Source organism: Vigna unguiculata, chromosome 2 (assembly GCF_037176805.1).
Source record: "Vigna unguiculata cultivar grain cowpea cultivar isolate G323 ecotype 2 chromosome 2, ASM3717680v1, whole genome shotgun sequence".
NCBI lineage: Eukaryota > Viridiplantae > Streptophyta > Magnoliopsida > Fabales > Fabaceae > Vigna > Vigna unguiculata.
This window is the reverse complement of record NC_140793.1, coordinates 8,412,254-8,484,342: the sequence shown is the minus strand read 5'-3', so window position 1 is coordinate 8,484,342 and position 72,089 is coordinate 8,412,254. Positions and strand designations below refer to the sequence as shown.

The 72,089-nt window shown below is 35.6% G+C and overlaps 5 protein-coding genes across 7 annotated transcripts in view; all 5 read left to right on the top strand.

Moving 5' to 3' along the window:
- LOC114168515 (putative clathrin assembly protein At2g01600) overlaps positions 1-8,711 on the top strand; it is a 14,084-nt gene extending 5,373 nt beyond the window's left edge. The window contains exons 5-15 of one of the 2 annotated variants that reach the window (XM_028053368.2): positions 3,298-3,425; positions 4,920-5,012; positions 5,146-5,196; positions 5,842-5,907; positions 5,993-6,058; positions 6,133-6,213; positions 6,300-6,380; positions 6,850-7,005; positions 7,079-7,160; positions 7,262-7,365; positions 8,235-8,711. In XM_028053368.2, coding sequence (XP_027909169.1) covers positions 3,298-3,425; positions 4,920-5,012; positions 5,146-5,196; positions 5,842-5,907; positions 5,993-6,058; positions 6,133-6,213; positions 6,300-6,380; positions 6,850-7,005; positions 7,079-7,160; positions 7,262-7,365; positions 8,235-8,561 — 1,235 coding nt within the window. In that variant the 3' untranslated portion in view covers positions 8,562-8,711. The remainder of the gene's footprint in view (positions 1-3,297; positions 3,426-4,919; positions 5,013-5,145; positions 5,197-5,841; positions 5,908-5,992; positions 6,059-6,132; positions 6,214-6,299; positions 6,381-6,849; positions 7,006-7,078; positions 7,161-7,261; positions 7,366-8,234) is intronic. The other variant, XM_028053376.2, reaches the window with a different exon arrangement.
- A 6,302-nt stretch (positions 8,712-15,013) lies between these two features.
- Positions 15,014-18,916, top strand: LOC114174678 (myosin-binding protein 2-like). 2 transcript variants are annotated; one of them, XM_028059506.2, is made up of 4 exons: positions 15,014-16,495; positions 16,574-16,720; positions 16,980-18,207; positions 18,296-18,916. In XM_028059506.2, exons 1-3 carry the CDS (start codon positions 15,181-15,183, stop codon positions 18,185-18,187), a joined length of 2,670 nt encoding a protein of 889 aa, XP_027915307.1. In that variant the 5' UTR covers positions 15,014-15,180; the 3' UTR covers positions 18,188-18,207; positions 18,296-18,916. The 2 variants fall into 2 exon arrangements, with proteins under 2 accessions (XP_027915307.1, XP_027915306.1); XM_028059505.2 differs by having other exon boundaries at positions 16,980-18,916.
- Positions 18,917-25,085: 6,169 nt separating this feature from the next.
- On the top strand, positions 25,086-34,082 carry LOC146888300 (uncharacterized). Its single transcript, XM_085670041.1, has 5 exons — positions 25,086-25,626; positions 26,004-26,414; positions 32,059-32,159; positions 33,368-33,424; positions 33,783-34,082. Exons 1-5 carry the CDS (start codon positions 25,086-25,088, stop codon positions 34,080-34,082), a joined length of 1,410 nt encoding a protein of 469 aa, XP_085526167.1.
- Positions 34,083-34,109: 27 nt separating this feature from the next.
- Positions 34,110-34,691, top strand: LOC114174423 (uncharacterized). The gene has a single exon (XM_028059265.1). The coding sequence runs from the start codon at positions 34,110-34,112 to the stop codon at positions 34,689-34,691; it is 582 nt and encodes a 193-aa protein (XP_027915066.1).
- Positions 34,692-35,033: 342 nt separating this feature from the next.
- On the top strand, positions 35,034-35,465 carry LOC114174421 (uncharacterized). Its single transcript, XM_028059264.2, has one exon. It carries the CDS (start codon positions 35,034-35,036, stop codon positions 35,463-35,465), a length of 432 nt encoding a protein of 143 aa, XP_027915065.1.
- The last annotated feature ends 36,624 nt before the right edge of the window (positions 35,466-72,089 follow it).

Genomic DNA, 72,089 nt, shown 5'->3' with positions numbered 1-72,089 from the left:
GAAGATTGGGAGTAAAAAGCAAAGGAATCAGTTGGGGGTACGGGAGAATGACCAAACATGTGAGGAACTAAGAGGCGAAGTAATTGTTCACTAACAGTGTCATAAGATGGAACAACCGTGCCAGATAAGATTTAATTGCGGACAAAATCAAACTTAGTAGGAAGTCCAGCAAGTGCAAGAACCATAAAAAACTTGCCACATTTTTCAGCGTGTTTGACTGCATCATTAGTGAAAGGCATGAGCGACTCAAAATCAGCAATTAAGTGATCGAGCTTACCAAGATATGTCTGTATATCATTATTTTCCAGCTTCACAATTATAAGGTTGGAGACAACGTTGTAAAGGCGATGAACATCATGGAGTATACTCTCTTGGCTTTGTTCCAAACATCATAACAGGTAATAAAAGCGTGGTATTGAGGCTGCAATTTGACATCAATAGAGAACCAAAGAATGCTACACAAGGAGGCATCAATTTGTATCCATTGGGCTTGATCATTACTTGGAGTTTAATCCTAACTCAATCCCACAAAACTGGCTTGTAAGGTGAGGTTTGCACCTCACTTATATATTATGAAATTGTCTTATCTCTGGTCGATGTGTGACTTCCAACACACCCCATCAAGCTGAGGTATATTCATCTCATGCGTGGGACTAGAAATTGAGTGGTCCGTTAGCAGCTTGATAGCGGGTGGAACAGAATGTCCAAGAAAGTTCGTTAGGATAGGCTCTAACTTGGCTCTGATACCATATAGAATTGTATATGTTCTGAATGTATTGTGTGTCTAATGCAGACCACACAATATGTATTTATACTATTGAATAGAATCAATTACAATAAAGGCTCATAATAATATAGAATCAATCACCCTAATTTACGAGATTATGTAACGGTTGATTTCTTAGAAATCTGTAAGTGCTGATTATATTCTAACATGAATAATAACCTTAGGCGACTACATGGTACCGTTGCCTTTCTAACCATGTGGTGTTGAGGAGTTCTATCCTTTTCTTTTTTCTTTTCCTGGAGTTATAGGGGGGTTTAGTTAAGGGAGGAAAAGATAGAACAAAGAATTTAAAGAGTATGATATTGTGTATATTATATTGAGGTGATAAAAAAATACAAGAGACTAATTCTTAGTTATGTAAAACTCAGAATGTGTATGCAAAACTGTGTTTCTTCAGGAGAATGCTCTTATGCAGTTTAATACAAGCTACATGTTTCCTGTAAGTTAGCAAAAATTCGAGACATATATCAATCTTAAGTAAATAGAAAATAACAGATTGAAAAAGTTACAAATATACAACTGAAAAGACGTTGCTGCTTTAAATGTCCAGCAGCTACGCTATGAACTTTCTGGTTTTAAATCACCAGTAAACTGCCAGTTAATGCATGGAATCTGCCATAGTTGTCGGGAAACACTAGTAAGCACTAGAACTTATTCAAGAAGCAGAATTTCAGATCTTCAAACAGAGAAGTCGGGAAAATAAATTTGAGGTAGTATGAGCCATAGTTGTCATGAGTTAGCACTGGAATGATTGTTGAGAGAAATTACCGATAGTGTAATCCATAGCAAAGGAGGCACCACCAGAAGATTGTTAGTACGAGGTGAAATCACCACTAGTATAGTTCGTTTGTGGGAAAAGTATGGCATGGTAAAGACCTTTCACTGTACCCATCCTCAATGCTATGTTAGTTTTGTAAGAGAACAAGATAATAATCAGGACCAATTATCAAGTAGAGGTAATTGCCCCGAAGAATGTGAGGAAATGGGAAATCATACCAAATCCGCAGAAAAAGGAGAATCCGTCAGATATGATCACCAGCCCATGAGCCAAGCAGCCACGGGAGTGAACAGGGAGAGGGGGACTGAATTTGACTAGAGAGTGAATGAATGACTAGGGAAGACAATTGGAGTGAAGTGGTCAGAAAAGGGGGAAACACATTCCCATGTGCCACAACAAGGATGTACAAACCCGAAACAGCAACTGCAAAAGGAGAGATGGTGGTGGATAAAGAAGTCCAATTGGACAGGGTGAGATCAGATCAGAACTGAGACCGGTAACAGTCGAAAGATTAATGGATGCAATCTTATACACGGCTGAAAGGAGATGTGCGGGTGTTGGCTTAGGATCTTCAGATTGTACGTGTAAGCCTGTGTGAAACTTCTGATAGTGAAAGCAAGCTGCTGCTGATAGATATGAAAGGACAGACAAGATGATGTCGGACTTAGAAGAAAATATAGGGTTTGAGCAGCTGGAATTTGTCCTCATTTAACAGGGAAGCAGAAGATAGTTGCTACAAAGTGAAGTTCGGTGAAATAGAGTAAACCATAGAGAACTGGGTAGTTGAATAGTAGCAGGACAGATTGCAAAAAATGGAACCTCTCTAATACCTGTTCAAAATACAGGGTTTAGTCAGGGAAGGTGGGAAAGAGAGAAAAAAAAAAGACGTTGGATACTATGATCCTGTGTTATATTTACATTAGTACTAGACTTATAGTCCTAATTAACTAGAATAAAGAACCAAGCGAAGAAATATAGTGAAACATGAAACCACTATTTAGAGATCATATGAGATACTCTAGGTAATTTTGGAACTATAAACATATTGTGTGATATTTTCTGGCAATTTGTTGGTGGGTAATGTGTAAATGCCGTAGTGAGCGCTCTTTGAAACTTAAGATCTCTCCTGACTTTGGTTAGTCTCCAGGACGATCCAACTAGCCTAAACTACTTTGTATAAACAGAAAGTTATATTTTAACAGGTGGGCTTATCCGGTGCACTGTTTACAGTTCAAGCCCAAATGGCTCTTAGGTAGCAGGGTGCTTGAGTTGCACAATACAGTTCAAGCTTTTGGGAACTTTGGTCATTTACTTCAAGTTCCTTTACTTCAAGTTCCTTACTGTTGTCGTAAGAAATTTCTAATTGTAAGCTAGATTTGATGACCTAATTAGAAAACTTTTAAACGTTGAGGATCCAGTAAATTTATAATTGGTTCCTTTTGTTTCACGAAATTTTAAATGGTTTCTTGGATTCAGCATACCCTTAACAGTTCTTTAGCAGAACTACAGAACAAAAGGGATCCAATCCAACTAGAACTTTTGAAATTTACAGACCCAATTAACAACTTACAAATTATAAATACCTTATTGGAAATCCCTAAATATTGCAGGGACCTATAGATCAGTTAATCCTTTTTAACTACGGTTGAAGCTTTAACAAATTATCTTAGATTTATGTTTTTGTTTCAATAACTTAGTTGCGTAATTTGACTGAGATGTCATTTGCTTGCAGCTTGGGATTGTTCTGCCTGGGTTCGTACTTATGCATTATACTTGGAAGAAAGACTTGAATGTTTCTCGATTCTGAAGTATGATATTGAAGCTGAGCGTCTACCTAAGCCTGTTGCTGGTCAAGACAAGGTAATTTTCGCTCTCTCGGATAAAATAAGAGATTTATTGCAATTAAGTGAGTTGCAAGGTAATTTTATTAAATTGTGATTATATTTTTGTGATATCTAATCCAATAAAGTAAAAAGCATCATCTATATGACAGTTTTTGCCTGGAAAAATAAATACAAAATCTAACTACCTCCTTTAAATGTGCAAGTGTATATCTTTTATATTTCATTGCTTGTTCTTTAGATTCTCAGACTTGCATGACTGTTTTAAATATACTCAGAAGTTTGTTATGTTAGTGTATGTTGTTGCTTGCTTGCTGGCCAGACTTACACACATACGTACATATACATATATATATACATATATATATATATATATATACATATATATATATATATATACATATATATATATATATATATATATATATATACGTGCCAATAGTTATTTAACAAGCTTGTAGAAACACTAGCTCTAGTGTAACTATTTGTCTACATTTATATCGTATTTTATGTTGTTGAGTTAAAATTTAATTGTTATGATTTTTATTATTTTACATTTTAACGTGTATGTTAATAGTATATTTTTTAATACATATTTATTTGTGTAATTTATTTATTTTTATGTGGTTTTTGTTTAAATTGAGATATTTTTTAAGAGATTTAGAATTAAGATCGAAGAGGTTTGAAGCTATCAAAATCAATTTTGGTGGTAATTTGGAACCGAGGATGAGAAAAAAAAAAGGAATAAAGTGGTGCCACGTAAATTAAGGAATAAAGTGGTGCCACGTAAATTAAAGGGTATATGGAAAAGTAAAATATGTACATAACGAAAGACAAATCTCCTTATATTGTTATAGATAAATTCCAGCCAAGTTATTTAGCATTTTAGTTTATGGAATTCTTATTTACCATGAGACACGGCCAACCTGCTGGATATGATCGTAATTTATTTTATACTTACTATCTTCTGCGCACCAACACTTAATTTGATCATGGCCCTCTATATTTGACAAATCAACTAGTTGTATTGTATATATCATGTTCCTTTTGAGTTTGTTTCAATTATTGTTACATGAATAATTCGTACTGTGTCTTTTTGCAAGTGATGCAGGACAAGTAAAGCCTGAACAATACACGAATGGAAGTAGATAGAAAATAGCAAATGATGTTTCTGCCTTTATCCTGTTCCCCTGATTTAGTGAATGGTTTTAGGGAAAGGAGGCTACCTATTAAAATAAGAAAAAACCTATTAAGATAGAATGGAAAAGTGAGGATTGAAAGTAAGAGACTAGGACAGGGATAGGGAACACAAAGGACAGAAGAGACAGAATCATAGTATTAATCAATGAGAAAATATGAAAAATTCATAGTAACGCCTTGTCTATATCCAGGGGGGCCTACTAACCTTGTGGTGGTCAAAATTCAATTTGAAGTAGTTTTCATAATTTCTGAAATGTGTGCTTTCATTTTTGTGAACTATTTTTGTGAAGTTTTCTTGCCATGCTCCAAGCAGGGGTATAGCAGGACAAGGGATTTGAATAGTGAGGAGCTATTGGAGCAATTGCCTGCTTTGCAGCAGCTTCTCTATTGCCTTGTTGGTTGCCGTGTAATATTCTGAACCATGTGGAGATTCATTGTCCTTTTTCTATATTCAGTCCCTCTCTTTCTTCCAAAATTGTTCTATCGGTATTGTATTCATTTTTAAATAATGGCCAACCAATTGTGCTGCGACTTTTCAGCCAGAAGGAGCAGCTGCTAGGAGCTATGTGATACAATATGCCCTGGCCCTGGTATGTATTGTGTCAACATATTCATTTAGAACTTTCAAATTGACTAGAAATAAATTAGTTTTTTTTTTCTAAGAACAATTTTCTAGGTGTGACATTTATAATATATTTCTATCAGTACTCTTATATAGCCATAGCTTGGGGGGAATTATGATATATTATTTTGCAGTTGTTGACTAATGCATAATTTGATTGATCACTTGATCTTAGAAGTTGTGGAACACTTTTCTTTGGTTTTTGTTTATGTGGATGACAACAATGGAAAACTAATTTGTTGGGCTATGAAATTCAAGAATTAACTGGGAAAACAGACACATGTCTAAACTATTTACTGCTTCCTTGAAAAATGGTGGTACTGGTAAAATCCTTCTCCATTTTGGGTCCCTGGTAATGTGAACTGATTTCAATAATCTTCATCTAATACATCCTTTCAGGAAAGGGACAACTGTTATAGTGACAATTTGCTTGCAATGATGGCTCATTTGTAGTTGTAGATTCTTAATTTCACTGATCACACTTGTGTTTATATCTTTCATTTGAAACATTTGTTAGGTTATATTGAAGTTAAATACTTTTAAAGATTCATTTATTAGATGGCTTTGGAATCGGTTAGTTTTGCTATTGATGTGCTTCTTATGATCATTTTAGGTTCTAAAAGAGAGCTTTAAAATTTACTGTGCTATTAATGACGGCATTATCAATCTTGTTGATAAGGTAAACCGACGTACATTAACCTACGCTATACATTAAGTAAAATCTGTACAATGCTGGTAATTGATAATTTTTTATTTCCTTGTAGTTTTTTGAGATGCCAAGGCATGAAGCTACCAAAGCCTTTGATGTCTATAAACGTGCTGGACAGCAGGTTATTTGTATGCCACTCTGCTTTTGTAATATATTTTTCCACGATTCTTGTATTGAGATGCCTGCTCATTACAGGCAGAAAGTCTCTCTGATTTCTATGAAATTTGCAAAAGATTGGAAATTGCTAGGAATTTTCAGTTTCCTGTTTTAAGAGAGGTATATGTCTGTTATTGTACCAATTTAGTGTAACAAGTTCTCGTTCTTTTTAAGTTTTCTCACTGCTTACATTTTTATGTTTTCAGCCTCCGGTATCATTTCTTGTTACCATGGAAGACTACATAAAGGATGCACCTCGACTGGTTGCAGTTTCAAGTGAGCCATTAGTAAGTACATAATTCATTGTTTATAAAGGAGTAATTCTCAGGGTTTCTGATAGGAAAGGGAAAAAGGAGGGGGATCTTGAAAGTATACTATAGGAAGAAAAATAAAAATAGAAACAGTTAACTGGTTAACAGTTAGTTGTTATCTGAAATGAGATGAGGACTTTTTGTAGAAGTCTATATATTGTCATGTATAGGAGAGGAGAGGGGGGGAATGGGAATTTTGTAGATTGAGCTTTAGCTCTTTGTGAAGGGAAACACTTGAGGAGAGAGTGCTCTCCTATTTTGTGTTCTTTTCAGTCTATTCAACAGAAAATATTACTCTCCTTTCTCGGTTCAATTCTGGGTTCCTAACACTTTCTTTATCATTGGCATTTTTTATTAATAGATTCCAGACATCAATGCATTATTTTCCGTAAGATTGAACTTTTGGATTAGGTTCTAGGTCACTAATACTGTTCTTTATCAACAGTTACTGACTTACAGACCAGATGATGTTCCCACAATAGAATACGATAAATTATCTCAAGAACAGGAGCCCTCAGTGCCTGTTGATGATGTTGTCTCAAATTCTGAGCTTGCTCCTCCTCCAGCGTCCCACAACTATTTTGAAACTGGAGACTTGCTGGTAAACTTTAACGGAAGGTTCAGTTATTTCAGATTATGTTTTTCTTCAACTTCATTCTTTATCGTGGTTGCAGGGGTTGAATGACAGTACATCTGAAGCATCCTTGATGGAAGAAAGAAAAGTTCATGCCCTAGCCATAGTTCCTACCGAAATTGGTGAGGTTTTGTTTATCAGCTTTCAAAATTCTACAATTTAGTGAGGTTTGGTAGATAATATGTACGACTGTTTTGTGCATACATATGAATTACCGCTTTAGATTCACAAGCTGATCCGGCCAGAGATTTTGATCCAACCGGATGGGAGCTTGCTCTGGTTACCCCTCCAAATACAACTATTTCTTCAGTCAACGAGACACAATTGGTAGGTCGTCGTTCTTACCTTTTTAGTGTGTTTATTTCCCCTTAAATTTTACTAGCTTCCTAGGCTTTTTCTTTTCTTCAAATTATTCTCACAAATAATCAGATACTAAACATGGGCGTATAATTTATTGATACCATTCACTAAATTCAGTTAGATGTTGGATTTTGAACTGGATCTGTTTTAGACCACAAGCAGGAGGTTTGGTATAATTAAAAATTACTTCGTATTCTATTATTGACTTGCAAGATTAATGCATCATATGGTTTTTAAACTACTATTTTAATTTTTGAATTTTATAGAGTTAAATATTAAAATAAAATTAAAAAAACCAAGCATTCGTCATGATTGATCAACTTATGGTGTTTCATGATTCAGCAGTTTGGATCATTGGATAACACGTTCAGGAAACTATTATTTGGAGTCAAATGTGATGTATTGCGGAAGTATAGTGTATGTCTGCTGCTTGCTTACCTTTGTGATATATAGGATTTGTAGTACTGTTTCAGAAGACATAAATATAAATTACTCGTAAGAGGAGTATGTTTTACATAATTCTAGGCATCAAGCTTGTTTATGTCTGCTCTTGATCTTTTATTGCATGACATCATTTTTATCATGTTACACATGGTTTTCTCTTTTCTTAAGGTCGCCCATTCTGTGTACTACTCAATGTCACATTGATTAGTTTGTTTAGTGATTTGCAGGCGATTCCTCTTTTTCACCAGATTAGTATTTCTGATTTGTGCAACTTCTTTTTATGATTCTTAAGCAAAATCAAGAGTTAATTGTTTGGTTATTCACATGCTAGATCGTTAATAAAAATTATTAGCAGCTGTATTTATCAGTTTTTTCTTTTCACTGATTATCAGGCTGGTAGGTTGAATTCTCTCACCCTCAACAGTTCATATGATCAAGGAGCATATATATATCCACAACAACCTGTTTTTGGAGTGCCAGCTCCTAATCCATTTGAAGTTCAAGATCCTTTTGTTTTGTCAACTAGCATCCCTATTGCAACAATTTCTCAACAGCATGTAAATCCTTTCGGTCATTACCAACCATATCACCCTCACCAGCAGCATATGCTGATGAGCTCAGCAAATCCTTTCGAGGATGCAGGATATGGGGCATTTCCTTTGCATCCTGTTTCTCACGCTCATAGTAACAATCCATTTGGAAGCACTGGCATGATATAGGAGCACATTATTTCAGAGATTCAATGTTAGATAGATATGGTTTGTAGGATGAAATGTTTAAAGATAATATGGTCATAATGTCAATCATCTTATAATAAGACAACGGTGGGATTTTATTTTTCTCTGGTTAAATCTCCATTCAAATTCCTACATGCATACGTTTTCAATGTTCACATACATATCTTGAATAGAGATTGTATACATAATGTGCCTTGTTCCATCTCGACGGTTGACACATGATTTTTGAGTAGTATTAGGAAATTGAGGAGGAACAGCTTGGGGTTGTGATCGTTCTGCAGCAAAAATACCACTGATGTACAATGAAAGTGGCAATATAGGTAGCACTTCTATTAAACCTCAAGTATCTGCAAGATGAAATCCAAACTTGGAACAAGTTTCGGCAAAGAAAGGAAATAAAATTCCACACCCTCTTCTAATCTAGACACTACCTAATATATCATTCATTTTTCTTTCCCTGCCTTCAACTTCCACGTTTTTCTTTTTCACGCGGAACCGTTCACATTGCATACACCCTTACTTCAATATTTTCTTCCAACAACCCTTCTTTAAAAAAAGCTGATTGCTACCCTGGTCTCGTTGGTGTTTTGTTAGTTCTTGATTTGGACGTAGAATTTGGCAAAAAGTATTGTTGGAAGTTAATGTAGAAATTAAAGTTAGGTAGCTTTTATTGGTATGCATTTTTCTTTTTGTAAAAGGAATCGAGCAACATTGGAAGTTACATTGGTTTCGGATTTATTTTCTAAGTGTGCAATATGAAACTCTTAGATTGAATAATCTAAAATAATAATTATTTATTCAGTGTACTTTAATATTGTATAATCTAAAAGGACAATTGTTGCGTTTTATACTATTTGTAATTATGAATTCTGGATTATACAGAGTGAAAAGAGTACCCCGTTGTGGAACACATTAATAAAATAAAACCATAATTGGCATTATTTCAAAATTTAATCTATTAATGTGAACATAAATTACAAATAAGGCTATCTGTAAGACCACTTTTCTGGTCTCATTAAAGGATAGGGCCTTAACTTTTGGGCCTAAGGGCTAGCCCATAGGGTACCAAAAACCCCTAAACCAGCCTTATTCCTTTCATTCTCTTCAGAAAAACAGCAATCTTACTCTCTCTTCTCCCTCCAACAGAGCTCTGTTAGGGTTTGGCTCTCATTCTTCGTTTGAGCTAGGAGAACCCCATTTTTTTACATGTAAGTCAATCCCCAACTAATACTTCCTTTTTTTAGCTCTGTTGTTGCAGTTCCAACTAGAGCTCTTTTAGTAATCTCGTTTTCTGTTCTAGTGTCAGTATTCCAGCTTGCAAATCATTTCTTGGATCTGTAGTAATCCTCTAATGTGTGCTTGTACCTTCCGCTAGCATTCGTTCAGGTAAGGGAAGCTAGAACCTTCTTGATTGGTGCGATGGTTGTTATCTTGCTTGTGTTTCGTGATTTTTGAGCTTATATGTTGCTATGAATGTATGGTATGGTTGGCATTATTGTTTGGATGTGAAAATATGGCTGTTGCAGGATGAATAGTGGCGAGACCCGACACTCTCGCCTAGGTGACCCAGCCTCGCCCAGGTGACCCAGCCTCGCCCAGGCAACCCAGCCTCGCCCAGGCGAGACTTGCAGAAACATACCCAAACTCGCGCTCGAGCTCTCGCGTAGGCGGAGAGTTTTCGTTTGAGCGAGACACCATCTCACTCAGACGAGAGAGGCTTGCCTAAGTGAGGACGCGTGGGGGCTTGAGGTATGTGCTACATGTGTAGCTCAGGCGAGGAGGCTCTTTTTGGGCGAGGGGTATCCTCGCTCAAGCGAGTAGCGGCTCGCTTAAGCGAGAATCCGCGAGTCTTGCAGGGTTCCCTGATGATAGTCTCGCCTAAGCGAGACCCTGTGGCTTGGCCAAGACTGGCACGAGACTTCACTATAGAACTGTTCCTTTCATGTTTGTTTGGCTTAGTATGCTTTACCTTGAGTTTAAGGTAAGGATTGCATCCTAACACTCTAAGGAGTCAGTTAGTCTCACTTAGAGCGGACTGACTCATGTGGTAAGAGTAGCAGGAGGCCTGAAATTCATTAAGGGCTAACCTTGTGTGTGAGGGAATTGATTTATTGCAACACTTGTAACACTTGTAACACAGCTCGGGAGTGAGTAGCTAGAGGGTGAGCAGAGGTATCCATCACAAGTGCGAGCATCCACTAAATCTGACCAGATTATATGTATCCGGATGAGTCGAGTCTAGTTTTAGTGTATTGATTGGGAGGTCATAACGTGCTTGGATGATGTATGTATATTGGACTGTGAAAGTGTATCTGAATGCATGATAAAATCTTTTTGGCTCTAGCTTACCCTTGGCTTGTTTGATTGCTTTGTATGTTGATTTTCTACTTTTGCGATGATCATCAATTTATTGATGGGAGCAGATGTGAGAGGTACTCGAGGTCGACAAGGAAGAAATGAGAGATGATCTGCTGCATAGTCTATCTGGGCTTGATTTCACGTTTTATTTTGGGTTTTTTCTTTAGGGCTATGGCCCATGTACTTGTCGGTCCTTTTAAATTCCCATATGATTCTATCAACTTTATATCTTGATTCTTTTTGGCATTGTGGTGTGCCTGGTTATCGTAAGGAGTGGTGTTTAAACTCCAGGACTGCGCTTCTTATTATCCTGTGTAACGCTTCCTTTACTTATGACTATAAATTAAATGGGGTGTTACACTATCTATAAATTTGTATTAATCCATTAAAACTTATATTTCCTATATCTAAAACTCATAACAATAGGAATTCTAACAATACTCTAATAGACAATGATACAAATTTGTAACACATTACCACGATCTTAGAGTTTTTATTATACATACTGTCTTATAGATGGCAAAACATGTTAGTCAACTTACTTTTATCCGGTTTGTAATATTGTCATAAAAAATGGGGTGAAGTGAGGTTATCTATTACTCTAAAACATGTTGAAAATCTTGACCCGCCAAAGGACAGAGAGAAAGGTTGACCCATAAAAAAAGAGCTTATTTAAAATTGTATTGGGACTAAAAGGTCATAGCTCAAATTAACACCTATCCTCTGGTTGTATATTTGTCTAATGCAAAAGCTGAATACATGACAACTACTTAAGCACGCTATTTGGGTTTAAAGGTTAACGGAGTAACTCAAGCACAAACATAAAAGGTTTGTTGTGTATTGTGACGATCTTGTTGACAGATTTTAATAAAAATTTTTGAAAGTATCAAAATAATATATTCAAAATTTATATATTAAATTATCGTCACTAATATAACAAAAGTATATATAATTTAGTATTGATATCTCCTTGTATGTTTCTCTTTAAAAAATGATAATTTTAAAATTGTATTTGATATGAAACTCATTTTAAATAAGTTTTCTAATTTTATATCTTCTACTCATTGAATTTTTCCATATTTGAGAACATTTTCCATAAATAAGTTTCAAAGGATTAATATGAAACTGACTACCTATGATTCTTTCATTCGTAAGAAAGGTTCTCTAATTCAACAATTAGATCTTTATTATCATGTTTTCATTCTTGAAAATACGTGAAGAAGTAAATTTGTATTATTTTCATCTTCACTTACAGATATTTTTTCTTTTATCACTCTAAAATAAATGAACAAATATATTATTTTATTCTTCATCAATGTACCTATTTAAAAGAAAAAATAAGATTACAAAAAAATTTATAAAAATCTAATCGAAAATTGAGAAACGTAATTACTAAAATCATGTTTAAAAAATAGATATAAAAAAACCTATAATACATAATTTTTCCTTCTATGTACATAAAAAAAACTCATGAGATAAAAAAAATACTAAAAATCAAACTAATATTTCACTATCAAAATACAAGAGAGAGTTACCTTTTTATCAATAAAAATGAAAGAGAATTGATACAAATGAGAGCAGAGAAGATGAATTAGTGTTTAACTTTCTATTTTATTTTTTCAAAAACAAGAATTTATGCAAGAGTAGAAGATGAATACAATAAACAATAAGAGAGAAGAAAAAAAAATCTAAATAAATTTTATTTTTCTCTATTATATTTAAGTTTATATTTTATTATTTATTAATATTAAATACTATATTTTATAAAAAAATAAAAATCTATCTAAAAAATTTATTTAAAAAATTAACATATATTTAAAAAAAATTAAAAATTTTTGGGGGCTATACCCCTACAACGCTATGAAGATCCCCTCTGGGTCTCGTGTCTCGCACATGGCAAGAAATCCTCTCTTTTATTGTAGAACAAGACACATAGGTATACGATACTACTTTTTATGTTTTAATTAAATTATTTAGCTATTAATATTTTTTTGGTATAATTAGTCGTATAGCACCCAGTTTAGGGTTAGAATGTCAAATAGGTATCCGATTTTAAAAGAGTGTCAATTGCATCCCAACTTTTGAAAAAGTGCTTTAATTAGGTCCCTTTCAGACAGAGTTGACTAACGCCGTTAGTCAACGTGCCACGTGTCAGTCTGTGTTTTTTTTTTTTTTTAAAAATTTTAATTTTTTTAAATTTTTAAATTTTTTAAATTTTTTTTTAAAATGCCACGTGTCAAGTCCTTATGTGTGACACGTGACATTGTCAGTGCCGCCACGTGACATTGTCAGTGTCACGTGTCAGTATCACTATCAGATGTCATTGTGTTGATCTCGATTTAGTCTCCATATATGTTTTTTTGTTTCAATTTAATACCTAAGTATGTGTATTGAGTCAATTTTGTCCCAAATTTTTTTAATAATTAAAATCTATTTTTTTATAAAATTAAAAGTAATTAAGTATAAAAGTTTAAGAAAAATTAAGTAATTGATATTTATATTAAAATTTAGTGGTAAAAGTCATTTTATTAAGTCATTTTTAATAATAAAAAAAATTAGTATAACATTCAAACTAATAGAAATTTTGGTTTAAAATTAGTAAGAGACAACATTGTTCTATTTAAAAAAAAAATTAACAAAACATGAGTACTTAATAAAAAAGTAATTAATAAACTAATATGTTAAAAAGTCATTTTTAATAAAAAATATTAGTATAACATTTATATAAATAATAAATTTGGTCTGAAATTGAGAGGAACAATATAAATATTAGTACTTAATTTTGTAAAAATATTTATACTTAATTATTTTTAATCTTATAAAAAATGGATTACAAAAATGTTTTAATTATTAAAAAAAATTGGGATAAAATTGAATCAGATACACATACTTAGGTACTAAATTGAAACAAAAAGACATATATGAGAACTAAATCGAAATCAACACAATGACATCTGATAATAACACTGACATGTGGCATTGCAATGCCACGTGACACTGACAATGCCACGTGTCACACACAAGGATTTGACACGTGACATTTTTATTTTTATTTTTCAAAAAATTTTAAAAAAAATTTTAAAAAATTTTAAAAAAAATCAAAAACTCACAGACTACTGACACGTGTCACGTTGGCTAACGGCGTTAGTCAACTCTGTCTGAAAGGAACCTAATTGAAGGACTTTTTTAAAAGTTGGGATGCAATTGACATTTTTTTAGACGGGGTACCTATACGACTAATTATACCTAATATTTTAATTAAATTATTTTATCAATAGGTAATTTATTGATTGTTTTAAATCTTCAAAAAGGAAGAAATATATTTCAAAGTGGATAAATTATTTTATCTTTATATTTTACTGTTACACATTATTTCAAAACTTAGATAAAATTATTTTGCTATTAATATTTTAGTTAAATTATTTTATATAACATATAGTAGGTCGATTAATCAAAGATCCATAGTGCCAATACCCCTTTATATAGCGTCTCAATTATAAAGACTTAACATATATTCGAATAAAAAAAAGTTTCTCATAAACCACACAATATTATTTGTACATATAACAGATGTTTTGTACCTTCTACAAGCTGCAAATTATTTATATATCCAGATTTTGAGTTAATAGCAACATTCCATCAAAATGAGAAGAATAATTAAATTAAGGGTGTGATAATTTTAAAATTAAATAAAGTTTATTTTTAATAAAATAAATTTATTAAAGTAGGTATTTATATTGATCTTACATTAAAATATATATTTTCCGAATGAGAAATTAATTTTATTTTTATGTTAAATAAACATTAAATACGATGTGATAATATATATATATATATATATATATATATATATATATATATATATATATATATATATATATATATATATATATATATATATAAATCAAAACTCAAAACAAATAAAATTATTATGAGTCCGAATAAGATAAGATACAATGATCTCATATAACCAAACTTCTAAAAAAAGATTTAAAAAAATTGAAAACTCGTACTCATTTACTTCCTCACTCTAAATAAAATCATTATTACTCTCTACTTATTCTCTCGGACATTATACAACACCCACAATTCAATTTTGTCATCTAGTCTTAAAATTCTCTTTCTTGCATAGCATTTTTTTTCTCTCTCTCTAAAATCATCTCCCTGTCTGTTGTAGGTTACAAATTGATAATTTTTTTTCTTCTGAGGAAAATTTTTCTTTGTACATATCTAGAAGATTTACATGGCTACCAACAAGTTTGCAACCATGTTGCATAGAAATACCAACAAAATCACAGTGGTTCTTGTCTATGCCATCCTTGAATGGATTCTGATCATCCTCCTTCTTCTAAATTCCCTCTTTTCTTATCTGATAATGAAGTTTGTGGATTACTTTGGTCTCAAAAGGCCCTGCATATGGTGTTCAAGGATTGATCACATCATAGAGCCTGAAAATAACAAGTGTTCTTGCAGGGATCTCGTGTGTGAAGCTCATGCTATTGAGATTTCCAAACTGGGTTTCTGCTTGAACCACAGAAAACTTGCTGAATCAGAAAGTATGTGTGAGAATTGCTCATCTTCGTGTCGCCCAGAGTTTGTGAACTTGTCCCAGAGTTTTGGCCACTTTCCATGGATGCAGCAAAAGGGTATGGTTCATGGTTCTGATGATAATAACAAGGTACTTGACAATGGGATGGAGCCTTTGAGGTGTTCTTGTTGTGGTGACAACTTTGTTAGCAAGTTTTACCTGTTCAGAGATAAGCCTTCTTCGAGGGTTTTCGATTGTACCCAGAAAGAGAATTTGATTAGTGAAAGTGAGGTTGAGACAGAGGTTGATGAGGGCCATCATAACTCAGATTATGGCAGAGATGATTTTGTGGCGCTTCATCCTCCTGAAGAGGCACAGAACACTGTAGAGAAAAGGGGAAGCGACATTGTTTTTTATGTTGCGGAGTGCTCAGGTAGAGGAGGAAAGGAGGAAGATGATGTGAGTATTTGTTTTGTGCGGCATGGTGACAAAGAAATTGTGTATGGTGAAAACTTCAACCTGGGTTTAGACACAGAGAAAGGGAAAGAAGAACCAATTGGAGAGGAAACTTTGAATGTCCAACCCTGTGAGGAGACCAGTCATCAACTTTCTTGCTCTAATGAGATCACCGAACTGGTTCCACCCAAACATTTGGAATTTTTCATTCATGGTGATGATTGCCTTTTGATTCCTGTTGAATATGGTAGTTCCTTTGCCACAGAAAGGCAAAATCAACTTAGATATAAGGTGGGGGATGACGGGCTTGGTGGAGATGAAGATGTTATTTTGGATTTTGATTTAAATTCTAGTGCAGAATCTGAACCTGTTATTGAGAATTGGCACACTCCATTGCATACTGTGCCAGTGTCTCCAGGTAAGAGATTAGAATCAATAGTAGATGAAGAAAATTTGGAGCAAAACTGTCAAGTGGTGAAGTTAGCTCCAATAACTGAAGACTCAAGAGTGAATGGTTATGTTGATGCAAACATGAAAGGAAGAGATGAGGAATTATGTTCAGTTGTACCACAAGGTTTCAACCTCTAGTCTTAGTTTTGTTCTGTTTTCTTGGTTGAGCTTAAAATGTTCTAATACTTTTCTGTTCTTTCAGTGTCTGAAGATGCAACACAAATGCGTGATGATGAATTAAGAGAAGAAGTCTCAACTCAAAATCAAGACTTTATTCTGAAATCCAATGAAGAAGTGCAAGAAATCTCATCTTGTAACACAACTACTTTTACTGTCCATGATGATGGTGGTAAGTATTGTCAGCTTTTCTTCGTTCTTCCACAAGTCCATAACAAACAATTGTGACATCTATAAGCTCTACCCGTTTCCTTCACTTTTATTTTAAAATAGATAATGAGGTTTTCTCAAGAGTAATAAAGAATTTGCAGAATTTAAAACAATGTCACTTGTTATGATTATGCCAACTGTACATAACCATTTGCATCATCTTTAGAGCCTAATGAGATGAAAGAAGAAACAGTTCCTGATACACCCACTTCTGTCTGCAGAGAATCTACATCAGCCACACAAGATGCTACTACTTCTTGGAAGAAAAGAATCGGAAACAGAAGAATCATTGGAAGTAAGTGCTATATGTGATACAGAATATGGTGAGTTGACAATTGAGAAGTTGAAATCAGCACTGAAAGCTGAAAGGAAGGCCTTAAATAGTCTATATGATGAATTAGAAGAAGAGAGGAGTGCATCTGCAATTGCGGCAAATCAAACAATGGCAATGATAAATAGGCTTCAGGAAGAGAAAGCAGCAATGCGGATGGAAGCTTTGCAGTATGAGAGGATGATGGAAGAACGATCTGAGTATGACCAGGAAGCTTTGCAGCTTTTGAATGAACTTCTGATAAAGAGGGAGAAAGAAAAACTTGAGCTAGAAAATGAGCTTGAAATATATCGAAAAAAGGTTTATGAATATGAGTTTAGAGAAACTATGATAATACCAAGAAGAGAAAGTAACATAAGAAGCAGAACTTCTCCTTCTTGTAGCAATGCTAGATATAGTGATGAACATGAACTACCTATTGATAAGAGTCGATACACAAGCCAAGAAAATGGTATTTATAGCCATCAAGAAGAGTTCAGAAGCCAGAACACTTCCGAAGATGATGTTATATATTTGGAGGAATCATTGGAAAACTTGGAGGAAGAGAGGTTATTGATTCTCGAACACCTGAAGATGCTGCAAGAAAAGCTTGTTATCTTGAATTGTGAAGAAGAGTATTTTGATGGTATTAAATCAGTAGAACATCTTTGTGAAGAGAATGCAAATGAATACCAAGACAATAATGGTTACATAGGTCAGATAAATGGATTAGCAAATGGTAAGCACCGTGATGGAATGCAAACAATGTGTACAAAAGGCGAGAGGGTTCTCCCAGTCTATGATGAAACAGACACAGAAGCAGAAAACGGGGTCATGAGCAATGGTTTAGATTTTACTTCCTTGCAAAATAGTTCAGATGAAAAGGTCCAATTAGAGAAGAAAACTTTCAAAGTAGAAGTGAAGGTGGATCATGTTCATGAGAGACTCCAAGCTCTGGAGGCAGATAAAGCATTTTTAAAGCACTGTATCATATCCTTGAGGAAAGGGGATAAGGGTTTAGATCTTATCCAAGAAATTTTGCAGCATCTTCGTGATCTTAGGAATGTGGAACTCAGAATCAAGAACATTAGAGACACTGCTGTGCAAGAACTCAATTAGTTATTCCAAACAGATAATTGGTGAGACATACATTAGAATATAATAGATTTCTATGGTTTATCGTCTAAGAGAGCATTTACTGATGTATTGAGGCCTTGCTAATTGTAGCTATCACATCTATGCTATGTTGGAAATGATGTAGAAACTGGAAATCAAGCATGCATACACATACACAACTTTTGTCCCTACATAGATATGGACAATAGATACAATGCATCACATCAACTTAACCTAATAATTGAAAGCTACTTGATGGAAAGAGAAGAATCATGGTATGGCCAAGTTGACACAATGGTCATGGACAAAACTAACTTTTGTGGACAATATCCATCATTACCTTATGGAAAAAAGGTTGATGATATGCATAATTATTGTTTCTATAGCAAGGTGAAACCACCCTGGCACTTGTATTTTATGAGTAAAGGCCAGGCTAGCAATGCAGGAGAAATCCAACTAAGATTCTGGGGCAGTCTCCAAGATGATGTTCATTAGACAGACAGAATGAGGGCCACTTTTTGTCAGTTTTTTTAACCTTTTTTGGGGAGAGAGAAGAGAATAAAGAGGTATCCTCTTCCTTTTCTCTTTATCATCTTTTTGCATTATTCATCTGAGAGCTTTGTTTGTTTCTAAGCGGGAAAGAGTGAGTCATCACTTCACTCAACTTCTGTATAGTAAAGAAAATATATAATGTGTTCATTTGTAATCATATAAAAAGTTAGTGTTTGTCTATATTGCTTGGAAATACTTTAGCTTTTGTTACTTGTATAGCCTTTTCTTGGTGAAAGTGTTACTTGTGTAGCTTGTGGTAGAGATGAGTGTTAAAGATCTCGTCTATTGACTAAAATGAACAAAAGTTCAAGAAATTTTTTCCTTACAGAATTATTTTATTCGGCAAATCTTGACAATAATTTTGTGAGTCAAAATAATATACTTAAAACTAAGTGTAATTTTAATGTCTAATTTACATGAAAAGTTAGTAGGGTTCATTCTCCTCTAGTTGTAAGGTAATGTGAATAAATGATATAAAACAACTGCATTCTTCTTATTCACCAACCATGTTGATCCCTAACTTTGCTCTTAGAAACTACCCAGGTTGTGTTCCTTATAAGCTCTGCCACTGTTTGTAGGGTTAAATTAACTCAAGTTTAGTATAATATTAGATTACTGTGCTTATCTTATCAGCTTTATACAATCATTATATGGATCTATTACAATAACTTAACAAGTGTTCAAAATCAATACAAGAGAAAGATAATAAAGAGAAATACTATTTCTTCAATTATTGTTTATTTTCATACCGATTGTATTTGATTATGATTGCTCAATTTTTTACTCCTTGATTAATATATTTTTCTGGTACTTGATTTTATTTTTCTTATGAAAGTAAGTGCCTCTTAAATTTTTAATAGTTTTGACAGGTCTGAACATGCGATCGCATAATGACTTGTAAGTAATTAAGCATGATGAGTTCATAATTAAGATATCATAGCTTGAGGGTCAAACTTCTAGCATAGCTCAAAAGCATATGTTTTCTTTTCAATATGGATGGCCATACTCTCCTGCATAATTTCCTTCATACTATTTATGTCAGATTTAATGTTACTATTTATTATAGCATTCTTTTGGAGATATTTTGCATGCCATGTTTCAGAAAGGTTGATTTTGAGAAAATATTGATTTTTTGTAAACAATTTATTATGTTAAGAACAAAGTTATTTTTTTTCTAAAAGTAAACTAATCCAAACACTACTTTATTCATCCTATTTTTTAATATACAAATAATACCCATTGGTTCAAGATTTACTGATGATAACGCTGGTTAACAGGTCTTATTTTTTACTAGTTTTGTTGATTCGTTTTACATTGGTCTGTTGGGATAAGCAAAATTTATAAAAATTTATATATAAATGTTGTAATAATAATTTTGTTTTAATATTTTACATTGTTATAACACTGTTAGTTTACCATTGACAATAAACTAAGTAAATATAATATTAACATCTATATATCAAATAAATATGTAAAAGTTGAATATTTAATAAACAAGGAAACATAAAAAAAAAAAAATTTGTTTAAGTTACCGAAAAAGTGTAGCAATTAACCAATATCAAATGCATTTAAGAGAACTAAGCATGAGGTGAATGTATAACAAAATATATGAAAAGAGAGTTTTATATGACTTTAGAAATTAAAATATAATGAATTTTTTGTTGAGTTATGTAAGTTAATCTACCCCACCTCATCATTGGGTCGCACAGAATACATGCTAAGCAAAATGAACCTAAGTGAATCAACAAGTTTAAATAAACAACCCGTCCTATACATTTTTTGACAGACTAATAGGCCAACCTGTGTTACCAACTTTGCATCACCCTTCCTAGTAAAATTTTCCCTTTGCTGTACCCAATTTTCCAGTGAATCTTTGTGCCTACCTCCCCTTATTTCCATAAAACTAAGATGAGAATTTCTTCCTGCACCCCATGTTTTCTTACTACACCCTTATAATCAAGGTAAAAAGTCAAAGTTTCCCTTCTCTTTCCCTACAACACCTCCATACTTTTCTCCACCTCCACCTCATCTCCTTCTTCCACCTCCACCTCCACGTTATCTTCTTCTTCCACCTCCAACTCCACCCATCTTTTCCCACCTCCATCTCAATCTTCACCTCCACTCCATCATCTTATTCCATCTCCACCCCATCTTCTCTAGGGATGGTTATGGATTGAATTTTTAATGATCAAATCCACATCTATTTTATATCCAAATAATTGGATCAAATTTTCGATCCAAATCCATTTTTTTCGGTGAAACTAGTTTGAATTTTTTTTTTAAATCTAGATTCAAATATTTGGATCAAGATTTAAATCCAATCCAAATATTTGGATCAAATTCAAAATCCATAATCCATATTTTATAAAAGAAATTTAAATTGAATTTTCTAAAACTTGATTCCACAGGGCCAAAAACCACACAAAATCCATGTGGGTCAAGGCCTGTCCATGGGCTTTCTTCTTAAACATGAATATATATATATATATATATATATATATATATATATATATATGTATGTATGTATGTATATGTATAAAATTAAACATTTTATAAGACCTAAGAAATTTAAATAATTAAATAAATAATTATTGAATAAATGCGGGTAGTAGAAGCCTTTATGGCATATAATGTTAATTGTTGCGTGGAAAAGTACTAGCTCAAGTGGTTGAGAGGACTTGGTCAAGTCCTATGTATGCCAATTGTATGATATTTTATTTTGTGCATTGTTTTAATGTTATGCTTGGATGTGAGTAGTGATAATGTAAATTATCATGAAACAAGAATTGGTTGAATTGGTTGTGGGTTCAAACCTTGCCAAGAGCGAAATTAACTTCTTTACTTTTGCCAAAAATTTCTTTTGGTATGAAGGTGAAAGGGTAAATAAACCCTAACTGTAAGGAGGGCAGCCTAGTGGACTGAAAAGGCAGCCACTAATGGTCTTTGAATGACCATTAACACCAAAACATTAAGCCATTAAGTATAATTTTAATTATTTTCGTTTTGGGGTAATGAATGGTGATTAAGAGAATAGAAAATTAGGAGAGAAGGGAGAGTTGAGGGGGATTGGTACTGCATTTTCGTTTGGACAGTAAGCAGAGGTTTTCCAGAGGTTTAGAGCCATTGTTGGTGTGAAAGAAAAAGGCTAAGAGGGTTTTGGGTTCAAGGACACACACCAAACTCGAATTTTAGCAAAGGAATCCAAGTAAGGGGAATTATTTCGTGTTTTATGTTATGTGTATGATTAAGAGTCCGCTCTCATGATTTTATACTTGCGTACCATGAAATTCCATTCTCTATGTGATGTGAATAAGAGGGTTGTTATTTTGATGATGTTTGAACAATCTCTTATGTGTTTGTATGAATATGATGAGGGTTTTGTACTATATGGTTGTTTGTGGTTCAATCTCAAGTTTTGGTGGTCCAATTGGGTTTAAAACATGTCCAATTGTTCGTATGTTCCGTGCTCACACTTGAGAGATGTTGCGTGCGGGGAGGTACGTAGTTGGTGGATCACGTGTGTTGGACTACGAGCGAGCAGGTCCGTAGAGCAGGACTACGAACGAGGAGGTTCGTAGAGCAGGACTATGAGCGGGGAGGTTCGTAGAGGCCGGACCACGAGCGGGCAGGCTCGTGCGAGCATCATAAATCCTGAGTCTAGGGCTAACTATATGTGTGTTGTGAAGGTTGAAAAGTCTTGGGGATTAAGGTCTTAGCCAAGAACTAACTAGAATCAAACAATTAGGTGTATTATTAATTTTATTAACTTGTTTTGTTAATTATTTATGAGCTCACCCTTTCTGTTTGTGTTTGGCGATGATCGTGTGATTCGTTACACGAGAGTAGATGATGCTACACGTGATGCTGTTGATGCCTAGAGACGGAGAGAGGACTAGCTTGGGGGCTCTTGAGATATGGATATTTATGATGTTATTTCATTATGTTGGATTTTAAAAACTTGTAATGAGATTATTATTTACTTATGTTTAAATTATGGCACGTTGAAAAATAATTTGAATTTTCCCGTGTTTGGAAATAATAAAATTATGTCGATTGATTTTCTATATTTTATTTATTTATTTTAATTAAGTAATTTTCAGTATGGATGTTACATTTGGTATCAGAGCAAAATTTTTTAAGATTTTTGGAAACTATGGGGAGTGAGCTGATGGTGTTTCCTCTATGAAACTATTGTGTGTTATTGATTGTTAATAATTGCTTGTTTTCTGATATAATTAGAGTTATTTAATGTGAACAGCTGAATTATGTGGCGTGCGTAGGCGATGGCTAATAGGAGACACCGGAATAACGCTGGGGCTGATGAGATTGCGAATGCAATCCATAGGATGATGGACGTGATGCAGCCTGTTGCAGCGCAGTTGAGGGTTATGATTCCACCTGTCAAACCAGTGACGATGGAGGATTTCATGTGTCATAAGCCGGCGAAATTCATTGGCAAAGCCACCCCAGATGAGGCAGACGCATGGCTGCAGGAGTGTGAAAAGATTTTCAGGGTGATAAAGTGCATAGAGGCGCAAAAACTCACCTTTGCCACCTTTTTGTTGGTGACTGATGCAGAGTATTGGTGGATAGGGATGCAACAACAGATGAAGACCCACGAGGAGGAGGTGAATTGGGTCAACTTCAGAAAAAGGTTCCTAGAAAAGTACTTTCCCGACAACGCTAAACATGTGCATGAAGTTGAGTTCCTCACTCTGCAACAAGAGAACTTGTTAGTACAGGCTTATGTGGAGCGGTTTGAGTATCTGGCGAGGTTCTACTCGTAGGCCATCACGGAAGAATGGCGCTGCAGGAAATTTTAGGGAGGTCTGAGACATGTGCTGCGACGATTCATCGTAGGTCAGAGAGTTTCATGTCTTTGTCGAGCATGCCAAGAGTGTAGAGTAGTTGGAGATGGGGCCCAACAGGGTCAGTCGACCCCAGAAGACCAGTGTTGAGGGCATACAACATAAGAAGCCCTATAGTAGACCCTAATCCTCTTCGCAGAAGTTACAATGCTATAACTGTGAAGGAGAGCACCTGATGAGAGATTGCACTAAGCCAGCGGGTAGTGGGGGAAGCAGTATTAACACTCGCAAGTGCTATGCTTGTGATCAGCCGAGAAACTTTGCTAACAAGTGTCCTAATAAGAAGACTACTACAGGAGCACGACCTCAGCCATAACAGGCCGAGTCTTTGCCATGACCAACACGGAGGCCACCTAGTCAGGTAGTCTTATACTCGACTTTTGCTTATTGTTGGGTAATTGGAGAGTTGTTTGATTCAAGAGCTTTGCACTCATTCATATCTCACGACTGCGTGAAGAAGCTGGGATTGTCGACTCGTGATCTAGGATGCGAGTTAAAAGTCTCAACACTAGCATCTGAACAAGTTTCAACTAATTCTGCCTATGTTGCATGCTCGATTGAAGTGGAGGACAAAAGGTTCAAGGTGAACCTTGTAGGCTTGCCGTTGGAGGGTCTGGACGTGATCTTGGGAATGGACTGGTTGTCAAGCAATCACATAGTCATTGATTGTGGATGACGCAGAGTGGTGTTCCCAGAGTCTGATGGGATTGAGTTGATCTCAACTCATAGAGTCTTGAAGAAGATTGAAGATGGAGCTACTTGTTTCATGATAGTGGATCAAGGAGAAAAGAAGAGTACCACCGAGCTGATCAGAAGTATTCCAGTAGTGGATGAATATGCCGACGTGTTTCTAGATGAAATACCTGAGTTGCCACACAATAGGGACATAGATTTCTCCATTGATCTAATCCCTGGAGTGGGTCTAGTGTCGGCAACACCGTATAGAATGGCACCGACAGAACTAGCAGAATTGAAAAATCAGATAGAGGATTTGCTGGAGAAGAAATTCATCAGACCTAGTGCATCGCCATGGGGAGCTCCTGTGTTACTAGTGAAGAAGAAGGATGGAAGTTCTCAATTATGTATAGACTACCGACATTTGAATAAACTTACGATAAAGAACAAGTATTTAGTGTCGAGAATTGATGATCTGCTAGACCAGTTGAGAGGGAGAGGTGTATTCTCCAAGATTGATTTGAGGTCTGGATACCATCAGATCTTGGTCAAACCGAAAGATGTCCAGAAGATAACATTCAAATCGAGATATGGACATTACGAGTATGTAGTAATTCCATTTGGAGTGACTAATGCTCCAACAGTCTTCATGGATTACATGAACCAGATTTTTCGGCCCTATTTGGACAAATTTGTGGTGGTGTTTATAGGTGACATTCTCATCTATTCCAGGAATAGGGAAGAACGACGCTGACCTACAGTAGTTTGTGAGTTGGTTAGGTTCTGAGAAAGGGAAGGATTACCGGATGGGGTCAGATGGCATCCTACAGTTTCGCGATAGAGTATGTGTACCTGGGAATTGGAGGCTGAGGAAGTATATTCTAGAAGAGGGTCATAAAAGTCGTTTTAGCATACACCCAGGTATGACTAAGATGTATAAAGATCTGAAACAGTTCTTCTGGTGGAATGGAATGAAAACTGATGTCGCTGACTTTGTGGCATCATGCTTGGTGTGTCAAAAGGCAAAGATTGAACACCAGAGACCAGGTGGTACATTACAGCCACTAGACATTCCACAGTGGAAATGGGATAACATCTTCATGGACTTCGTAATTCATTTGCCGAGATCTGTGAAGGGGCATGATTCAATATGGGTGATCGTGGACAAGTTGACTAAGTGTGCCCACTTTTTAGCAATTAATCAGAAGCTGTCAATGGACAAGTTGGCGAAATTCTACATTTGGGAAGTAGTCAGATTGCATGGAGTGCAATCTAACATTGTATCTAACAGGGATCCGAGATTCACTTCTTGTTTTTGGCAATCCCTACAGGCAACTTTGGGGACCAGTTGTGGATGAGTTCTGCGTATCATCCTCATACAGATGGCCAGTCTGAGAGGACTATCTAATCATTGGAGGATCTATTACGAGCCTGTGTATTGGATTATATGGGGAATTGAAGTGAAATGCTTCCTTTAGTGGAGTTCACGTACAACAACAACTATCACTCCAACATTAGGATGGTGCCATATGAGGCTTTGTATAGGTGATGGTGTAGGACACCACTATGTTGGAATTAGGATGACGAGTCACTTGTTTTGGGTCCAGAGTTCTTAAAACAAACTTCTGAGAAAGTCAAAGCCATTAAGGATAGAATAAGGGCGACTCGGAGAATACAAAAGTCCTATGCAGATAAGAGGAGATGACCTTTGGAATTTGAGGCAGGGGATCATGTGTTCCTCAGAGTCACACCGACTGTTGGCATTGGAAGGGTTATCAAATCAAGGAAGTTCACTCAGAGGTTTGTTGGGCCATACCAGATCTTGAGGAGGACCGACACCGCAACTTATGAGATTGCTTTGCCACCGCATTTGGCGAACTTACACAACGTATTTCATGTTTCACAGTTGAGGAAATACGTAGCAGATCCCTCACATGTGCTAGAATCAGATGACATCCAGATTAGGGAGGATCTGACAGTGAACATAGGACCGATGAGGATATTAGACGCTCAAGTGAAGAAGTTGCGGGGAAAGGAGATCTGGACGGTGAAAGTCCTCTGGGATAAGGCTACACAGGAGATGACTTGGGAGATAGAGGATCGCATGAGGCAATCCTACACGCACTTGTTTCCTGGTAAGCCCAATTTTTTAGGACGAAAATCTTTTAAGGTGGGGGAAATGTAAGACCCGAGAAATTTAAATAATTAAATAAATAATTATTTAATAAATACGGGTAATATAAGCCTTTATGGTATTTAATGTTAATTATTGTGACGTGGAAAAGTACTAGCTCAAGTGGTTGAGAGTACTTAATTGTGTGAGAGGACTTGGGTTCAAGTCTTATGTATGCCAATTGTATGATATTTTATTTTGTGCATTGTTTTAATGTTATGCTTGGATGTGAGTAGTGATAATGTAATCCTAAAATTATAGGAATTATCACGAAATAGGAATTGTTTGAATTGGTTGTACACATGCATTGTGATTGAATGATTGTGGGTTCAAACCTTGCCAAGAGTGAAATTAACTTCTATACTTTTGCCAAAAATTTCTTTTGGTATGAAGATGAAAGGATAGAAAAACCCTAGCTATAAGGAGGGTAGCCAAGGGAGTTTTGAGGGGGATTGTTACTGCATTTTCTTGTGGATAGTAAGTAGAGGTTTTCCAAAGGTTTATAGTCATTGTTGGAGTGAGAGAAAAAGGCTAAGAGGGTTTTAGGTTCAAGGACACACACCAAACTCGAATTTTAGCAAATGAATCCAGGTAAGGGGAGCTATTTCGTGTTTTATGTTATGTATATGATTAAAAGTCCTTTTCTCATGATTTTATGCTTGCGTACCATGAAATTTCGTGCTTTATGTGATGTGAATTAGAGGGTTGTTATTTTGATGATGTTTGAACAATCTCTTATGCGTTTGTATGAATATGATGAGGGTTTTGTACTATATGGTTGTTTGTGGTTCAATCTCAAGTTTTGGTGGTCCAATTAGGTTTAAAACATGTCCATGAGAATTACTCGTTGTAATAGATTGCTTGGTAATGTCTGAATTGTGGTATTGGCATTGTTTTCTGGTGTTTGCGTGCGTGAATAGGGAAGTCATATGCCATTCTCGCTCAAGCGAGACATTCTCGCTCAAGCGAGGCAGTCTCGCCTAGGCGAAAGTAGTAGAGACTCGACCCTAGTTCTGCTTGAGCATCTCGCTCAAGTAGAGAGCCTAGGTTTTGGGTGACAGATCATCTCGCTGAAGCGAGAGTTACTTGCCTAAGCGAGAAATCGTGGGAAATTGTGTGTTCTGCTTGGATTGCCGCTCAGGTGAGAGGCTTTGGTTCTGGGTGAAGGGTGATTTTGCCCAAGCGAGAATTCGCATAGTGCCATTGTAACACGCTCGCTCAGGCGAGAGAGCCTAGCTTAAGCGAGACAGACTTGGTCGCTTGGGGGAAGGCTTCTAGTCTAAGCGAGAATAGTGCAGTTTTGTGTTCAAGCTAGGCGATATTGTCGCAGGCGTGGGTTTTGTGTGTGTTGTTTGTACGCATTGATGCAGACTTGGACCAGAAGATGTTGTGCCATGGGCGGGTAGTTTCATTGATGGTGGGGAACAAGTGATGATATGAGCGGGGAGGTTCATATCCAGTTATTCTCGTGTGGGGATACGAGCGAGGTAGGTTCATATGTTCGGTGCTCACACTTGAGAGATGTTGAGTGCTGAGAGGTACGTAACTGGTGGATCACGTTTGTTGGAGTACGAGCGATAGGTCCGTAGAGCAGGACTACGAATGGGGAGGTTCGTAGAGCAAGACTAGAGTGAGGAGGTTCATAGAGGTTGGACCACGAGCGGGCAAGCTCATGTAAGCATCATAAATCCTTAGTCCAAGGCTAATTATATGTATTTTGTGAAGGTTGAAAAGCCTTGGGATTAAGGTCTTGGCCAAGAACTAACTAGAATCAAATAGTTTGGTGTATTGTTAATTTTATTAACTTATTTTGTTAATTATTTATGAGCTCAACCTTTCTGTTTGTGTTTGGCGATGATCGTATGATTCGTTACACGGGAGCAGATGATGCTACACGTGATGTTGGTGATGCCTAGCGACGGAAAAAGGGCTAGCTTGGGGGCTCTTGAGATAAGGATTTTTATGATGTTATTTCATTATGTTGGATTTTAAAAACTTGTAATGAGATTATTTTTACTTATGTTTAAATTATGGCGCGTTCAAAAATAATTTGAATTTTCCCAAGTTTTGGATAATAAAATTATGTCTATTGATTTTCTATATTTTATTTATTTATTTTAATTAAGTAATTTCCAGTATGGATGTTACATCTTTCGTCGTCGACTTAGGGTCGATAGGTTTAGGACCCGTCTAGGTCGTTAGGCCAGGCCAAGCTGACTTGTCTAGGTTGTCGGGCTGGTCTAGTCTGTTTGACTTGTCATGTTGGCCCGACATGGTCAAGTTGTTGTGTCGGCCCGACCTCGCACGACCAGGTCGTTAGATCCGCCTGGCGCATTAGGGTTGTGAAGCTTGCCTGGTGTCAAGGTCGTTAGGCCCTTCTAGCCCTTCAGGGCCGTCAGGCTTACCGACTCAGCCTATCTGAGTTGTCGGGCCGAATCAGCCTGTCAGGGTCGTCGGGTCCACCTGGCCCATCAGGGTCGTCATGCCTACCTTTTCCGTACAAGTCATCGGGCATCACCCTTTCGAGTCGTCAAGCCAACCTAGCCCATTCGAGTCTTCCAGCCCACCTGGCCTATTCGGGTCATCGGGTCCACCCTACTTTTTCGAATCGTCGGGTCGATTAACTCGTTCGAGTCTTCGAGCTTGCCCAACCCGTTTGTATCTTTGCACCCTCCCGACCTGTTTAGGTTATTAGGCCCAATCCGTTTTTGTCATTGGGCTCGCTCGACCCTTTAGGGTCGTCGGGCCCGCTTGATCCTTTAGGGTCGTCGGGCCTGCTTTGTCCATACAGGTCGTCGAGCATGACCTGTCTTAGTTTGGATTTAGCCTAGTCCATCTCAACCTTTAGCCTAACCCACCTTTAAACTTAAATTGAAAATTTGGACTGGATTTTTTGGATTATCCATATTTGAAAATCTTAATTTAGAGAATGGATATCCAATCCATAAAATATATAAAACGTAGATTAGATTGAAATCCAAATCAATTAAAATGGATTTTAAATGGATTAGATTTTTAATAAAATGAATTTTAAATGGATTGGATCGGAACAAAAGTGGATCGGAACAAAAGTGGATCAGATTAAAAAAATTAGATTTTTTTCCCACCCCTACTTCTCCCACCTCTATCTCCATTTTTGTCTTCACCTCCACCCGTATCTTCTTCTTCCGCCTCCACCCTGAAAACATTCACAAGTGTCTATTAAAACAAATGGAAGGATCGTAATAATATGAAGTATAAGGAAGAAGATGATAATCAATAGTGAAAGATGTGTAATGTCAGTTTTGAATTTCACAATCCCTGTACATTTCGAATTGTAAATTGCATTACGAATTGTACAATTCGAAATCTAACTATACATTATGTGATATCCCATTTAATATAAAATTTCTAATAAATAAAACATCACATAATACAATATATGGATGGCAAAATTTCCTTTATGTCTATAGACATAACACGATTTTTGAAAAGGATGCTCATACAAAGAGCACTAAACTAGGCATAAAGGAAGTCTTCCAAACATATGCTCAAGGAAGGGAACAAATCAAACACCTAAACTACCCAACAACGTCATCTTCCATCTAATCATGATCAACATGTGTTTTCTTTTTTGCTCACACCAATAATGGTGATCACCACAAAAGGAAAAGCCAAACAAACACATAACACAAATAGAAGGTTAAGTTAGTGTATTTAAACATTCATACATAAATATAAACACATAGGTACATCACCCAAAAAGTACATACATGGATAAAATAAACACCCAACTGACTATTGACTCGATTATTCAGATTATGCACTTGATATAGAATTCTAAGAAAGTATGCACCTGTCTTGATTTCTAAAATCTGCAGAGTCTAGTCACAAGGGGTTATCACCAAATCAATCACAAGGTTAGTCCCAATGAATCTCAAGCCCAAACACCTTCTACGATTAGGACCTCCTGCCACTCTCACCACATAATCACTTTGCTATACATGAGTGTGAGTGATTATTAGAGTTCAAAATATCTTCCTTATCTAGACATCTCTTATATCAAGACATACATTAACCACACTATCACCAAGAATTTCCCTTGAAACTCTTTTATCATCAACATTCCACATGTTATCTCCGAATAATTAATTATCATCCCATGCTAAACACATCAAGTACAGGTTTAAAAAAATGCCACATCATTCTTGCGTAACTTTATACATCATATTTTTAACATTAACTTAGTTAATCACAAGTTAAAATAAGGAATTAAATTTTTTTAGTAATTATCGCTTAAGCTAGATTTCTCTCACCTCAGCTAGGAGGTTCTAACTTAAGCTAGATTTTCTCGCTTGGGTGAGACTGCTCTCGCTTAAGCTATAAGTTCTCGCTTAAGCTAAAACTTGAACAAAGAGCAAAGTATAATTATGTTATTCTCGCTTAAGCTAGTTTTTCTCACTTGGGCGAGACTGATCTCGCTTAAGCTAGAATAACAGATTTTCACACATCTTAACATGCAACACCAAAAATCCAAACCAAAATATACACAAACCACTACAATTCAACACACTCATCAATATAAACTATCAAGACACAATCAAAGACCAAGATAAACAATTTATTTCGAAATCTAATGAAAAACCTAGCTTTCCTTCCCTTAAAACTAATACTACTCTTGGTGGAAAGAAAGCCATGGATGGAGATGAGCACCACAACCCCAAAGTAGCTTACGAAGTTGAAATACGATAGTACAGAGACGAAAATGAGGCTCCAAAAAGACCCCAAGATGGAACCAAAGCTTCAAAACAGGAAAATAGAAATAGAACGGAGGTTGGAGATCGACTTACGTAGAGGAAAAGAACGTTCAGTTTGATCTCTAGAGAACTCCACAACGGTCTCAGTTCCAACCTCTATTTCAAGGAGTAAAAGGAGACAATTTGAGAGAAAAGAAATAGAGAGGAGCTGGAGAGTTTTTTGGGGGAAAAAGGACCGACTCATTTCTTTTTATTTTTCTGAAGCAAACTAATATATATAAAAAAAGGGTTTTACACATTACGAATTGTACAATCAAAAATATAAATTTCCATTATATATTATACAATTTAAAATATAACTTTGCATTATAGATTACACAATTCAGAATATCTATAAATTACATAATCCAAAACTATAATTACGACATATATATAATTAGAATTTTAAAAAACATGGGGATGCAAGAATAAATTCCCAAGTAAGAGTTGATTGAATATTTGCATCCCTGATTAATGACATTTTGCAAAACCTTGGTACAAAAGTTCCTTTTTCTAAATTATTTATCGTGTCTAAAAGAAATTAAAAGTTAGAAAATTTATATTCTTCAAGAAAGAGCGAGAAACAAAGAATAATCTTTAAATATAAACGATAAGTAAATAAAAAACTAAGACTTTATAAATTAAAATTAATGTAGTAAAAATTAAAATAAGAATTTATAGAAATTATATCAAATGATTATCATTGTAAGCCCCATTTTTCAGCCTTATGTGTGTTTGGGCCTGGCCTCTTTGTAGGCCCGAGACCAGTCTTTCCAGGGGACCAAACAACCTTGCTAGCCCGTAAACCTTTGTTGTCTGTCTCATTTTCAGAAACCAACCTTCTATTCCTCATATGTTCTTCAGCTAGAGCTCTACTAGGGCACACGGTCTTCTCTTATCTCCAAGCTAACAAAACCATCTTGTACCTTCTGGTAAGTCAAACTCTAGAGTTTTTAGTGTATTTCTTCACCCCTTTTTCACAGTTTGAGCATGTTGGTCAGTTAGGGTTCCATTTATTTACCTCGTTTTGTCTTGGTTTGCACGTTGCAGCTCACTACTCGAGTTCCTGGAGCTGTGATACCCCTTAGTTAGGGTCTTTTTGCTTTTGGTACCCAAAACAAAGGTAAGGGAAGCTAGTATTTTAACGGTTTAATGTATTTCTCCTAGTTTTTGGTTTGTTGAATGCTTCTGGATGCTGAATGATGTTTTGGGTGGTATGAAAACTATCTTGTTTGCATTTTGTATGTCCTCTTGAGAGTGTGTTCCTGCTGCATGCGTAAAACAGCGGTGAGTACTGTCATTCTCGCCTAAGCGAGCTTGTCTCGCCTAGGCGAGAGTGTCTGTGACTCACCCAGGTTGTGCTCGAGCAACTCGCCCAGGGGGAGGGCTCTTGTCTTTGAGCGACGCATTGTCTCGCTCAGGTGAGAGTGACTCGCCCAAGCGAGTTCTCGAAGAAAAAACCTGGTGTGCTCTGCTCGCAACCTCGTCTAGGCGAGGGGTCTTATTTTGGGCGAATGGCGATCTCGCCCAGGCGAGTTGGGCTCACCCAAGCGATGGCTCACAGAGGGTGCATGACGATTCAATGTTGAGATAACAAGTGGTGGTTATGGTATGAGGATCATGAAAATTGTATGTGATAGGCGTAATTCCATGAGTCTCGTGGGGAGATCTCATGGTGGTGTGTAGTGTATATATTAAGATATGGATTCAAGTAAGGATCGCATTCCGAAACTCTAAAGGGTCAGTGAGTCTCATGTAGAGCAAACTGACCCAAGAGGTGAGAGTAGCGGGAGGCCCTAGTCTATGGCAGGATAATGGCCTTAGACGCTTAAAGGCTAACCTTGTGTGTGGTAAGGTGAAACCCATTGGCAATGGATCTGTAGAGTAGTAGAGGCCACCACGAGTGCAAACGTCCAGTGAATTCGATCTTAATATATTTATCTGGATAATTGAGTCATAGTGTCCTGCTTGTTTGCCATAACATGATTCTCTGTGTCTCTGTGTTGCATGCTTGGGAATGTTTAAGTATTGGTTCTTTCATACCATGATAAGATTTAAATTACATTAGCTTACCCTTGCATTTCTGTTTATGTTCCTGTTATGTTTTCTCTTTTGCGATGATCACCCTTGGTGGGAGCAGATGGAGGAAATTCTGGGAGTAGGCCTGGTGGTAGCAGTGGTGCAGCTTAGGGGATCCGTATGTGTGACTCTCAGGAGCAGTCTATGGCCCTAAGTGCTTTTTTTTTAAAAATTTTATGCTCTAGAGGGGCATCGTCTTTTGTAAAACTGTTATTTTCCCTTGCGTTTGTTTATGGCATGGTGTATGCCCAAGGTTTTTTTCATAGTACACTCTTGGATAACTGTAATGGTTACCTTTCTTATATTCTATGTTCATCTGATTGCTTCTCATTATTATGATTATGTGATATCTTATAAAGTAGATTATTCTATTTAAATGGGATGTCACATTTTTATGGTATCGGAGCCTTCGTTCCTTAGTGTTTATGGGTTGTGTGTTTGCTTAGCTTTCATTGTGCCTTTCTTGTCGTGTTTAGATGAGTTTCCAGTCTAGCCAAGTTTCTAATGGTTCTTTCTGTGTGTCTAGTGTTTTTTCACCCCCTCGTATAGCTCCTCCTCAATCCTCTCAAGGCGACAAACAAGATCTTGCTAGGGCAATCGAGGCTATGGCTGCAGCCTTAACGCAACAGAGCAACGCCATGTTGCACCAGCATGAGGCGGCGATGCAATGCCAAGAGGCCTCCCTAGAGCAGCAACGCTTGGTAATGCAGCAAATGGAGGTTGCTAGGCAGGCTGTTGATGATGCTCAGAGGCAGCATATGGATGCTCTCCGCTAGTTAGTGGAGAATGCTGCTGGTGCCCAAATGTATGGTCCTCATCCCCAACCTCCACCCTCTGAATGGAGTTTGGAAGACTTCTTGAAGCACCAACCCGCCAAGTTTGATGGCAAGACGAGTCCCGACCAGGCGGACCAGTGGATGAAAGATATGGAGCGCACCTTTGATGCCAAGAGGTGCCCCGATGAGAGCAGGCTTGCTTTCACGGTCTACATCCTCACTAGAGAGGCTGAGCATTGGTGGGCCAGTATAAGGTTAGTGATGGAAGAGAAGCATGAGGATGTCACATGGGAAGCCTTTAAGAGAAGGTTTCTTTCAGAGTACTTCCCGGACAGCGTGAGATACGCAAAGGAGGTGGAGTTCCTCCAGCTGACACAGGGGAGTAAGTCAGTGGCTGAGTACACCGAGAGGTTCAAACATCTGGGGCGTTTCTACACCATGCCGCTCGATGAGGAGTGGCATTACAGGAAGTTTGAGAATGGTCTCCGAGGAGACATTCGGTTGATGGTAGCCCCGCTGTCCATCAAAGACTTTGCGGCCTTGGTGGAAAAGGCCAGGGTCATGGAGCGAATGAAGGTAGAGGTGGAAGCCCAGCAACAGCCACTGTAGAGAGTTAGCGGACCATCTGGGTCCAGGCTGAGAGTTGAAGAGAAGAAGAAGCCTTATGCTAGGCCTCATCCACAGTCATAGGGGTCTAGAGGCTTTTCTTCCCCGCCCAGTAGGATCCAGTGCCACGATTGCGGAGGACCGCATGTGAAGAGTTTTTGCCCGCAGCTATCCGGGTTCCGTAGGTGCAACCATTGTGGTAGGGAGGGCCACTTTGGCAGAGACTGTCCGACCTTGAGGAGGATTGTGGCACGACCTTCACCACAGACTCCGAGCCAGACTTCGGGCCAGACTCAATAGAGGAGGGGAGGCGGCAGGCCTCAAGCTACAGGCAGGGTTTATGCGATGACCAGGTCAGAGGCAGCTGGTTCAGGTAACCTTGTGATTGGTTGTTGTGTGATATCTGGCAAGTCTTGTTGCGTGCTCTTTGATTCTGGAGCGACACACTTGTTTGTGACAGAGTCTTGTGTGCGGGAGTTGGGTATGCCGGTGTGTGAGCTACCGTTTGACCTCGTGGTATCTACCCCGACATCTGGGTTGGTTAGGACTTCTTCGGTGTATGTTAGGTGTCCGGTTGAAGTAGAGGGACGCGTATGTAAAGTCAATCTTATATGCCTCCTTCTGCAAGGGCTTGAGGTGATATTAGGAATGGATTGGCTCTTTGCCAATCGCGTTCTCATCGACTGTCGAGAGAAGAAGTTGTTGTTCTCTAACTCAGAGGAGCCTGAGTTGTTGTTTTCCCATGGGGTTATGAAGGAAATTCGGGACGGCGCATAGTGCTATATGATCTTTGCCAGGATGGAAGTTGAGAAGGAGAAGAGGATAACAGTGATACCGGTGGTTAGGGAATTTGATGATGTGTTCCTCGAAGAGGTACCAGGTTTGCCCCCGAGGAGAGAAGTGGAGTTGTAGACTTGGTACCGGGAGTGTGACCCGTGTCGATAGCCCCTTATCGGATGGCTCCTGCAGAGTTGGTGAAGTTAAAAAAGCAGATAGAGGAATTGCTTGTGAAGCAATTTATACGGCCGAGTGCTTTACCGTGGGGAGCGCCCGTCTTGTTGGTAAAGAAGAAAGATGGCGGCTCGAGGTTGTGTGTGGATTATAGGCAGCTGAACAAGCTGACTATCAAAAACAAGTATCCCTTGCCGAGAATAGATGATTTGATGGATCAGCTACATGGGGCGTCTGTGTTCTCCAAGATTGATCTCCGGTCAAGTTATCATCAAATTCTGGTGAAGGCAGAAGATGTTAAGAAGACTGCTTTCAGATCCAGATATGGGCATTACGAGTATGTTGTCATGCCATTCGGTGTGACTAATGCCCCGGCCTTGTTCATGGACTACATGAACTGGATCTTCCGCCCGTTTCTAGATAAGTTTGTCGTGGTCTTTATAGACGACATACTCATCTACTCTACGACGCATAAGGAACATGCTGAACATCTGAGGATAGTGCTTGGTATCTTGAGGGAGAAACAATTGTTTGCCAAGTTGTCAAAGTGTGACTTTTGGATGAGAGAGGTGCAGTTCTTGGGGCACGTAATATCAGCTCAGGGTATAGTTGTGGATCCAGCTAAGGTGGAGGCTGTGGTACAGTGGGAGTGTCCCAAATTAGTGACGAAGATTCGAAGTTTTGTGGGTTTAGCTGGCTACTACAGGAGGTTTATAGAGGGGTTCTCCAAGATAGTAGCACCCTTGACACAGCTAACCAGGAAGGATCAACCGTTTGCGTGGACTGATAGGTGTGAGGAGAGCTTTAGGGAGCTCAAGCAGAGATTGACGAGTGCTCCAGTGTTGGTGATCCCGGATGTGAGTAAACCCTTTGAAGTTTACTGCGATGCCTCCCATCAGGGTCTTGGTTGTGTCTTGATGCAAAAGAGGAAGGTGGTGGCTTATGCTTCAAGGCAGCTGAAGGTTCATGAGAAGAACTACCCCACTCATGATCTCAAGTTAGCAGCGGTGGTTTTTGCTTTGAAAATCTGGAGACACTACTTGTATGGTGCACAGTTCTGTATGTTTAGTGACCACAAGAGTTTGAAGTACCTTTTTGATCAAAAAGAGCTAAATATGAGGCAGAGGCGGTGGATAGAGTTCCTCAAGGATTACGACTTTGAGCTTCTCTATCACCCAGGGAAGGCGAATGTGGTGGCGGACGCACTGAGTAGGAAGACAGTGCATGTGGCACACTTGATGATAAAAGAGATGGAATTGCTTGAGAGCTTCAGAGACATGAAGCTACAGTTTGAGTTGGAATCGGAATCCATTAGATGTAGCACTCTGATTGTACTAGTGACTTCTTGAGTTTGATCAAGGAGAAGCAAGCACAAGATGCTAGTTTGCAGAGGGTAAAAGAGCTACTTGGGTCAGACCAGGCCAAGGAGTTTGGCTTAGGAGGTGATGACGTGCTGAGGTTCAGGGGCAGGGTTTGTGTACCAGATGATGTTGAGTTGAGGAGATTGGTCCGTGAGGAAGGACATAAGAGTCTTTTTAGTCTACACCCTGGCATGACTAAAATGTACCAAGACCTCAAGGAAAACTTTTGGTGGCAAGGCATGAAAAAGGAAGTTGCATAGTTTGTATTGGCCTGTTTGACTTGTCAAAAGGCTAAGGTGGAGCATCAGAAACCTAGTGGAACGCTCCAGCCCTTGGATATTCCGGTGTGGAAGTGGGATAGCATAGCTATGGATTTTGTTACCCAGTTGCCTCGTACCGTGAGAGGGCATGATGCTATATGGGTGGTGGTAGATCGGTTGACGAAGAGTGCTCACTTTTTGGCAGTGAATCTCAAAATGTCTATGGCCAAGTTGGCCCAGCTCTACATCTGAGAGATAGTGAGACTCTATGGAGTATCCAGTAGCATAGTGTTTGACAGAGACCCCCGGTTCACTTCAAGGTTCTGGCAGACGTTGCAAGAGGCTATGGGTAGTAGGCTGAGGATGAGTTCCGCTTATCATCCTCAGACGGACGGCCAGTCAGAGAGGGTGATTCAGTCCTTGGAGGACTTGTTGAGGATGTGTATCTTGGACCACCTGGGCAGTTGGGATGAGGTGTTACCGCTGGTGGAGTTCACCTACAATAATAGTTACCAGGCGAGTATAGGGATGGCGCCATATGAGGCTTTGTATGGGAGGAGGTGTAGGACTCCCTTATATTGGTACCAGGATGGCGAGTCGGTCTTTGTAGGACCTGAGTTGTTGCAACAAACCACAAAGAAGGTGCAATTGTTGAAGGATAGGTTGCAAGCATCTCAGAGTCGACAGAAAGCATATGCAGACCGGATGAGGAGGCCCCTAGAGTTTGAGGCTGGGGAACATGTGTTCTTGAGGGTGACCCGAACCACTGGTGTGGGGAGGGCTATCCGCTCAAGGAAGCTGTCTCCTAAGTTCTTGGGTCCGTATCAGATCTTGAGGAGGATAGGGCCCGTGGCTTATGAGATTGCATTGCCACCCCAGTTGGTTAATCTGCATCCAGTCTTCCACGTCTCACAACTACGAAAGTATGTTTTTGACCCATCACATGTGTTGGAGGTGGAGAATGTGCAAATCAGGGAGGATCTACGAGTAGAGGTACAACCTGTGGTCATAGAGGATCGCCAAGTTAAGCAGCAGAAGGGAAGAGCCACCAGTCTCGTGAAGGTCATCTGGGACCGTAGGACAGGTGACTCAACCTAGGAACTAGAGGAAGAAATGAGGAGTGCATACCCACATCTTTTCTGGTAAGTCTAATTTTTTTTCGAGGATGAAAATTTTTTGTTGTTGGGGAGATATTGTAAGCCCCATTTTTCAGCCTTATGTGTGTTTGGGCCTGGCCTCTTTGTAGGCCCGAGACCAGCCCTTCCAGGGGACCCAATACCCTTGCTAGCCCCTAAACCTTTGTTGTTTGTCTCATTTTCAGAAACCAACCTTCTATTCCTCATATGTTCTCCAGCTAGAGCTCTACTAGGGCACACAGTCTTCTCCTATCTCCAAGCTAACAAAACCATCTTGTACCTTCTGGTAAGCCAAACTCTAGAGTTTTTAGTGTATTTCTTCACCCCTTTTTCACGGTTTGAGCATGTTAATCAGTTAGGGTTCCATTTATTTACCTCGTTTCGTCTTGGTTTGCACGTTTCTGCTCACTACTCTGAGTTCCTGGAGCTGTGATACCCCTTAGTTAGGGTCTTTTCGCTTTTGGTACCCAAAACAAAGATAAGGGAAGCTAGTATTTTAACGGTTTAATGTATTTCTCATAGTTTTTGGTTTGCTGAATGCTTCTGGATGCTGAATGATGTTTTGAGTGGTATGAAAACTGTCTTGTTTGCATTTTGTATGTCCTCTTGAGAGTGTGTTCCTGCTGCATGCGTAAAACAGCGATGAGTACTGTCATTCTCGCCTAAGCGAGCTCGTCTCGCCTAGGCGAGAGTGTCTGTGACTCGCCCAGGTTCTGCTCGAGCAACTCGCCCAGGCAGAGGGCTCTTGTCTTTGAGCGACGCATTGTCTCGCTCAGGTGAGAGTGACTCGCCCAAGCGAGTTCTCGAAGAAAAAACCTGGTGTGCTCTGCTCGCAACCTCGTCTAGGCGAGGGGTCTTATTTTGGGCGAATGGCGATCTCGCCGAAGCGAGGGCTCGCAGAGGGCCACTGTTCCAAGCCTCGCCTAGGGGAGAAGGCCTAGCTTAAGCGAGACGGTCGCTGTAGCTTAGGCGAGGGCTTCTAGCCCAAGCGAGTATAGTGCAGAGTTATGTTTTATATCTATATTTACCTGGTGTGTGGCTATTTATCTCAAACGTGCATGATTATGGTGTGATTGCATGAGTTGTATGAGTTGTATACACTGAAATTTGTATGTTAGCATGAGTAACATGAGGGATTCTGTTTGGTTGGTTGAGAACGTGCATGACGATTCAATGTTGAGATAACAAGTGGTGGTTATGGTATGAGGATCATGAAAATTGTATGTGATAGGCGTAATTCCATGAGTCTCGTGGGGAGATCTCATGGTGGTGTGTAGTGTATATATTAAGATATGGATTCAAGTAAGGATCGCATTCCGAAACTCTAAAGGGTCAGTGAGACTCATGTAGAGCAAACTGACCCAAGTGATGAGAGTAGCGGGAGGCCCTAGTCTATGGCAGGATAATGGCCTTAGACGCTTAAAGGCTAACCTTGTGTGTAGTAGGGTGAAACCCATTGGCAATGGCTCTGTAGAGTAGTAGAGGCCACCACGAGTGTAAGCGTCCAGTGAATCCGATCTTAGTATATTTATCCGGATAATTGAGTCATAGTGTCCTGCTTGTTTGCCATAACATGATTCTCTGTGTCTCTGTGTTGCATGCTTGGGAATGTTTAAGTATTGGTTCTTTCATACCATGATAAGATTTAAATTACACTAGCTTACCCTTGCATTTCTGTTTATGTTCCCGTTATGTTTTCTCTTTTGCGATGATCACCCTTGGTGGGAGCAGATGGAGGAAATTCTGGGAGTAGGCTTGGTGGTAGCAGTGGTGCAGCTTAGGGGATCCGTATGTGTGACTCTCAGGAGCAGTCTATGGCCCTAAGTGCTTTTTTTTTTAAATTTCATGCTCTAGAGGGGCATCGTCTTTTGTAAAACTGTTAACTTTCCCTTGCGTTTGTTTATGGCATGGTGGTATGCCCAAGGTTGTTTTCATAGTACACTCTTGAATGACTGTAATGGTTACCTTTCTTATATTCTATGTTCATCTGATTGCTTCTCATTATTATGATTATGTGATATCTTATTAAGTAGATTATTCTATTTAATTGGGATGTCACAATCATAAATTAATTTATTATGAAAAATAATATTTTACTTTTTTCTTACTGGCAAAGTTTATCCAAATATATTCTTTATAATATACTATGTCCACGTTGTGAATACTTGGTCCATATAAGGGCTATAATAGATCATACTAAATCAAGAGTTTAGAATTTGTTATGGATTATACTTTCCAAAACAAAAAGAATTGTATAATGGAAGTACAATTCATCCTTATATATAAATCTAAATGTTATTAACTTTATTACCTAGTAGGTTAAATTATTATATTTGTCTATTTTTTTTAGAGAAATCTCAAATCGATTTCTTTTTTTTTTATTTGTCTTAATTTAATCCTATTTTAGATAATTTGTTACAATCCATTTCGTTAGTAATGCATTAACAATGTTAACTGTGTCAGCTCATGATTTTTCATTTTTTTAATTCTTTTATAATTTTTTAAAAAAATATATAAATTTTGTCACATGTACCTAGGCCTAACAAATAGGGCTCATCCAAGTAGTATAAAAAATAATGTTCACAAGAGAAGTCAATGATCTCAATTATTGCATTCTTGTTGTTATTGTCAGTAATTAACTTGAGTATCAAAGTATCTTTGCAGGCTCCCCCGTTGAGGTTACCCCACTCTTATCGAAAGAGAACATCTTGACAGGAGTAGTGAACGAGACTTGTGATCAGAAGGATAGGAAGAAGAGTGATCAACTGAAGAGAATGAAGTGAACTAGAAGAGTGGTCAACTATGTCTTAGCCTAAGCAGAAGACTAGTGTACCTCTGAGTATATTTTGACCCACCAGAGTGTGTATATATATATATATATATATATATATATATATATATATATATATATATATATATATATATATATATTGAGATATATAAATCATAAGGGTAGCACAAAAATAAAACATATAAAGTAAAAAAAAAATTAGTTTTTTTTTTCTAAAAAATAATAATTATTAAAGGATACTTAAAAAAAATGGATGGATGGAATGCAAAATATTATTATTTATCGTCCTAAATTTTAATTTTAATTAAATATAAATAGAGATGATGCTTTGTCTTGTCTGAACTTAGAACATGTATCAGGTAATAATATATTTAGATGTATAATTTTATAAAGTTGAGTGCTAAACAATGTTTTATTTATTATATGTTATTATTCTACTTACGGTGTTTTTCTTTTATCTAACAGTTCTAAGTTACAAGTAAAATAAACTTATAGCATTTTCCATATTTTCCCTTATAATTATTTAGGCTTAAATGGTCTTTTGGTCCTAGTTTAGGACGACTTTTTTCACTTTGGTCCTATTTTTGAAAATATTTTCAATTTGGTCCTACTTTTCGTAATTTTGTTTCAATGAACTCCTTTGCGTTAACTCCGTCTAAATAGTTAACGGAACAGTGCCAGCGTGGTGATTATGTGTGACGTGGATACTGTTCAGTGACGTGTCCGTTTGCACTATGCTGACCATTTAATTGAAAATGTGGATTTGTTTAGGGTTAATCTCTCATTAAATTGGGTTTAGGTTTAGGGATTTCGTCGTCGCACTTTGAACTTGTGGATTTGGGGTCCAATTAGGGATTTCGTCCTCGCTCTTTGAACTTGTGGATTTGGGGCTCGCTCGCATTAGGGATTCTGGCATCCAATTTCGTCGCTATTCTTTGCTCAATCGCTGTGGAGGGAAAAGCGATCTCATCGTGAAGGTATGTCGTGCTTTAGGTTATTACTGATTGTCAGAATTGATTGGGTTTAGTGTTAATGATTAGGGTTTTGTATAATCGGTGCTGCATTGTTTATTGTTTTGGCTGGTGACCCACCATTTTTAATTGCTTCTGTTGTCGCTATCTGTGGTGGGTGGGTTTCATGGTTACTTGTCAGTTTGTCGGTTTGTCGGTTATAGAAAGCATATTTGTTCCCCCCATTTAAACATTGTTTACCATTTGCAGGTTTTTTTGTGTGTTTTTTTGTGTTTCCAATGTCTGATGAAAGGTTTGAGGTTATGGTCCACCACCGTGGTGAATTTGCTAAAAATGAGTGGTGTAAGTATGTTGGTGGAGAAACTACTCATTGGTCAGGTCAAAAGTTGTTTGAAGTTAGGCATGTCTCATTAATTGGAGACAAGTTCACTGTCAACATAGAAAGCCAGAAATGCAGCTGTAGGAAATGGCTCATTAGTGGGATCCCATGCTGCCATGCAATTGCTGCACTGAACTTCCTCAACTTGAAGGCAGAAGATTACATTCCACATTGGTTCAGACGTACCACATATGAAGAGATATACAACTCCATAGTTCTTCCTACCAATGGCCAACTTTTCTGGGAAACAACTGCCTTTCCTGATGTTCTACCACCACTTAAAAGAAGGCTGTCAGGGAGACCAAAGAAGAAGAGAAGGCTGGAAGCTTGGGAACTTACAAAAGATAACAGCCAAATGAGCCCAGGTGGTCATAGAAAGAGATGTTCAGTTTGTCGCGCACTTGGGCACAAGAGGAACAATTGTCCAGCACTTCCTGTCCATGGCTGTGCAGAACGTCCCACTGAAGCTGCAGCACCACAACCAACTCAACCCACACAAAGTGAACCACAAACAACTTAACCCACACAAAGTGAACCACCACCAAGTCAACCACCTGCAACACCCACTCCACCTGCAGCACCAACCCCACCAGTTGCAGCACCAACCCCACCAGCACCAGGACCACCACCCAACACTGCAGTACAACAGCCAAGCCAACCATCTTATGGAATTAGAAAGATGAGGCCAAAAATGCAAATAAGAAGGCCACCACATCCATCAACAGATTAATGAATGTATTTTGGGGGAGGGAATATTTTGTTATGTATTTTGGGGGAGGCAATATTTTGTTATGTATTGTCAATTGGAAATCATGATGTACTTTAACAATTTCTGGATTTTAATCACTGATATTTTGATGGAATGCTTAAAAGCCTTAATTAGTAATGCATTATCATTTACACTTTTCAGAATTTTATCTGCCTTCTTCATTTCCACTTTTCAGAATTGTTCGTTCCTCAGTTCATTCAAATTAAACTATTTTAAACAGCTCAGAATATGTAATTAAAGATAAAGGAATATCATTCATTCATTGAAGTAATTATTCAACATAGTCAACGACAATGACAACCCATAAAACCAACTACAATCATTACGATAAGAACACCTATGACAGCTAATGACAGTTGCATCCGTTTTTTCCAAACAGTCAATGCATTTTCAATATAAGCAATCTTCTGCCTTTGCCTAGCGATAATGGCATCTCGCTCATCAGCACCCTCTTCGTAACACCACTTGAAAAAGTTGCATCCCAACACATCTTCACCACATCTCTGCAACACAAAAAAACCATGAACATGAAACTGAAAGACTGAAAGTGATAGAAACACCCAAACCCTCGAACAGTGGGAAACAAACCTTAAAGTTCGCACAACCCCAAAATTGTTTACCCAAATTCTTTGTAGTTCTAGCTGTGCGCACCACTACAATGTCTCCGCAATCGCAAATTGGGGGTGACCCTAAAACCCTAGAACCACCATGGCAGGAATTGCAAGTCCGATTAACCCAACTGTTGCAAGAAGATGAAGATGCCCCACGAGACATTGGTTTTCAGCTGAAATGGAACCCTAAACTACAATGAACACACAAACCCTAAAATTCAATTTAAAATCTGGGCAATGACAGTGCAAACGGACATGTCAATGAACAGTATCCACGTCACACAAAATCACCACGTTGGCACTGTTCCGTTAACGATTTTGACGGAGTTAACAAAAAGGAGTTGATTGAAAACAAATTACCAAAAGTAGGACCAAACTGAAAACATTTTCAAAGGTAGGACCAAAGTGAAAAAAGTCGTCCTAAACTAGGACAAAAAGACCATTTAACCCAATTATTTATTAAAGGTTAAATCATTCCATATGTTCCCATTTTTGTAGCGAAATCTCAAGTAGGTCCCTCCATTTTTATTTGACTCAATGGAGTCCCTATTTTAAAAAATTCGTTGCAATCAGTTCCTTTCCGTTAGTTGTACAGTAATAGTGTTAATTATGTGTCACGTGTCAGCACATGGTTTTTTTGATTTTTTTGATTTTTTTTAATTTTTTTAATTTTTTAATTTTTTTTATAATTTTAAAAAAAAATTAAAATTGTAAAGTGTGAATCTAACATTGTGCCACGTGACAGAGATAGTGTGATGTGGCAGTGGCAGTGTCACGTGTCATTATTGGATGTGAAAAGTCTCAATGTAATCCCTGTATTTGTTATTTTGTCTCAATTTAGTCATAATTTTTTTAAAACTAAATCAATTTGATCCCTATATCAAATTTAATTTTTATATAAATTTTACAATGGTATTTTTATTATAATTAATATTTTTTTTAAAATTAAGTTTATTTAAATGTATATTTTGCATTGAACTTTATTTAAATATTGTTTCAAATATTTATATATCAATACTTTATAGACAAATGTTAGAATTGTTATAAATTTTTTTTAAAATTTTATATTTGAATTTATAAAGCTTTTATTTTTAAAGCAACTCTAACATTTATATATAAATTATAGATTTAGTTTTAAAAAAATTGGGATCAAATTGAGACGAAATAACAAATACAGGGACTACATTGTGATTTTTCACCTTCAATAGTGACATGTGGCACTGTCACTGCCACATCACACTTCTCTGCCACGTGGCACAATGTCAAATTGGCACGTGTAAATTTTAATTTTTTTTTAAATTATAAAAAACAATAAAAAACAATCAAAACAACCACGTGCTGACATGTGGCACATAATTAACACTTGTACAACTAACGAAAAGGAACTGATTGCAACGAATTTTCCAAAATAGGGACTCAATTGAGTCAAATAAAAATGGGGGACCTACTTGAGATTTTGCTACAAAAATGGAAACCTCTAGAATGATTTAACCATTTATGAAATAAAGATAATAATTGTTAATTAAAAAGGTTATAAAACTTATAAAATTAAACAAAGATATGAATCCAATATACTTTTTTTTAATTTATTAAAATAGAAAAAAAGAAATTATATATAAAAAATTCAACGCAAAATATATAAATGAAATATACCATATATGCAATAAAACATAAAACATAGAACTGAAACATAAAGCATTAACTCTATTTTTTTTACATTCCAAATCATAAAGCATAAAACTGAAACATAAAACATTAACCCTATTTTTTTTACATTCCAAGGAGTTTCTTAAAACGATAAAGTCCACCTAAAATGCAAAATAACAAAAGACATACTAAAAAAACAGATTTGGAACATATTATAATTACTTGTCATTGATAAAAACATCAATTTCGACATCCCGACACCCCTTTTGTGCATGGAAAACGATAACATTTCACTTCTTCAGTTCATGAGCACTGCAAAATATCCTCCACCTGGCTCCAATTGTAGTGGACCTCCTTGGGGAATTTTGGATGAGTATCTTACACTTAATCTTCTTTTGGCTTCCCTTGGGTACGACGTATGTAAGCCTCCACTTTCGCACATAGTCGACAAATTCAGTTGGTAGATCCTAACAAATTTCACAAATAGAATTTAAAACAGAAAATGTCATTGCGCTTCACTTGGTATTAAGCAAGATTAAAAAAAAAGTGAAGCAAAAACCATGTCAACAACACCTTCATTCTCCATCTTTCAAAAATATTTCAACAAATATAGTCAGAAAAAGGAAAGGAAAGAAGAAATGACAAATCTAAAAAATAAACAACAAAGGAGAGGGAAGAACACGAAACATTACCTCATCTTCAAAATGAATGGTACAAAATTCCCCTCTGGTAACCCTAGCACATAATGCTGCAGAAAATTCCATTCAAGGATGACAAAGAAGCACACAAAAGTTGAAGGAGGGATGTAGAAATTAGAAGACTGAAAAACAAACCAGGTATTTAAAAGAGTTTTTAGAGTGTTTGTATTAAGACTTACCTTTGCCTAAATTAATTTGAAATCAATTTGTCAATTAAAAAAGTTGGCTTTTGGCTTTCTAATGCAGAATAATAATGATGTAGAATAATAACTTTTACTTTTTTCAATGTATAATAACTGACACTTGTAGAATAATAACCTTTACTTTTTTCAATGTATAATAACTGGCACTTGGCTAACTTGTGGCACCGACACTTGGCTCAATTTTATCTTTCATTACTATCTCCTATGCCATACCTTGATAGGGATTCCATTTTGGACAATGATCATTCCTAGTTATACTTGCATTAGAAATCTAACAACAACTACCACTAAAATATTTGTTTTAATAGTTTTATAGTCACTACGAAAATTCCCAATTCCTTCATAGAATAGGTAGTTTTTACCATAATTGTCTTTCAAAAAACAATAAAACATAATTCAAATTAAGAAAATGAAATTCATGCTAATAATGGTTCAAAAAAGTTTATCATGCTCCTTTCCATTTTGAATAAAATGAAATTCATTTATTAGTTGTTAAAAATTCCTAAAGTGTAAAATGTTAATTAGCCAAGCTAGAAATTCAACTAAAATTGCATCACCAAAATTAACCACATACTAAAAGCTAACACAAATAGAAGTCTAAGAAATTCACACCATTTGTCTACTTGATTAGTTTGCTAGAATCAATAAATGTTTGCTTCATAGGAAATGAAAATGTGATTCCAAGATTAGAGACTGGCTTTGCACTTGTGAAAAGTAGATAAATGCATATTGTTCCAAAGCATGCAAAACCAATAGATGTTTGATTCATAGGAAATGATATCTACCATAGTATTTTTTTATGGAGCAAGGGTTGCAACTGATTGCATTTTCATTTAAAAAAGGATTAATAACAAAACCAATTCTACAACTTGAAATAAACTAACCTGCTCCATGGTAAGATTAAGATCTTTAGCAATCTGTAGAAAATGCAACATAAATCTACATCAAACATGTAATTAGTATACAACATAAATTACATGAGAGATAATCACCCAAAGAGGATTTCAGCATCAAAATTGACATTGATGAAAAACTTCAATAATCCATATGAAACTTCAAAACATTGATCTACAAATTCTACTTGTATAAAAAGAGTTACTCACCTTTTTCTTTCAAACAATGTGTGCTATTAATGGTCCAAAGCATGAGTGTGCTAAATTATTCTCTACTTGTTCTAGCATTTCTGCTGTAAGAGGAATATTCCAACTTATACCCTCATACTGTAAAAACACACAAACATAAACAAAAAGAAAATTGAAGGTTAATTACAAATAATGATGATAAGTATGATTTAAAATAAAAGACCGCAACACACAAAAAAAGAGACAAATTTCAGAAGTGTTAGTATCAATGTTATTGAATTCCGGCCATGGTGGTGCCATGGTGGAAATTGTTATCGGTTTCCCAGCCTGCCGCCATAACAAGGCAGAGGTGAATCAGGTTTTTTATGGCGGTCACTTTTAGCATGATTGGTGACGGCGACATAGCGGTTATGGTGGAAAAACCGGACCGAAAAAAAACCAAGATTTAGAATAAAAGAGAAGAAGTAAAGAAACGTGTAAAAGGGCAGTGGTTTGCAACGACAACATGGTGAGAAAAAGATTGGGCTTGGCCCACTAAATTTTTTATTTAAACAAACCTATGCAGATTTTTGATCACTCTCATTCTTTTACCCAGTCTTTGTCTTTTACTTAATTTACTAAAGTTACTGCAGTCATAGCAGTAAAGTTTTCTTTACCCCCATAAAGTTTTCTTTCCTGTTCTTTAAAAATAAAACAACACTCCTTCCTTCACCACGGTACTGCAATTACAAGCACTGCCACTCACTACTACCGTCAACTGTTGCCGCTGCCAGCCGCCACCTTTGGCCTTCACCATTAGCCATCATCAGTCGTCGTCAAGTATTTTTTTAAAATTTTTTTTTTCTACTTCTCTACTTTGACTATAATTATTTTGTAGAAAATATACCTATTTTCCAACAATAATAATGGCCAATAATCATGATAATTCGAGAATGTCTCATAGAAGTGACCCGAGTTGAAAACATTGTCATCCAATTTCACAAATCTAACAGTGATATATCTAGATTCCAGTTTTGCTATGAAATTACAATTGAAATGCATTTGGGAACTTTCTTCAAATTGAAAATCTTTGAAATTTTTTTTAGCTATATCGGCTCACAAGTGACCAATGTCATTCAAAAGATTTTAGGATCAACTCAAGATTCCAAAAATTGAAAAGAGACATAATATCATTACTTTTTCATTAAAATTATATGTGGTGGTATTATATTTTGTTTATCGCAATATTTCCGCCCTTAACTTGTTATGGTTTCTGTTATAACTTTATAAAGGTTTTTGGGGGTCGCCGCTATTTTCTGTTATCCGATATTAATAACATTGGTTAGTATGCTATACAAAGTCCATATTACAAATACCATATACTAAACATTTGACATTAAGAGTATAGTTCTAAAGCAAGAGGTATTTTCATTACCGCAGTTCGAACAAGGACTCTGCAAAAGCCAAATGTTAGTAATATGTAGTAATCAAATACAACCTTCAAGAGATTGTGTCAGTTTAAAATCACAAAGTCTTTTACAATGACATTTGCTAGTGACCAAACTATCTACACAATGAGAGGAACTACAACAAACCAAGTGAAAAATGAAACTAAAAGGTTGTGGCAGTTGTTCTCAACAACAATTGATAATATCCATACTTTTATTTCTTAGTCATATGAAAAATTTATCAAATCATCTAAGCAGTTTGATATCATGTTAAACTTTACAAAGCAAACTTAAACATGGTAATAAAGACACAAAAATAACCAATTACTGACTAAAATTTCCTTTTATAATAGACACAAAAAGAGCATTAATTGATCTCGATCTAACATGTACTATCACGGGAAAATATTTTTTTTTTCTTATTTTCTAATTGTAAGAAATCCTAAAGCATTTTGCATAAATAAATAAGGAATGGTTGAAATTCTACATTATAGTCTCTCAATTAAAAAAAAATCTCAAATAAAACATATGCTTATTCAAAATTATAATTATTTCCAAGCCCTCCTCTTTGAAATCTTCCACCTGAACAAAATCCTCTAACTAATCTCAAAAGAATAATTGTATTACAAAAACAATATTAGATTAAGAGACAGATTAATCAAAATTACCCATGTAATGCTCTAAAACTCGTCGTCAACTTACCCATATTCTCATTGGATTGCAACTCTTTTCAAACTTGGTTCTCCAAATCATAAAAATCCGCTCCAAAGAGCCACATGAACAAAACACAAACGCGAAAATAACAAAAAAAATTATATAAAAAAAAATTTCTTGACGGTGAGAGATACACATTCATCAAAAAACAAAAAACCCAAAACCTCTGACAAAATGATACAACAAAAGATTAAATATCGGAAAATACAAAAAAAAAAACATATACAAATAGTAACACATTAAACCCTAAACTCCACACAAATCTAGAAACAAAAACTATAAATGAAAAAAACAATCGAGACCTTCATCCTATGGACATACAATAGCAAATGAAATGCATACTATAGCAAATGAAAAACGAAAAAAACAAAACGTAAAAAAAAGGAGAGATGGAGACTTTCATGCTATGGACATCAGTGAGACGAATAAAGTAGAAAATAGGGAGAAGAGAGAAAAGATAACAGTGGTGGAGAAAGAGTGAGAGCAAAATCTTGAAAATAAGAGAGAGATAGACTTTAATTTTTTTGAAACCTGAGGAGAAAGAGTGAGAGCAAAGTCTTGAAAATGAGAGAGAGATAAACTTTTATTTTTGTGAAACCTACGGCTAAGGTTTCAGAACAAAGAGAGAGAAGAAAAGATATTTTGGGAGGGAAAGAAAAATTAGATTTGGAAGTTGTACACGTGGCGAGCATAAAGTATGTTGTGAATTAATTTATTTTTTCATGTTAAAAATACTATAAAAGGTAAAAAAAAAAAATTGAAGGCTTAAATATACATTTGGTCCCTATTTTTGTTGTTTTTATTCAATTTGGTCCCTATTTTCATTTTGTGTTCAATTAGGTCCTCATTGTTTGCAAAAGAAATACAAGTCTAAATGCTGAAGCAAGATTTTGATGATGATAAAAGAAGCCTGAAAGCCATCTGGAAGTCAATATGAAGAACATGTGTTGTTATGTTTAAAGCTATCTTGTAAAGTGTAATTAGAATAGTTAGAATCAATATGCAAAAAGAAAATTCTGGTATTTCTCGAAAAATCAAAGTGATAATCGATTATCACTTAGGATAATCGATTATCCTAAGCTGAACCAATTTTTTCAAGAAAGCACTGGAATAATCGATTATCACCTCTGATAATCGATTATCTCTTCAAAAATTTGTTTTTCATAAAACACACTGGAATAATCGATTATCACTAGTGATAATCGATTATTTCTGGAACCCCAATTTAAGGAACATCAGAGTTACTTCTCACTTACCTTTTTGAGAAGCTAGAATGCTAGTGTTGTGACTGTAAGAGAGTTCTCTGAGTGTTCTCAAAAGAAGCTTTGTAAAACCTAGTGTGGGTAGAGCGATAACTTTTCCTGAGAGGTGTGTTCTAGGAGATTGAGTGCTGTTTTTGTTGCTAGGAAAGCTAAGGTCAAGGTTCTCTGTATGATTCAGAGAAAGGTGTTCATCTCTTGTGTGTTCAAGAAAGGTGTTTTCTTTCTTTACTCTTTTATTATCTGATTGTAATCTATTATTTGTTAGTGATTTAGTTAATCTCATTTTTGAGAGATTAACAACTGGACGTAGGGTCTTTTGATCCGAACCAGTATAAATACTTGTGTTCAATCTTCGTCTCTATCTCTTTATTTCATCTATTATTGTGTTTAAAGAAATTAATATTTGATTTAATCAATAAATTTTGGAAAAATTTTAAAGTATTAATTTTATTACTTAAAACCAATTCACCCCCTCTTAGTTTTTGTCCAAACGATTAAACATTCTGCTGCGCGATACCAACAATTGGTATCAGAGCTTGCTTTGATAGTTATTCAAATTTCGAAAATGGTTGGACAAAATCAAACTTTTGCTGAGGGTGCGTCTATCAACAGACCTCCTCTATTTACTGGTGAAAATTATCCTTTCTGGAAAGTTAGGATGCAAATTTTTCTGGAATCTGTTGATAGAGGTATTTGGGATACTGTGTTAAATGGTCCATTTGTTCCTGTTAATATTGTAAATGATGTGCAGGAACCAAAGCCATTCTCACACTGGACAACAGACGGAAATAAATGAGCTCAGTATGATGTAAAAGCTAGAAATATAATTTCATCTGCTTTAACCCTAGATGAGTTTTACAAGATCTCAGTCTGCACCAGTGCACAAGATATGTGGGAAATATTGTGTGTGACCCATGAAGGAACGGACGATGTGAAAAGGGCACGCAAGAACTCCTTGATCCAAGAATACGAAATGTTTCGGATGCAACAAGGAGAAACTATCTACGACGTGGAGAAACGATTCACACACATCGTCAATCATCTCACAAGTCTAGGTAAAACTTTTGACACTGATGAATTAAATATAAAAATTCTTAAATCCTTGAATAGGACATGGTAGCCGAAGGTGATAGCCATCACGGAGTCACAAAATCTTGCGACAATGACGATGGCGGCCCTATTTGGAAAGCTAAGGGAGCATGAGCTTGAACTGGGTAGACTAAATGAAGAAGAAGATATTGGAAGAAAGAAGAACATTGCCTTCAAAACTGAAGTGGTTAAAGGAAAAAAGCAAAAGGAAGAAGATTCAGATGACGATGAAAATCTTAGTCTTATGATTAAGAAGTTATCAAAATTCATGAAGACCAAAGGAAAAATCAATTCAAGAACAATAAGAAGGCTAATCAAGGATCATCCTTAAATTTCAAATGCTACGGATGTGGAGAATCAAGACACGTCAAGGCTGATTGCCCAAATTCAAAGAAAAGTGAAGAAAAGAATGGCAGAAAATTATTTAAATAGAAAGCATACATAGCATGGGAAGACAATGCCTCAAGCTCATCAAATTCTAGCGATTCTGAAAATGAAGAAGCAAATCTATGTTTGATGGCTAATCACGATGATTTTGACAGTAAGGTAAATTCTACTTGCAATGAAAATGATTATGATGATTTATATGATGCTTTTCAACAATTACTTGTTAAATCTAGTAAATTGGATACTGCTCATAAAAAGTTAAAATCTGATTTTAAAGATTTGCAAAATAAATTTGAAAAATCTCTTGAAGAAGAAGAATTTCTAAAAAATAAAATTTCAATATTAGAAAATAAAGAAAAAGAAATTGTTGAATGTGCTTAATGTAAAAGTTACATGTTTGATATATGTATTTTGGAGAAACATCTTGAAGATGCCTTAGAAAATAAAAATTGTGAAAAGTTTAATCTCAAGAAAAATCCAAATAAGACCAAGCATGCTCATAATCATGATTTAAAAAATAAAACCAAAAGAACTCGTAGAGTTTGGGTAGAAAAAGGAATATCTCATTCTATGAATACATATGCATGTACTGCTACATGATTTTATTGCATGAAAAAGGGTCATACTTCAAACAAATGCAATATTAAACATTTTGGTGTTCCAAATGGGAAGTATCATTGGGTGCCTGTTCATAAGTAGATATTTTTCTTCTAACCCCAAGGACCCAAACAAGTTGTTGGGGACCTAAATAAATTGTGTCCTTATTTAGCAAATGACATCTAAATCCAGAAGACCAATGTGGTATCTTGACAGTGGTTGTTCAAGACACATGACTGGAGACAAAAAGAAGTTTAAGAACTTTAAAAGAAAGGAACAAGGATTTGTCACTTATGGGGATAACAACAAGGGAAAAATACTTGGAACAGGTGATGTAGGTGGAGGAAATACTTTGGAGATCAAGGATGTACTGTATGTGGAAGGACTAAAACACAATCTTCTCAGTATAAGCCAATTATGTGATAAAGGACTCAAAGTAATCTTTGAGAGTAACTACTGCACTATTCATCAAAAGGACTCCAAAGAAGTAGCCTTGAAAGGTATGAGACACAATAACATATACTTGATTGATCTTGATACTGCATCATCTAGTGATATAACTTGTTTAGTTGTTAAAGAAGAAAATCCTTAGTTATGGCATAAACGAACTGCTCATGTTCACATGCAACAATTAAACAAACTAATTTCTAAAGAATTAGTAATTGGATTGCCAAACATAAAGTTTGAAAAGGATAAACTATGTGATGCATGTCAAAAAGGAAAACAAGTAAAATCATCATTTCATTCAAAAAATGTGATTTCTACATCAAAGCCTTTAGAACTTTTGCATATGGATTTGTTTGGTCCTTCACGGACAAAACTTTTTGGAGGAAATTATTATGCTCTTGTTAGTGTTGATGATTACTCAAGATATACATGGACTTTCTTTCTTACACTAAAAAGTGAGGCCTTTAAAGCTTTTAAGAAATTTGCAAAAGTAATTCAAAATGAAAAAGATTTGAAAATGAAACTTTTGAGAAGTGATCATGGTGGAGAATTTCAAAATGAATTGTTTGAAAACTTTTGTGAAGAAAACGGAATTATGCATAACTTTTCTGCACCTAGAACTCCTCAACAAAATGGAGTTGTAGAAAGGAAAAATAGATCTTTAGAAGAATTAGCTCGCACAATGTTGAACGAATATGATGTGCCTAATTATTTTTGGGCTGATGCTGTGAGCACGACTTGTTATGTATTAAATAGAATGCTCATTAGACCAATTTTAAAAATTACCCTCTATGAATTGTTTAAAGGAAGAAAGCCTAATGTAGCACATTTAAAAATATTTGGATGCAAATGCTTTGTTCTAAACAACGGAAAAGAAAATTTGGGTAAATTTGATTCTAAAGCCGATGAAGCTATTTTCTTAGGATATTCATTAACTAGTAAAGCCTATAGAATTTTCAATAGAAGAACCTTGAATGTGGAAGAATCTGTGCATGTTGTTTTTGATGAAATTGTGGACCTTGAGGAGAACCCTCTTGAGTCAAATAAAACAAATGCAGGTGATGAAGAATATTTTAAAGAAGCTCTTAATGAGATGTACCTAAATGAGAACCCATTGACTGAACCTGAAGATCTTGCCAAAAGTTGGAAATCACCTAGACGATTGTCTCTTGAAAATGTCATTGGAGATATATCAAAGGGAGTAGTTACTAGAAATATGTCAAATTTCTGTATGATTGTTACCTTTGTTTCACAAATAGAACCTAAAAGTGTAGAGGAAGCTCTTCAAGATGATCAATGGTGTATAGCAATGCAAGAAGAGCTGAATCAATTTGAAAGGAATGAAGTTTGGGAACTCATTCCTAGGGATGATTCACACCAAGTCATAGGAACAAAGTGGGTGTTCAGAAACAACCTGGATGAAGATGGAAATATCACTAAAAATAAAGCCAGACTTATAGCAAAGGGATATAGATAAGAAGAAGGTATAGACTATGATGAGACATATGCTCAAGTTGCCAAGTTAGAAGTTATACGTTTACTTCTTGCCTATGCTTCTCTCATGAAATTTAAACTATATTAGATGGATGTCAAAAGTGCTTTCTTAAATGGATTTATCAAAGAAAATGTGTATGTTGAACAACCACCTAGCTTTGAAGACTATAAGTCTCCTAATCACATTTACAAATTAAAGAAAGCATTGTATGGATTAAAACAAGCACCTAGATCTTGGTATGAACGATTAAGTACATTTTTGTTAGAAAATGATTTTGAAAGAGGTATAATTGATCTAACCTTGTTTATTAAAAGAGTAGATGAGCATATTTTGCTAGTTCAGATTTATGTAGATGACATAATATTTTGGTCTACTGATAGTTCACTATGTAAGGGCTTCGCAAGTATAATGCAGGAAGAATTTGAAATGTCAATGATGGGACAATTGACATTCTTTTTGGGTCTACAAATTAAGCAAATGGAAAATGGAACTTTTATTTCTCAAACTAAGTACTGTAAAGAAGTACTTACGAAATTTGGAATGGATACTACTAAGGAAGCAAGTACTCCTATGGGAACCTCCTGCTATCTAGACAAAGATGAATCAGGAATAGAGGTAAATCAGACTATGTTTAGAGGCATGATAGGTTCTTTGCTATATCTTACTACAAATAGGCCTGACATTATGCAATTTGTATGTGTGTGTGCTTGTTTACAAGCCAATCCTAAAGAATCACATCTTATTGCTATGAAAAGAATCTTAAAATATTTAAAAGGAACTGCATGCTTTGGACTTTGGTATCCTTCAGGAGCATCTCCTAATTTGATAGGCTATTCAAATGCTGATTATGGTGGTTGTAAAATAGATAGAAAAAGTAACAGTGGTACTTTTCACCTCTTAGGAAGTTCATTAGTCTCTTGGCACTCTAAGAAACAAGCTTGTGTGGCTTTGTCAACTACAGAGGCTGAATACATAGCAGCTGGAAACTGTTGTGCTCAAATTCATTGGATGAAACAACAATTAGAAGACTATAATATCTTTCTAAATCATATACCTCTGAAATGTGATAATACCAGGGCTATTAACTTAACCAAAAATCCCATAATGCACTCTAGGAAAAAGCACATTGAAATAAGGCATCATTTCCTAAGAGATCATATAAATAAAGGGAACTGTGAGATAGAATACGTAGATACAAAGCATCAATTAGCTGATATCTTTACCAAACCTTTAGCTAAAGATAGATTTTATTAACTAAGAAGAGACTTAGGTATATTAGAGATCTCTTAAATTGCCAAAAACTCAATTTCCTTCAAAAATTCGAAAAATAGCGTCAATAATCGATTATGTGTGTCAATAATCGATTATTAGCCACCCTTAAAAATCCCAAACCATTCTGGAATAATCTATTATTTGGGGCAATAATCGATTATCCTTAATTTTGAGCCAAATATAAAAAACTCTTTGGAATAATCGATTATCTTAAATCATAATCAATTATCAACTCGTTAGGATTCATATTTTACATAGTTTTTGAAATAATAATCGATTATCACCTTGTAATAATCGATTATTACACGTCATTGGACCAAATAATTTCAAAAACTAGCCAATGTAACAGGTAGATTTGCATTAAAATGGGTGTATATGTGATGAAGGATTATCTTGTTTCTTTTTAAGATTATTGAATATGGCGTGAGTTGATTAAGAAAGCTAAGTGAAATCCCCACTGGACATTAAGATAGCAAGCTATCTAGATGTGAAGGTTCCTTTCACAAAGCTCAAAAGAAGAAGATGATGAATTGATTCAAAATGAAAAGGAAATGGAAAGCACATAAATCATAGAAAACCAAGAACAATTAAAGGAAGAAGAAAACATAAAATGGAAAGGAAAGAAATGGTAAAAATGTGAGAAGCACGCCACTACAAGGCTAGGCTAGAAGCCATGGCAACCTTGAAGATGAGTGGATGTGTGTCGCCACTTGCTATGCAAGATAAGGCTTAAAAGTTTCACTCCCAAGGGAGGAAACTCTCACAAATGGTTGAGACACAAGAGTGTTTTTACTTCAAAATCTTCAACCCTTTTACATGTCTAGGAGCACCCCTTATATAGAAGAGTTTAGGGGCCTCCAAGCAAATAAAAGATACCTAAGGATGTCTCTACAAAAACCTAACCCTAGCTTCTAGAAACTAGGTCAAATAAGGTTACAAAAATGAGAGACAAAAGAGCTAACTATGGTGTGTGCAAGGCTAATTTCGTTCTAGCACAAAAGGAGACAAGGAATGTGTCTCATATGTCTCTAGAAAGTGGCCATAGTGTGCTAAAAACAAAGGAGACCAAAGGTACATAGGTACACTTGCTTTATGCCTTTTTCTTTATGCTTTATGCCTTTGCTTTACTCTCTCATCCACATCATTTATGCTCCCCAATCACCATGTGCCACCTAGCATCGCTTTCTTACTCCTAATTAACCTACAAAGCAAATAAACATAGATTAGCATGTTGGCTTAAGTCAAGTCAACTATAGTCAACAAGTCAAACCTAGTCAAAGGTCAACAAGTCAACTAAAGTTGATTCAACTAAGTCAACTTAGGGAATCAAAAATAACAAACATAAATGAAAGGGATGAAGGATTAGTGAACTTCCTTTCTAAACATGCTTAGTCTTCTTAAGCATGTGCCTCCATCCTTGGTTGGGGTCAATCCTTCATCATTCTCTCCTCCTTGGAGAGAATTTGACCACAAATTCTTTAAGCCTTTGTAGATGGAGCTTGACTTGATTTGGGGGAGGATTTGCATCTCCCTTTTTTGAGCTCTTGTTCCATCCTTTCTAAGGATATTACCCTTAGCTTTGGTTAGGCCATCTTTATTTTCTAGAGTACTCTTCCTCTCTTGCTTGTGCTTTGGGCCTTCCTTTTTGGGTTGGGAAGAGAAGGAAGAGTGATGCACATCTTGCTTTGGAAGAATTTTTTTGTAGGCAAGTAACACCTTAGTGAAAGCTTGCCCATTTTCTTTTTCTTCTTTATCTTTTCTTATTATATTTCTATCCTTATTAACTTCTTGAGGTGATAGAGGTTGTAAAGTGGTCTTTTTCCCATTTATGAAGAAAATGTATTGGTTGGTATGACCATCATGTAAAGATTGTTTATCAAATTGCCATGGCCTACCTAGTAAGATATGTGTGACTTCCATGGGAACAACATCACATAACACCTCATCTTTATAGCTTCCTATAGAGAAGTTAATTAGGACTTGTTTATTGACATCTATTTCTCCCTCTTTACTTATCCAAGCAAGCTTGTAGGGCTTAGCATGAGGAATGGTCTCTAAGCTAAGCTTTTCCACCAACCTTGTGCTAGCTACATTGGTACTACTTCCTCCATCAATAATTAGAGAGCAAACCCATTTGTTAATTTTGCATCTAGATTGAAAAAAGTTTTCTCTTTGAGTTGGCTCAAGCTCACTTTGATCTTGACCTATCATGCGCCTTAATAACATAGGGTCTTTCTCAAAAATTTTAGTTTTATTAGAGGAAGAAGATTCTTTTGAAAGAGAATGGGGAGATGAGTGTTCACTTTCAACATCATTACTCTTCTTTAAGACCATGGTCCTCTTGGTTGGGCAATTTAAAGCAATGTGATTATAACCCAAACATTTAAAACATTTAATGGAACTTGATCTTGAAGAAGTGGAATGGTGAATGTGATCAATTGGAGATTTACTTTTACTTGGTGGTTCTTGATGAGAGTTAGAAGGGAACTTATCATGTCTCTTTTTATCCTTTCCCTTCCATGAGTGACTAAAGTAGTGGTTGGGTGAGTAACTCTTCCTTGCCCTTCTTTTTCTTTTCAATTGAATTTCAATCCCAAGGGCAAGTGTGAAAACATTTTCAAGAGTGGAGTACTCATACAACTCTACTTGGTCTTGTATGTCTCTCCTAAGACCACTCACAAATCTTTTTATTTTCTCTTTGTTAGTTTCTTTTATTTCAACCCTATGTATTTGAGACTCTAATTCTTTAAAGTACTCACTCACACTGATAGAACCTTGGTGAAGCCTTTGGAGCTTCAAAAGAAGTTCCTTCCTATAGGAGGGAGGAACAAATCTAGCGCGCATAAGAGTTTTAATGTCCATCCAAGAAGCCGTGGGTGGCCCTTGGTCATAATTCTTACAAACTTTATGCCACCAAGTATTGGCATATTCCAAAAATCCTAAAACTACTAGATCAACTTGTGCTTGATCCTTTACATGATTTTCATTGAAAATTTGATCAACTTTAGCTTCCCAATCAAGGAAGATTTTGGGATCACTTCCTTCATAGAACTTAGGAATCTTTGGAGTTTGCTTCTCTTGTGATGGGTTGTGCCTAGAATGCCCTCTTTTCCTAGCCTCTCTTTCTTGCTCCCTAGCTTCAAGCCTTTGAATGTGCTCTTGGATTCTTAGGTCACTTTGCTCCTTGTCTTTTCTCAATTGTTCAAGGGCCTCCTTCCTAGACAACTCCAAATCCCGAAGCAATCTCATCAATGTATTGTTTTTGTTTGGTGTAGGTGCATTTGATGAACTTGCCATGATTCCTACAAAAAAACACTCAAATCCGAGACAAAATAAATGGATTAGAGGTTAGACAACATGAAAACCGAGACCAAATCCAACCCAAAATGTAACCCAAGTGTTTAGATCACTCTTCCAAAGTAACAAGACAAGGCTAGCACTCAAAATCCACCAAAGGAGTGAAGTAAACACTTTTAAAACTTGTTCAAAACCTTTCAAATGCAAAACAAGTGATTCGGCCACAACATCCCAAGAGTTTCAAAAAAAGAAAACTACTAAGACAAAACAAAGAACACCTAGTGACAAGCAAGAAAAGCACAAAAACAAGGAAAGCTAAACTCTAAAGAAGAAAAGTTTGAGACAAAATTTTTAACAAGACTAAAACAAGAAAAGCACATTTTAAAGACTCTATGGAAAGTACTTAACAAGCATCTTCAAGTCTTAAATCATGCATACACCAAGAAAGATCATAACCAAGTTAAAGCATGGAACTAATTAGCCAATATCACCCAATTCTCAAGTATGAAAACTAGTAAGCATAACACCTAGTGAAAAACACACTTTTAGTTCACCAAGGAGCAAGGTTGCTCTCAGTTTTTAGGCAAAAATTAGTGCAAATTTTTCTTCTTTCATAACTAGTTTCATAAAATGGTGAGAAAGAGTTTTAGGTGGCTTGGACACTTAGTTCCTCAAGTTTTAGGCCAAAATCAATTTCATGGAGCATACATCAAGCAAGACATAAAGTGAAAGCAAGATTCAAATACTTGGAAAAACAAGAATAAGAACACTTCAAGCTACCATATGACATATGACTCAAGCAAAAGTTAGGCACATTTAAAGACTCAAACATGTAGCTATCATGCATTTAAACTTTTGGAAATGAAGGTCAATGATTAAGCACACAAAGACATGTTGTCCAACAATATTTAGGAGTAAGAAGAATAACAAAAACAGTAGCCAAAACTGCCCAACATAACTTGAAAAACGTTGATTCGCGGTGATCTCGGCAGCTCTGACCTTTGCTTACTATTTCAATCATAACTCTCTCCACAGAACTCCAAATGCATTGGTTCTTTTTTTGTTAAAAACTAGACTAACAGAGCTTTCTTTGGACATCAAGAACGTAATTTTTGGACGACTGAGCAGGTGCAGTTTAATCTTTTAAAATCGTGAACAGTTTATGCCAGCATTGTTTTTATGTGGACCATTCAAAGATAGCTACACAAGACAAGGTTAGAACATGAAAACACCATATTCAAGGACAACCAATGCTCTAGATACCAAATGATGAAGGATTATCTTGTTTCTTTTTAAGATTATTGAATATGGTGTGAGTTGATTAAGAAAGCTAAGTGAAATCCCCACTGGACATTAAGATAGCAAGCTATCTAGATGTGAAGGTTCCATTCACAAAGCTCAAGAGAAGAAGATGATGAATTGATTCAAAATGAAAAGGAAATGGAAAGCACATAAATCATAGAAAACCAAGAACAATTAAAGGAAGAAGAAAACATAAAATGGAAAGGAAAGAAATGGTAAAAATGTGAGAAACACGCCACTACAAGGCTAGGCTAGAAGCCATGGCAACCTTGAAGATGAGTGGATGTGTGTCGCCACTTGCTATGCAAGATAAGGCTTAAAAGTTTCACTCCCAAGGGAGGAAACTCTCACAAATGGTTGAGACACAAGAGTGTTTTTACTTCAAAATCTTCAACCCTTTTACATGTCTAGGAGCACCCCTTATATAGAAGAGTTTAGGGGCCTCTAAGCAAATAAAAGATACCTAAGGATGTCTCTACAAAAACCTAACCCTAGCTTCTAGAAACTAGGTCAAATAAGGTTACAAAAATGAGAGACAAAAGAGCTAACTATGGTGTGTGCAAGGCTAATTTCGTTCTAGCACAAAAGGAGACCAAGAATGTGTCTCATATGTCTCTAGAAAGTGGTCACAGTGTGCTAAAAACAAAGGAGACCAAAGGTACATAGGTACACTTGCTTTATGCCTTTGCTTTACTCTCTCCTCCACATCATTTATGCTCCCCAATCACCATGTGCCACCTAGCATTGCTTTCTTACTCCTAATTAACCTACAAAGCAAATAAACATAGATTAGCATGTTGGCTTAAGTCAAGTCAACTATAGTCAACAAGTCAAACTTAGTCAAAGGTCAACAAGTCAACTAAAGTTGATTCAACTAAGTCAACTTAGGGAATCAAAAATAACAAACATAAATGAAAGGGATGAAGGATTAGTGAACTTCCTTTCTAAACATGCTTAGTCTTCTTAAGCATGTGCCTCCATCCTTGGTTGGGGTCAATCCTTCATCAATATGGCCGTTGGAGACATCCCTCTATAAATATCAGCTATTTTGGTCGTTGGTACACTCTTTTCTCACCTTCAACACTCAAGAACCTCTCATTTTCTCAAAAACTCTCAAAGTTTCCTTCTCCTTCACTTCAACAATGGTTGAACCTTCTCGTAGGAAGATTCCTACCCGTAGAAGAATTGCATCTCGTGCCCCTCAACCCTCAACTGCACCTAGGACTGCCTCCATTGAAGGTTGGATTTCAAATGAAGATAAAAGATCTGAATTCATCACATTGTGGAAAGACAAGCCCCTTATCACTCCGAAATTCATCAAATCTCAATGGTTTGTCAATCGACGTTTCACAATTCCTACTTTTCTTGCTAAACAAGGGGTCAAATTCTTCACAGAGATTCAAGGCACCTACTACCCCGATATGGTACGAGCCTTCTACTTCAACTATAAATTCAGAGATGGAGTGGGTTTTACAAAAGTAAAAGGCGTCGAAATCATTCTGGATGATGATATTTGGGAAAATGTTGCTCAATTTCCCATTCATGATGGCACATCTCCAATCCTCACTGCTGGCATTGAAGGGTTCAATAGAATATTCGCCTGTAGATCCTTTATGCAAAGACCAAATCAAGAAATAGGCCGACAATTGCTAGCAGGACCTCTCAAAGTTGATGAGCGTCTACTTCACTATCTTATTGTCTGGATTTTATGTCCACGTGGTACAAATCACGCACAGTGTAGTGAAGCAGATCTCATGATCATCTATGCTATGCTCAATTACATTCCTATTCATTGGCCAAGCATCATTCTTGACATAATGCTCAAAGCCAAGAGATTGCCTCAATATCCACTCTCGTATTCCCTACTAATATCTCGTATTTGTGAGTACAAAGGTGTCAATGTCTCTGATGAACAATCTCATAACACCATTGAGGCAAACAAAATTGCGGAAAACTCCTTGAAGCAGATGAAATTTATTCCTTTTGGGAATACTTAGATTCACAAGGATGATATGCCTCCCTCAGACCATGAAGAAGAAGAGAATCCTCCCACTGCTCATATTCCTCCTGTTGACACAAATATTGGATCATCCAATGGTGTTGGTGGCTCATCCTCTTCTTTAGAGGATCACATTTTAAACTTAAACAAGAGACTTGAAGAATTCTTTCTCCTCTCCACTCACCGACATGAAGAAGTCACTGGCTTAATTAGAGGATTAGATACTAAAATTTCTAATTTAGAACATAAGTTTGATAAATATGATGAAGATGATGACATGAGTCAAGCATTTTAAATGTCTACATCATTGTTATTTTTTATTGCCTATTGTAAAGTGCTTTCTATTGTTATTATTTCTTAATAAAAATCCATTTTATTTACCACTGTCTAATTGAGGGGGAGCTTTTCTATTAAAACTTTTTTCAAATGATCAAAACAGGGGGAGAAAAAGTTTAAAAGTTTAAACCAAACAGTGCTACTAACAAATCTACTTGTAAGATATTTTGATTGCAGATACTTTAAACATATTGTTTTGATCATCATCAAAAAGGGGGAGATTGTTGGCAAAAACAATACAAGTCTAAATGTTGAAGCAAGATTTTGATGATGATAAAAGAAGCCTGAAAGCCATTTGGAAGTCAATATGAAGAACATGTGTTGTTATGTTTAAAGCTATCTTGTAAAGTGTAATTAGAATAGTTAGAATCAATATGCAAAAAGAAAATTCTAGTATTTCTCGAAAAATCAAAGTGATAATCGATTATCACTTAGGATAATCGATTATCCTAAGCTAAACCAATTTTTTCAAGAAAGCACTGGAATAATCGATTGATAATCGATTATCCTGATCAGTTGGGTGCGACTGTTTAGTTTTTTACCTAATTTTCTGGAACCCCTATTTAAGGAACATCAGAGTTACTTCTCACTTACCTTTTTAAGAAGCTAGAGTGCTAGTGTTGTGACTGCAAGAGAGTTCTCTGAGTGTTCCCAAAAGAAGCTTTGAAAAACCTAGTGTGGGTAGATCGATAACTTTTCCTGAGAGGTGTTCTAGGAGATTGAGTGCTGTTGTTGTTGCTAGGAAAGCTAAGGTCAAGGTTCTCTGTGTGATTCAGAGAAAGGTGTTCATCTCTTGTGTGTTCAAGAGAGGTGTTTTCTTTCCTTACTCTTTTATTATCTGATTGTAATATGTTATTTGTTAGTGATTTAGTTAATCTCGTTTTTGAGAGATTAACAACTGGACGTAGGGTCTTTTGATCCGAACTAGTATAAATACTTGTGTTCAATCTTCTTCTTTATCTCTTTATTTCATCTATTATTGTGTTTAAAGAAATTAATATTTGATTTAATCGATAAATTTTGGAAAATTTTGAAGTTTTAATTTTATTACTTAAAACCAATTCACCCCCCTCTTGGTTTTTATCAAAATGATTAAACATTCCGCTGCGCGATACCAACACTCATTTTCGTCAAATTATGGTCAATTTGATCCTTTTCACTAACAGTGTTTAAATAGTTAACGTTTTTGAATAGTACATGCCACGTGTCAGCTCCTGGTTTTTTTTATTTGTTTTTAATTTGTTTTTATTTTTTTAAAATTTTTTTAATTTCAAAAAAAATTGTCCACATGTCAAGTCACAATTGTGCCACGTGTCAATGCGAGTGCCACATGTCAGTTTATGGTTGTATTATTTCTTTTTGTTCAATTTAGTCCCGATATTCGTTATTTTTGTTCAATTCAATCCCTATATTCGTTATTTTTGTTTAATTTAGTCCCAAATTTTGTTAAAATAGAACCATTTAACTTTTAAAATTGACATTATTATTAGTTATTTTTTAAATTCAATTATAAATTATAATATTTAATTATAAATTCAATATAATTCTTAAATTCAATTGTTAAATAGAATATAATTATCTAAATATTATTAAAATATAATTATTAAAATTTGTAAAATTCACATTTAAATTTAAAATATTTAATATTTTTATTTAATTTTAGATATTAAAATCTAAAACATTTTATATTTAAATGTTAATTTTACAAATATTAGTTTACTTTTCTAAACTATTTTGAATATTTAAAATATTTTTATATATCAATATTAAAAGTATTTTAGAATATAAATATTAGAAAAAAAATTAATAATTATATTCTTATAATTTAATGTCAATTTGAAAGGGACAAAATTGATTTATTTTAATAAAAAATGAGACTAAATTGAACAAAAATAACGAATATATGGACTAAATTGAACAAAAAATAATAATACTACCACAAACTAACACGTGGCACTAGTATTGACATGTGGCACAATTGTGACTTGACACGTGGACAATTTTTTTGAAATTAAAAAAATTTAAAAAAAATTTAAAAAAATAAAATAAAAAACTAGGAGCTAACACGTGGCATGTACTGTTAAAAAACGTTAACTATTTAAACACCATTAGTGAGAATGACCAAATTGACCATAATTTAACGAAAATGAGGACATAATTGAACACAAAACGAAAATAGGAATCAAATTAAATAAAACAACAAAAATAGAGACCAAATATATATTTAAGCCAAAATTGAATTTTTAAATGGGAAGTTGAGATAATTGATTAAGAAGATGACATGTGTTAGGATTTTGCGATTTTTGTTTTCTTTTATATTTTTTATTTTATAAATATTATAAAAGGTAAAAAAATTTGTATTTTAAAATGAAAAGTTGAGATGGTTGATAAAAAGATGACATGTGATAGGATTTTGCTATTTGTATTTTCTCTTTTCTATTTTTTATAGATATTATAGGTTTCTTTTATCTGAGGACACTTGTTTCCAACGTTGAAACAAAGTTGACTACAAAGACCGAAAGGCCAGAAAAGAAAATACGGAGGCATAATTGTTAAACCGAAGTGGGAAATAAAAAAGAAAGAAAGAAAATATCGGTAACAAGTTTATTGAAAAATATATTGCATTTTCCTCTTCTCTTTCATGTCATCTATCACTGTAATTTAAACAAACACATAATAAAAATCATTAATCTTAAAATAAATATAAGAAAAACTATTTAGTGTAATCGAAGATATTAATAAAGTTTATTTAATAATTTTGATTCCGAAAAATAAAAATGTTACTAAATTACTCTCAACTCTATTTATTACATGTGATGTAGAAGTATTATTAAAGTAATGAAATTAATTGTGATTGACTCAGATTAAATTTTATATTTAAGTTAATTAATGTAAAATATAAATTTAAATAAATTAAATATTGTTAAAAATATGTAATAGAAATATCACTTGTAACATTCCAATTTTAGTAGCTTAAAACTAATAAAAATATGGAGTTTCATCGTAGTTCCAAAACAGATAATCCAGTGTACACAATATATTAATACAATCTTACAAACGATATGACTATAAAAATATATCACTTATACACTTAAACTAAACTAATAAACTCTATACTTAAACTGACCACTGCTAAAGCTTCCATTGGAAACCTCTTCATCAACCTAAAATGATGGCTTTTCATCCTCCAGAAGCGCCTTTGACGCTGCAATCACATCTGCTCTCACTGAATAGGTGATCATCGCAAAAGAAAAACATACAACACGAGACAGACACACAGAAAGTAAGGGTAAGCTAATCTGATTAAAGGAATCATACACTTCAATTATAAACAGAAATCATGCAATCTTTCTCATTTTCACCAGAATCACATAGACCACCCCAAACACAATGCAGATATATTACTCTAGACTCGATAACCGGATTGTGTAAGCGACATTGGATCTTTGGGTGGCTTGCACCTGTGAAGGTTTCCAAACTCTACAGAGTTTGGACACAAGGGGTTATCACCCAACCACTCCCAAGGTAAGTCCCCTTCGCATCTGTGACTGAATCGGGTCCACAGACTAGGACCTCCTGCTACTTCTCACGACATAATTCATTACACTCTACATGAGCCTTAATGATTATTGGAGCGTCAGGATACCAACCCATACGGAGTCCTCATGTCCTTACACACACTAACATACTCTTTTGAATTTCCCTTGAAATTCTAATTCAACCACTTCTTCTCATATTCCAACTTCATGCAATTTCACCACACATATTACCAGTCATAACAATTCATGCATATCATAACTAAGTTCACATTTTAACATTTAAACATAGCTTCATCCATTAGAAATAGAGAAATAACACTCAGCTGCAGAGGTTCTCGCCCAAGCTAGAGGGTCTCGCCCAGGCGAAAAGGGCTATCTCGCTTAGGCGAGTCATTCTCGCCTGAGCGAGGCTCGAAACAGAGAACAACCCAAACTCTGGGCGAATTCTCACTCAGGCTAAGCTGTCTCGCTTAGATGAGAGTGACTCTCACTCAAGCGAGACTGACTCGCCTAGGCGAGATCTCGTGCAGAGATAGGGGATGAGTTTCTGGTGTTTTCGCTCAGGCAAGAGCTGCTCGCTTAGGCAAAAATACCAGATTCCTAATCTGTTCTCACATGCAACAGTCCATGAATCTAGCACAATCCAATCATACACTCAATTACACATTTTAAGCACTCATACAACACTCAATCATGCAATTCAAAGTCATCAGAATGATTTCTATACGAAATTCAAGCAAAACAGTTAGCTTTCCTTACTTGTTATCCTGTTTAGACAGCTTTACAAACGTCAACGCCTTAAAAATGTCAACACCTCTAACTCCACAGGATGCTCTATCTACACATAGAAACATCACAAGAACGATCAGGACATACCGTTATGATCACTGATCAGCAAAGACTCATACTGATGATTAAAACGTCGCATGCAAGCAAAAGAAGGCTCGCATGCAATAGAAAACAGAAAAAGACTAAAAAAGAGAGCGAAAACTCAACTTACACGAACAAAGCAACTGATCGGTCCAATTTGAAGAGCTCCTATGGTCTCGGTTCTTCAATCAGACGACCAGAGAGATAGAACCTCTAGAGAGAAGTTAGAGAACTCTAGAAAAGTGGTTTCTAGAGAGATGGTGTGTTTTAAAATAATGAACCTTGTTTATAACAATTCTATTTATACTAAAACCTTTTAATATTAAAATAATTGAGTCTCACTATTTTTAAACCACTATCACTTTTAAAACGTCATTTTCTAGGGTCTTACATCACTTGTAATAAAAGTATCATCATAACATTTATATAAAAATTAAATTTGGTTTAAATTTGGAGTGCTTGAAATTGAAAATTTTTAAAAAAATTTGGACTAAAATCAAATCAAATTAACGAATATGAGGATCAAATTGAGATTCATACACTAATTTGATACGTGTCACCATATTAGATTGACACATGACACACTATAGACATGACATGTGGCATAAATATTTTTTAAAATAAAATTAAAAAATTTTGAAAAAAAATTAAAAATTTAAAAAAAATTCAAAAAAAAATTCAAAAAAGCGAAGAGTTGACATGTGGCACCTACTTAACGATGTTAGTTTTATACTAATAGAAAGAACATAATTGGTACTGATTTACAAAAATGTGGACCTAAATGAGACTAATAAAAATACGAAGATCAAATTGAGATTTTGGTAAAAAAATGAAGACGAACGAAATATTTTAACCTAAATAAAATGTATCTTATTAATAAATTTAAATAAAATTTATGTAAAAAAATACTACATAAGACGATTGTTTTCTTCCAAAAGTAGCATTGAAAAACTAAGGTTAAAATACTCCCTTGATCCATGTTTTTGTTGAAAAATCTCAAATAGGTCCTAAGATTTTTTTTAGTCTCACTTAGGTCCATATTTTTGAAAATGTGTAACAATTAGGCCCATTCCGTTAGTATAGAGTTAACGGTGTTAAGGATATGCCACGTGTCAGCTTCTCATTTTTTTGAATTTTTGAATTTTTTTTGAATTTTTTTAATTTTTTTAGAAAATTATTCATGCCACATGTCACATCAATATTGTGTCACGTGTCAAGTCAGTAAGGTGACACGTGTCAAGTCATTGTTTGAATCTCAATTTGGTCCATATATTTGTTATTTTAATTATATTTCAGTCCATTTTTTTTTTAATTTTCAATTTCATCCTTTCCAAATTGAGAAGAAATTAAACTTTTATATAAATTTTATAATGATATTTTTATTAGACATTTTAATAATATTAAGTTTATTTTATATTTTGTTTTAAAATTTTAAAATATTTATTTTAACTTGTTACAAAATTGTTTTAAATAATTTATATACAAATGTTATAGTTGGTTTAAAATTAACAATTTTATAAATTTAAATATAAAATTTTAAAACAATTTTGTAAAAATTTAAAATAAATATATTTAAAAAATTTTAAAAAAATGGACTGAAATGTAATAAAAATAATAAATATATGGACCAAATTGAGATTCAGACAATGATTTGACACGTGTCACCTTACTGACTTGACACGTGGCACAATACTTACGTGACACGTGGCATGAATAATTTTTTAAAAAAAAAATTCAAAAAATTCAAAAAAGAATTCAAAAAAAAATTAAAAAAATTTAAAAAAAATTTAAAAAAATTCAAAAAAATGTGGAGCTGACAGGTGGCACATCTTTAACACCGTTAACGCTATACTAACGGAATAGGCCTAATTGTTACACATTTTCAAAAATATGGACCTAATTGAGACTAAAAAAAATCATAAGACCTATTTGAAATTTTTCAACAAAAACATGGACCAAAGGAGTATTTTAACCAAAAACTAAAGAACCGTAATAAATTCACCTGAAAAAAATGAGATATTTTCCCGCCATAGTCCTCGTGGTACATAAGCTTCCCACTACCCCCACCAACCTATTTTTGTGCATGTAGGGAGAACAAAAATCCTTCGTCAAGATGAACTTAATGGGTTTAACTTGTTCTCCACTCGATGAACTTTCTGGGTAAGTAAAAGTTCATAGCTTTTTCCCATTTTCTCAATGATAGAGTAACTTCAGTGACCTTTTTAACCATTTGTTTTTGTACCACAGTAGTTCAAATCAAGAGGCACAAAAGGGGGATACAGACTTTGTTTTGGTAACTTCATGGTTATGATTAAGACTTTGTTTTGGTGAAGTTTAGAAAAACGTTCTAAAGTTAAAATGATGAGCTAAGTAATGGTTTTTGTTGGTGTGGCAATGGTTATCCAGGGGACACAATGTGGTCGGTGAGAAATTAGATGGCTTAGTCTTTACCATGAATGCAGCAAAGGATTGCGCTCAGGTTTGGAGCTATCTATCTATCTTTCTTTCTTTTACCAGTAAAGTGCATATTTTAATAATCATTGGCCTCAGAAATACAAAGTTATTGATGAAGTTACATTTGTCGGTGATACTATAAATTGCTCCAATCCAACAAAGTCGAACACCCCAGAATTGCTTAAGCATGTTGATAAGGATTTGATTCTGGTCATGTTTACTAGAAATATTTTCTTGGAAGGATGAAATTTAGTAGTATATTTGTACACCGAGCCATTTTTGTTTGAGTGTGACATTTACTCTTGAAATTGATAACATCAGTTAACTAAATGATTGATAAATGATAAAATGGTTAAGTATCTTTTTAGTCCTTGAACTTTGACGCAAAATTAAAATTTGTTCGTGTTCGAAATTTTGATACATGTTGGTCTTCAACCTCTAAAAATGAATAGACGTAGTCTCCTTAATCCAATTACATTAATATTTTTTTTACATATCAAATGTGTTTTCCAGTTTCTATTGAAATAAAAATGTGTTAAACGGTTAAACAATTTAAATGTTAGCATGAAACGTGTTTAACACAAAAAAAGAATTAACGTAATTTAGTTAAAAAAACTATATCTATTTATTTTTTCAAGTTTTGATACTAAAATGTATCAACGTTTTGGTTTTGGATACGGAGGAATTTTAATTTTATGTCGATGTTCAGATATTAAAAAAATATCTAACCCTTGATAGAATTAAAAATTTAGTGGTCCTTATGATTTCATGTACTAAAATGACGTGTGATTGTTATTTTTAGGAACTTGTGTTAAATGTTGGATGGTATAAATCATGTCTTCTAGAATTGATATTGATATCGATGTTACAGGGCCTAGCAGCTCGTTTTGGTGAACTAGAACAGTCATCACACGTTATTTGCACCTCTTTGGCCAAGTTTGAATCAGCCCTAAACACAGACTCATCAGGAAAACTTGGGCACCCTGCTAAGTTACTTGAGCCACAAAATCCTCACGACTCTGCCACGTGCAGGGGAATTCAAAAGAGTCTAACAAATCAGACTCGTGACAAAATTCCCAGAGCACAAATGTCAAACCTTCAAATGACCCCAATCATATTTTTCACGGGAATGTCAAGACTAAGCCATTTCCCTTGAATGACTCAATGGACTCCTTTAAGGTACAAAACTATCTATTTTTACTAGTAAAGTTCTGATTTTATGACAGTTAACCTTGGAAATATAATGATTTAATAAAGTTATGGATAGCATTTTTAAATATAATCACAAGATTGAATGGTACACGTACACGTATCCAATTTGTTTTTTAAGTGTTAACTACAAATAGTATAATTGATAAATCAAGTGATTTTTACTGACAAGTAACCTATATTTACCGGTTAATTACAGTGTGATTGAATGGGAGAGATAATTACAATTCTAACATTAGAAAAACAAAACTAAAGAAATTTTTTATAGTTTTTATAAAAGATTTGCAAAGATATAAAGTAGTGTATATATATTTATATCATATTGAAATGAAAAGAAAACTATAGACTCAAGATTTATTGCATCTAAACCCATAAATGGAAATTAGCTACTCCAAGACATTTGGAGGATTTTAGCAAACAAAATTGATGAGTCTTTATGATTTCGTAGACAAGAATGACATGTCATTTTAATGTTAGGAAACTTTATGCTACATGTGTGATGTTACGAATCAAAACCTGATGGTTTTGATACTGATTTTGATGTTACAGGATGTAGCAACTCATTCTGATGAACTTAAAAAATCATCACGCTTTGTTTTCAATTCCCTGGTCAAGTTGGAATCGGCTCACAATACTCGCACATCAACAAAAATTAGGCAACATGCTAGGATATTTTGGCCACAAAATCATTTCAAAACCAGCAAGAGAATCCAGAATAGTACACTAAGTCGTGATCAAATTCCCAACAAAAGGGTCAAACTTTCATATGGGCGCAATAATTTCTCTGATGACGATGACTACACTAATCTTTTTGACCATGACTCCAAGGGTATTAAGCCTTTCAAT

Bases quoted from the DNA above. Each gene is read 5' to 3' on its own strand.
- LOC114174678 (XM_028059506.2), top strand. From the start codon at position 15,181: ATGGCTACCAACAAGTTTGCAACCATGTTGCATAGAAATACCAACAAA. The intron at 16,496-16,573 runs GTTTCAACCTCT...CTGTTCTTTCAG, and splicing joins ATGTTCAGTTGTACCACAAG to TGTCTGAAGATGCAACACAA. The intron at 16,721-16,979 runs GTAAGTATTGTC...TTCTGTCTGCAG, and splicing joins TACTGTCCATGATGATGGTG to AGAATCTACATCAGCCACAC.
- LOC146888300 (XM_085670041.1), top strand. From the start codon at position 25,086: ATGGGGTCAGATGGCATCCTACAGTTTCGCGATAGAGTATGTGTACCT. The intron at 32,160-33,367 runs GTAAGTCAAACT...TGGTGGGAGCAG, and splicing joins AAACCATCTTGTACCTTCTG to ATGGAGGAAATTCTGGGAGT. The intron at 33,425-33,782 runs GTATGTGTGACT...TGTCGTGTTTAG, and splicing joins TGGTGCAGCTTAGGGGATCC to ATGAGTTTCCAGTCTAGCCA.
- LOC114174423 (XM_028059265.1), top strand. From the start codon at position 34,110: ATGTATGGTCCTCATCCCCAACCTCCACCCTCTGAATGGAGTTTGGAA.
- LOC114174421 (XM_028059264.2), top strand. From the start codon at position 35,034: ATGACCAGGTCAGAGGCAGCTGGTTCAGGTAACCTTGTGATTGGTTGT.